The sequence below is a fragment of the Empidonax traillii genome, unplaced genomic scaffold (assembly GCF_003031625.1).
Source record: "Empidonax traillii isolate 1590-97213 ecotype Southwest subspecies unplaced genomic scaffold, ASM303162v1 scaffold646:size549819, whole genome shotgun sequence".
Taxonomy (NCBI): Eukaryota; Metazoa; Chordata; class Aves; order Passeriformes; family Tyrannidae; genus Empidonax; species Empidonax traillii.
This window is the reverse complement of record NW_020955839.1, coordinates 287,485-359,573: the sequence shown is the minus strand read 5'-3', so window position 1 is coordinate 359,573 and position 72,089 is coordinate 287,485. Positions and strand designations below refer to the sequence as shown.

At 38.7% G+C, this 72,089-nt stretch overlaps 2 protein-coding genes across 6 annotated transcripts in view; one reads left to right on the top strand and one right to left on the bottom strand.

Annotated features, from left to right (window-relative positions):
• EML5 (EMAP like 5) overlaps window positions 1-1,962 on the bottom strand; it is a 116,853-nt gene extending 114,891 nt beyond the window's left edge. For all 4 annotated transcript variants that reach the window (XM_027899137.1, XM_027899138.1, XM_027899139.1 and 1 more), the window contains exon 1: window positions 1,642-1,962. In XM_027899137.1, the coding sequence (XP_027754938.1) occupies window positions 1,642-1,838 (197 nt within the window). In that variant the 5' untranslated portion in view covers window positions 1,839-1,962. The remainder of the gene's footprint in view (window positions 1-1,641) is intronic.
• A 14,303-nt stretch (window positions 1,963-16,265) lies between these two features.
• TTC8 (tetratricopeptide repeat domain 8) lies at window positions 16,266-56,450 on the top strand. 2 transcript variants are annotated; one of them, XM_027899141.1, is made up of 15 exons: window positions 16,266-16,425; window positions 22,666-22,695; window positions 25,620-25,740; window positions 29,979-30,042; window positions 30,199-30,358; window positions 31,153-31,242; window positions 34,794-34,838; window positions 41,390-41,475; window positions 43,332-43,419; window positions 46,930-47,040; window positions 50,159-50,298; window positions 51,565-51,739; window positions 52,904-53,026; window positions 54,190-54,273; window positions 55,920-56,450. In XM_027899141.1, exons 1-15 carry the CDS (start codon window positions 16,318-16,320, stop codon window positions 56,034-56,036), a joined length of 1,542 nt encoding a protein of 513 aa, XP_027754942.1. In that variant the 5' UTR covers window positions 16,266-16,317; the 3' UTR covers window positions 56,037-56,450. The 2 variants fall into 2 exon arrangements, with proteins under 2 accessions (XP_027754942.1, XP_027754943.1); XM_027899142.1 differs by lacking the exons at window positions 16,266-16,425; window positions 25,620-25,740 and having other exon boundaries at window positions 22,677-22,695.
• The last annotated feature ends 15,639 nt before the right edge of the window (window positions 56,451-72,089 follow it).

Genomic DNA, 72,089 nt, shown 5'->3' with positions numbered 1-72,089 from the left:
AAAACTGAGAGACGCTGAGCAAGAAACTGTTACCACAGTTGCAGCTCAAACCATGTAATTCTTACGCTATAAGAAGTGCTACTGAAACAAACAGTGTCATTCAGAAGCATTCATGAATACTAAGTATTAAATGTGTAACATTACACTACCGGGACCTTAGAACAAGTAGTAAGGTACCGCTTCCTTAGCACAGTAGGAAGTTGCAGATCTGGATTTCCCGCAGCACCTGACATCATAGATGGCTAGCAGTTCCTAAGAAAACAGTTTTTCCTGGACTAAAGTGCGAATGTTAAAGCATTAAATGATGTAAACAACAGTGATTCAAAATCCTGATTAAACAGCCCTAGTATACGGGTCTATAATGGTACATTGTCTGATTACTTTTTTCTTTACATATTTAGCACCAAGGAGAAATATACTACACAAGTTACACCATTTACAGCCATACTTCAAAACTACTTAAATTTCTTCAAGAAGAAAATTTAAACAAATGAAAAAAGTGGCCATTATGACCAAGTTTTCTAGTTTGTCTAAAAGCTTAAATAAAACACATAACATCTATTATGCTCTCTGGAGGCAATACCTGTTACTCACATGAGTAACACATACAGAAAGTATGCCTTGGAGCACTGAGCATCATAAAAACAAATTTTGTGCTGTAAAACCTCCAAAAGACCTACAAAACTACGTGCTGCTAGCTCTTACCCCAACAGGAAGAGCAAAGGAAATCAAAATCCATCTGCAATGACACCTACTGGAAGGGAAAAGATTGATGACTCAGGCTCACATCTGCCCTTCATACTCCTCAAATTCTCTCATTGATCTCACAGCACCACTAGGCTTATGAAAGCATCCTTGGAGTGGAAATACATTTAAGAAATTACACCAGCACATTTCTTCAGCAACATCAGTTTTTAATTTTTTTTTTTTTTTTTATGAACTCAGAACATGATAACATTCCCTGCCTAGTGAACTACTGAGCTGCAGAAGAAGCCTCAACTTCGCAAGAAAGGTTGTTCTTTCAAAATTACCCTGAAAGTTGCGTGAGTTACAGGCAGGCCACTAATTCCCCATGTAATCGTCGCCTTTTTAACACCAGCCAAAGGTCTACCTTGCTGCAGATTAACCTCCTCCGCATCCCGAGTGCCCCGGGGCACACACGCGATTACCGCCTCTCCTCCCGCCGGCCCTTTGACATTCAGGGGCGGCCGGGACCGAGCCGCGACCCTCGGGCTGCCGCGCCGGGCACGGGCGCCCGCGCAAGTTTCGGCACCGCACACCGGTGGCGGTGGGGGGAACACGACCTGGCCCGTGAAATCCGACTGCCAAAAGCCATTCCCAGGCTGCTTTTACCCACGGCGATGCCCGGGCGGAGGGTGGCGGTGAGGGAGCGCTGACTGTCCTTGATGTATCCCGGTCCGCTCCCCGGGTCCCCGGGGCGCTGGCGGGACGCGGGATCGCCGGCGCTGCCCGGGACGGCACCGGGGGCAGGCGGCGGCGGGGGGACACCCGCACCCGCTCCGGGGCAACGGGAGGATTGGGCAGGGAATGAGCCGGGTTGTGGGGTCGGGACAGACGGGCTGTGGGGTCGGGACAGCCGGAGGGGGTCGGGGCCCGCGGCGGGAGGCAGCCCGGTGGTACCTGATGATGTCGTCCTGGTGCCCCAGGTAGAATTTCTGCCGGTGCTCCCGGGGGCTATAGACCACGCCGACCCCCGCCACGAAGTAGACGATCTCCTTGGCCGCCGTGTAATAGAGGTTGTTGCGGCACTGGTGACCCCGGTAGCCGTAGACCCACTCCAGCCGCAGGTGGCAGCTCGGCGCGCTCCGGTCAGCCATGTCCACCCGCCCCCGCCGGCCGGGTACGGCTCTCCCCCGCCGGAGACCCCGCGGGAAGGGGGCGACGGGCCGGCCGCCCCCTCCGCTCGGCTCTGTGTCCGCCGCGCTAATCCCTGCCCGCCGACATGGATGCCCGCCGCCGCCGCGCGTCCGCCGCCGCCTCACAGAGGGCGCCGCCGCCCGAGCGCGCCTCGCCGCCCCGCGCCGCCAGACATGGCTGCGCCGAGACACCGCCCGGGACGCGGAGCGAGGGTGCGGCGCCGCTCCGGCCCCCCCGCGCCCCGGCTGCGCCTGCGCCGAGGGCGGCGCCGTCAGCGGCCGGGCGGGCCCGCGGGGCTGAGAGGGCGCGGCGGGGACCGGCCGTCGGTGGCGGCGGGCACCGGGCGGGAGGTAACGCGCTTCACCTTCACCTGCCGCGACGAGAGGCTTTCTCTTATTTACCTTTTACTTCATTTTATTTTATTTTATTTTCCCTTTAAGCGCGCCTGTGTCTTCTCCCCCTCACCCAAGTTTAGGTTTTTTTTTGTTTTCGTTACCCCTCTGGGGAAAATCCCCGTTCCTCGCCTTTCCGCCGCCGGCCGACTCCAGATGAGCCCCAGCCTCTCGTCAGCCGCGAGTGAAAATCACCCCCCGCTCTCGCTGGGCCCAGCGGCAGCTCCGCTTCAACCGAGAAGAAAATGTCAACTGTAATTTTTAATGACGAATATTTAACCCTTTCAGCCCACTGCTGACTCGTTCGCCACACAAAAGTTACTTCCCTGTCTTAATTTCCCCATACGCAACTTTTCACCCTTAGCGTTTTACACGTCGAAGTCGCCACTCTCCCACCTCACAGGTGTGGGACCGACTACTCTGTGCTGCGTGAGGCAGCAGTGCCGGGGAAAGCCCCCCGCCACGTCCAGAATTTTAGCCAGAAAAACGTGCTTCTTCCCAGCTTTGTCACTCTATAGACTATCTCGCCAGCTAAATAAAGCCCCAGTATATGATTATACAAACAGATTTGTGCTATAAAGTCGAATATCTCTTCTAAAAACCCCTGCTTAACTAGTCTGGTCTGACAGTTGAAAATAAACCCAGTCCTTTTCCTATCACTTTCACCACAAATTTGGTTTTCAAAGTTGTATGTATTTTGTCAGGATTTATTTTTGAATCTCCATTTCTTTTACTTCTTTTTCTCTTTCACTGTTTCATTAGCTAGATTGACTTTTCTTCCATAGAACTTTTACTTTTAACTTGTAAGTTCACGTTGGTGACATTTTTCCATGCTACTTTATTTTCATTTTAATTTGTGGTAGTTTTTTCTCTTAAACCTTTTTGAATAAACTTAATACCATATTAGTCATATAATTTTTTAATAAATATTTTTTTAAAAAACCATGCATTTAAGCATTTAATCAATTAACTTTGTATTAACATATTTTCACAGTGCAGAACACCGAGAGATATTATTTTTTCTCAAGCTCTTACAATAAGGATGTTCATGACACCAGCCTCAGATGCAGCTTTCAGTCCCACACATTTATTGAAAACAACACAGCACGGAGCAGAAATTTGCAGACAGATTCACGCAGCCTGAAACTTACGGCCAAGGAAACTTATCCTTTGTTGAAAAAAAAATTTTTTTTTGAATGAAAGACTAAAGAGATAAATGACTTTTATCTCTTATCAGGCCAAAATTTCATATATATTAACCAACAGATAAAGCAAATGTTACTTCCCCAAAAATCATAAGCAGTTTTCCAAGCAGTTTTCTGCTTCCTAAACACCCAGAGCATCTCTGAACTTGGGTAGCTACGGTTTCTTAGGAATTCCCAAGATGGGAGAGTAGGCACAGAAACAGACTGGAAAATTCCCAACTAGCTTCTGTTAGAAGTGCAAAAGGTATTATTCTTTCTAATTGGATGTTAACTTCGCATGGCTATTCTGTGTTGCTGTCCCACGGGAAAGGTAGTTACAGAAAAAGTCTATAATGATGCTTAATCTCATTCTGGAAATTGGATTGATTATCAGCAGAATTAGGCATCTGATATATTTGACTTCTGCTGCTGTAAAAGCTCATTTGAAAGTGGAAGTATTTTTGTGGTACGAATTGAGAATTTATTAATTTTCTCCTTACTGCATATATAATGTATATTTAAGTATGAATATGCAAAAACATAATCATGGTCTTTACTTTCCTCTACTCTCCATAAATACATAATTTTCTTAGGTTATTACTTAAAGTGAAATTCTGGATCTCCTGAGATCGATACTTATGTGTGGTATTAACTTCAATGAAGCTAAAATGTTAGTGTTGTCATCTTTCTTACAACTCAGGAATTAGAACAATAGAGTATTTGATCAGTGAAAGTGAATATGCCAATGTACGAGGGGTGCGCGTTAAAGGTTACACACTTGGCATCTATTTTGGACAGGAGTAGGAAGCAATGTAGTATCCCAGCTTCTTCCTCTGCCTAGCGTTCCCACTCGGCTCTGACACACAGCATTCCTTTGGCCTCTAGCAGCCTGGATGTCTCCACCCAGCATCACTCACGTCGGGCAGCCATCGCCTCGGGAGCCACTGGTCCTCCACGATATCCCTTCCGTAATGTGGCACTCGTTATACGCTGCGGATGTACACCGGAACTCAGACATCAGTCCCCCTCCATTCTTTTTGTCGGCAGAGGCACAAACTAATGACAGTGACTATCCTCTGGAGCCTCTCGGTCTTCCCGCAGCTCAGGACGGCCGGGAAAGACACAGCGCTGTCCAAGGTGCTGATCCCGGCAGGCAGGACACACGTGGCCACGCTGTGTTCGCAGGGAAAGGAAATTCCACGGATTTTGGAGAATATTCTCAGTCGTAAGGGGCTGACAAAGATCATCGAGTCCAACTCTTACACGAATGGCCCATACAGGGATCGAACTCAGGACCCTGGTGTTATTAACACCATGCTCCAACCAACTGAGCAAATCTGAGGGTCAGGAATGCTTCTCTGATTATTCAGTTATTGTGGGGGGAAATGACCTTTTGCACAAATAAGACAGTTTATGTTTTTCCAGGGAGGTATTTTACAAGTGAAAGATGGTGTTTGGCTGTTTTGCCTCAGCTGTCTATGGTGGGGTTTGTATCTTTCCTATTAAGTCAGATACATCCCTGCCAATTATGCTTCATTAGTATACAGTGACACAGGTACATCACCTCTCTAAATAAAATCAGATAAGTGGCATTTTAATGTTTCACAACACATATAAGAATATGAACTTACAAGAAGATGTACTTCTTAGCATATTGCAAATATATTTACAATGTATCTCATGTTCTGCTAAATGGAACAAGGCTTAGAGAAGTGATTTCTTAAACAAATGCTCTTGAACAGCTAATTCCAGAGTACACAAGATGAGGGATTATTCTCTGTTAAGTCCTAAGTAATACAGAGTAGCTGGTTCAAGCAGTAATTATATAATATGAAAGAGATGAACAACAATGACAACATTAATTTCAACATCCATGGGGATTAAAAGGTCTCAATCTATTATGGGAATGCAATGTCTGAAAATAATACTTTGCAAAACTAAGAAACTTACTTCAGAGGGAAAGTAATAATAATTGCCTGCTATCCTTTAACAGCACTGAGTCAAACTCTTAGGATCACAAAGGCCTGTTTACTATTGGATAAAAACAAAAAATCAAGAAAAAAAGATAGCATCACAAACTGAAACACTGGTTGGGTTAATTCTCCTTCAGAAAATGGAAAGTTTAATGAGGCACTTTATACCATATCAGCAACACATAAGATGTAAATTATAAAAAAAAAAACTAAAGGACTAAGATGTTTTATTGAATTAACAATAGAGATTTATTTTTTTAAAGTGACATTAGAAATAAGAAGCCTTGACATAATCAGTAAGTCTGCTGCATCATCAAGAAGCAAAGGAATGAATTAAGGTTGAGAAAATGGTGCAGAAAAAGTTGGGGTTTCTTCACATCTCAACACAGAGGAGTCTGGGAAATACAAGATGGGAGCATGTGCAGGGTGTTGTCACAGAAGAAGATATCTTTATCTGCTGGAAAATGATAAGCAAAGAGCAATATGCCATGAGTACATTATACTGTAGTTCCAAAAATACAGTTTCAAAATGTTGTAGCTGACATGCTCTGAAGAGAAAAACGTAGTTTTAAACTCATGTCCTATGTCAAAGCATAATCCAATTCTGTAAGCTTTTTAAATGCAAATTCTATTATAAACTTGCAACTTCATATGTTTTGGTACCAGTTGATAAACTACATATAATATACATTAAAATAAAACAATGTGTATAAAATTAAAAATTACATGTTATTTTTTCCTGTTTGTGCAAGTTTAATTGCACCTTGTTAATTGTAGAAATTGTATTAATTTGGTAAACATTCATGCGGGACACTAGAAAAGCAGGCACCCTATTGAAAAGACAATGACCAGACACAATACAGACAGCAACTAAGGCTGTAATACATTCATTCACAGAAATTTAGAAATGTCCTCAGACAATGGTTTCCTAACTTAGATCTGGTAAAGGGATGGATAAGATATAAACATTATTGAAATTAAATTCATTCATCATTAGTATAGAAAGCAACAACTTCTGGATGTTTAGAAGTGATGAAAGTCCATCAGGAAATAGTGTCAGCTGAAACTTTACAGGGAACACAAATACTGAAAACTGTATACTGCCCTCTTAGCTGTAAGTTTTTACCGTAAGATCTTGTTTTAGGGTCTTTTCTGTAACCCAGAGTTCATATTCCCTCTTTTGATAGTGAAAGAAGGGTTTATACAATCATTTCAATAGCAAAATTCTCAGCCTAAGAATTTTCATCACAGTACATACTTTTTCCAAAATAAATGCAAAAGAACTACATTTAGTTCCATTTGAAGTTGCTGCAGTAAAATAATGTTTAATTTTAGTCTCAGAAGTTAGTCAATAACAATTGTATTCTTTCTTAAAATGTCTGTCACAAGCTTTGGCCCTAAAATCTATGATAGCACATGGGAACAGTCCACTAAAGAAAAATTCTTTTTAGTCTATAAACAATGAAAAAACTACAGTGTTTCAGACTGCCAGCAAGCTGACACCAGAATGTATTCTGATGCATTTCAGTTTCTTTCATCAATGACACTGTCTTTACACAACATGACTCTAATCAACACACACATACCTGGACCTAAACAGCTTTTTTCAGTGTGCATTTTAGGTACAATTATATGTTACTGAGGTTATTCATCAGGTGATTTGATGAACTTGTATCAAGTACCAGCATTTGATATAACATGTGACAACCTAAACAGGCCTAAATGAAGGACATAAAGGGAGGGTGATTAAATCCCAAGGCATTTTCTATCAATAGACTTACAATAAAAATCTGATTCTGAATTCTCAAAATCAGTTGATTTAAACTGTTGACTCATGACTAAATATAGAATGCTGCTTATTTTAAATTCTACATATGTGACAGTTATCTCAGGCTCCATCTTATGATTAAAACCAGTGTGAGGCAATACCTTGTTTGCACTCAGTGGCAACTTCTCTACCTGTTTTCAACTCCTTCTTTACAACTAGGATAGTGTAGGATGATCAACCCCAAAGCATGTTGTTAAAATTTTTTGGGGAATGTCAAAATTTCAGCTGACTGATGCTAATTATTAAATTAAAAATTGTCAGGTCAAGATGACATTTTTTTACACAGTAGTTGACAAGGTTTTTGAAATACAGTGCACAATACTGACTTTGCAAAAGCTCTCAAAAAGCTTAGCTGTCAAAAGGAATCATGAAACAACTTAGCATAAGTCACTACTTAGAATCCACATACAATAATGCAGGCTTCCCAAATATGACATAGTTTACCAGTGACAACATAAATTTTCAGAAGAACTGAAGGAAATAAAACATTTAAACATTAAAAAAGTAACACTATCAACTCTCTTAATGCCAAGAAACTTAAAAATAGCATAATATTATTAATGCAGCAGTGGAATGCAAACCTCTAATTAATTAATTAATTTCATTATATGACTCCATAATACCAGATTTGTCTAAACACTGGAACAGATCGGTTAAAGGCTAGAATAGAGTCATACTGCACTTCAGTCTGTCAGCTGAAGTGAAGTAAGCCTACTTTAAGTACAGTAAATAGTTCTTTTTAAGTACTTCCAATTGTAAAAGAAAATATGGGCCAGAGACTGCTACATGATATAACTTTCTAGTGTAACCCACTGTGCACAAACCTTTATAAAACAGCCACTCCTCATAGCAGGAAAATAGATCTCCACATTTTTGCTCTAAAAATTATAAACTTATAATAAAAACAACTACAACTCCTAAAAGAAAGAAAGTAGATTTGTAGGGCACTTACATAAATTTTTTTTGTGGAAACTAGCAGGTATATAAAAATTGATGATGCTGGAATGGCTTTGTAATTAATACAAAGATACAATTAATATGTAGACTGAGTACTGGGAGATCTGTATTCTCTCTCCACTGCATCCATATATATATATATATGGATATGCATATCCATATATATATATATATATATATATGGATATGCATGTATATATATGAGCAAACCCATTTACATCAAGCTCTTCAGATATGACTGCTAACTTGGTATTATTACCAGGACTCCTATCTTGATATTTAGGATCCACTGTAAATAAGTGTGCTCTAAACTTGAAAAGAAAGACAAATAATTAAGCACAAGTTTTTTAAGCTCAACATCCAGTCATCAGTGGATCCTTTGCAATTTTTTGCAACCTATCTTTATATGCAAATAACACACCAGCCTTTTTCATAGGCCACTGTTTGTCTTTTTTATAGCTGCATTGATTTCTTCTAGTGTTATGAACACCAATCTATATTCAGCACAGCACACAGAGCACCTGCATCAAACAAGAAATAGTGCCTCATATGAAAAACTAAAGATAAAAAGAAAGGTAACAATCTCACTTGAAAAACATCCCATTCAACCTGTACACTGAAGGAGGTGAGGGTCTGATTACAAAGGTTGTGTTCAGTTCATGAGTAAATAACACAGGACAGGCATAAATTCACATGAAGAAAGGTTGATGTCGAGACCTGAGCAATACTGCCACCTAATTTCTGTTATCGACTGCTGGATGATCCCTTTTTAGCTAGACCATGGTAACCATTATTAGGATATCATGTATGTCAGAAAGTATTCTTATTTATGATAGCAATAGTTGCTATTGATGCTTATCATTGTCTTGGCTGGTCACAGAATGAAACCTGAAGCTGTTATTATGAATTACTTTCCAGATGCTGAATCTAAGCCTCAGCACAAAACTCTACTCTTAATGCAATTTCATTTGCATGACCTCTCTTAATTTTCTACAGTCAGTAAGAAAGGGTTCTACAAGCAAATATGTGAAGTCAGCTTCAGATGTCAAGGTCCTTGCGAAAATAGCAAGTAAAAAGGGATATTCTTCTCCATGCTCTTCTGCCACAGCTATGTGCCCTTTCTTGGCATGGCGTGATTTGTAGTCCTGTTTGGGTTCATTCAAAGCACACAAAACAAAACTCGCTCCATACTCTGTTGCTCTTAATTCTCCTGACATCAAAGGCACCTGAATCATTAAAATGAACCCTTTTTCCATGTCAACTTTCATGATGCCATGTTCAAAGTTGAGTCAGACTTCTCCAGCTGAGACAATCTGCAAGTAGATGTGTGATACCATCAGTATTCATATTCAAGTCCTTGTCAATTGTATTGAGCTGCAAATTACATCTTTTTTCTGTAATCTTACATCTTGGGAGAGATGAGTGACAGATGCAGTAACCTGCATTTGAGTGGCTTAGCTACTAAGGGATATGTTTATCCACACAGCTGTCTAAGGAATTTTAAGATACTAATAGAATTTTGGGAACTACTTTTAGGTTCTATTTCTGGTTTTGTTGTAGGAATGCGAGTTCATGATGACAGATAAAGCCTGAGAATTAGCCTAGAATTTCTGGTTCAAGAAACAAGTATAATTTCTTGGTGCATAGAAGATTCCCATGGGAGACTTACAGAGAAAGGCAAAGTCAACATATAGCATCTATATTTTTAAAATGAAAAGGTGTCAGTGGGTTCTGTCCTACTCTCCTCTTCTGTACATACTTTTTAAGAAACTAATTCATGTATCTCATACTCAGAGTTTAAATATTAAGCGACTGAAACATAAGATTCATAAGAACATTTGGAAAACACAAAGCATTTTAGGCATATCAATAGTTTATCCTGCAGGATGGTAAAAATGTGAAAAACATTAAATACATCTATCCATTCAGAGCCAGTATTCAGTATCAGCTTTAAAGCACCCTTGTCAGTAGGAAAAAAACCCCTGTTTTAAAATAAAAGGTGAAAATCAGAAACAGGCTTAAATCTCTAAGCAACAAGAAATTGAACAATTAATTGAAACATGACTAAAATCCAGTACACAGTTATAGTTGTCACAAAACCTATTTTTTTTAAAAAGCAATTATGCAAACCCATGTGTTTTGAAAAAAAACAATAAATAATAATGGATTCATTCTATTCAGAGTGCCCTGATATTTTCTTTTAGAAATAATTATGATAAGAGTTCTTATTGTTGCCTGTCTCAGAGACACCTAATTTTCAAATTAAGAATAAACCATAGACAGAAGAGGAACTGACCCTTACTTCTGATTTCTGGCTTTTCTGTTTTTGGTTCAAATAAATAAAGGCAAGGTTCAAATTACCAATGAGACAGTGATATCATCACAATACTCCAGCTATAAATACAGCAGCACCACTGAATCTCCTGTCTTTTCACAATAAATGAGAATAGTCTCTCAAAACATACTAGCTAAGGTCAGGAAATACAAGGATAATACCTCTAATAAAATGAATGTGAATAGCTATACAAGACAAGCAGATGACTTTTCTTTAATAAACCCTGGTGATTTCCATATTTATATCACATACCTACCATTGTCCCAATGTAGCATTGACACAATAAACATAGAGGCATTCATTATAGTTGGAGAATATTTGAGTACATTTGAGACCATTGAGGCTCGTGAAGGGACTGGAGCACAAGCCCTTTGAGGAGCAACTGAGGGAGCTGGGGTTGTTTTGCTTGGAGAAAAGGAGACTTAGAGGAGATCTCATCACTCTCTACAACTACCTGAAAGGAGGCTGTAGCCAGCTGGAGGTTGGTCTCTTCTCCCAGGTAACCAGCAGTAGGACAAGAGGGCACGGGCTTAAGCTGTGCCAGGGGAGGTTTAGGTCAGACATTAGGAAGAAATTCTTTACAGAGGGGGTTATCATACATTGGAACGGCTTGCCCAGGGAGGTGGTGGATTAACCATCCCTGAAGGTATTTAAGAAGAGGTTGGATATGGCACTTAGTTCCATGGTCTAGTTGACAAGCTGGTCTAGTTGACAGGCTGGTCATAGGTTGGACTCGATGATCTCAGAGGTCTTTTCCAACCTAGTCAATTTTGTGATTCTATGACTATGATCAAATTAAAGGTTTTTACCTAAAGTAATGAAAAAGCCTAACCACTAGATTACAAAACTTCTGGGAAAAAAAAACCACAGCAGACAAGTCAGACTCATTAGCATCCAGGAAAGCCACATCACCAGAGTAAACCCAGCAGCTCTGAACCAGACATACATGTGTAAAAGGAACACTGCTCACGTGACTCCAAGGAAACTAAAAAGAGCAGGGGTCTTTAAAGACCAGAGGGTTAGCAGCAGACCCTCAAAGAAACAGAGCAACGAATAACCCAGTGTGTTGCATTTGCATGGCAAGCAGGGGCCTCCAGGCGTGGTTTCTGTGAAAAGCTGCTAGAAGCTTCCTCCATGTCTGACAGCACCAATGTCAGCTGGCTCCAGGATAGACTCACTACTGGCCAAGGCTAGGCTAAACAGAGATGGTAGTAACACCATGGTAGTAACACCTCTGTGATAATATATTTAAGAAGAGAAAAAACCCCAAAACTCCCAAGGTATTGTGGAGAAGTAAATGTATCCTGAGTCAGGAGTGAGAATATGTGAGAGAAACAACTCTGCAGGCATCAAGGTCAGTGCAGAAGAAGCAGGAGGAAGTGCTCCAGGTCCAGAGCAGAGACCCCCCTGCAGCGTGGGGTGCAGACCATGGTGAGGCAGCTGTTCCACTGCAGCCCATGTTGGTCCAGGGGGGAGCAGAGATCCACCTGCAGCCATTGGAGGACTCCACGCCAGAGAAAGTGGTTGTGCTCAAAAGACGCTGTGACCCCATGGGAAGCCCGTGCTGGAGCAGGCTCCTGGCAGGACCTGTGGCCCCATGGAGAGAGGAGCCCACACTGGAGCAGGTTTGCTGGTGGGACTTGAGACCCTGTAGGAGACACACACTAGAGCAGCCTATTCCTGACGGACTGCATCCCATGGAAGGCCCTGTGTGTATAATTCCTGTTTGTTTGGCTTTCATACTGGAGGGAAACTGCCATAAAGGCGTCTACAAAGCACACAAAGAAAGACACAGGGACTTTGTGTGTCATATTCCAGGGTTTTAGTAAGTTAGAGAAGTGGAATGTGGCCACGCAGAGAGATTACTACTTAAAAGAAGTACTAGACTGGTTAAAACTGGTTCAAATTTGTAGATTTTAATAAAGAATATAAATGTGAGTCTCATATTAGAAATCTCAGAACTTTCCCCTACATAGGAATTTAAAGGCAGCATTATCAATGGAAGAGACTTCAAAGATGATATGCATGTGATGATCTCTGTGCCAAAACCAGAGACAATTCTTTCTGGCGTCATACATCATGCAGAAACTAAAAAACCTCCTTCTCCTATCTGCAACCAAACAGAGAGCAAAAACCCCTTGCATGTTACAGCTTGGAAAGAAGGAAAATTGATTTTCCTGTCATTTGCAACACGGCAAAATCTCCTCATTGTAAAAAAGCTGAAGACGCACCTTGAACTAAATGCTACCATAGGACAATATTTCTTCAGCTTGATCATGAAGTGCAATGAATACTTCTTCCAACGGCATAACAAATAAAAATTGCTGCAGGACCACCTTCCTCTTTCTTTTGCTGATAAGCTCATGGCAGTATCTACCCATCTAACTTTGGAAGACTGTGACCTTTCCTGTTGTAGATAGAATATTGGTGCTATAAAAGTGTGGCTGAAGTCCAGTAATACGTGCATTATTGATTAAATATACAATAATTCTCTAATTTGACAAGCATTCATTTTAGACCTCTCCTCTCAAAAGAGCTATTTGAAATGCTTACTGTTTTTCTTGCTTTTGGAGGAATCCTCCCATGACCAGTGACCAAATACTGGCAGCTCACGACTCACAATTTATTCTCATTGGTTTCCAGCCACAGAGCCTCATCTCAATTTTTTTTTTTTCTTCTGAAAAGTCAACAGAGGAACATCAAGTTTATCCCCTATAAAAAGCATATAGCTTTATACCCCTTACTGGGTCTCCACTGCTTTGTGATAGAAAGCCAAGCTACCTTGAAGATTCATTCCTTTGTCTAGGAAGCATAAAATTCTTTGTCAAGCCAAACACCGTCAGGTGAACCAGAGCATGGAGTAGTCAACCATATCTATGACTAATTCACTACTTGCTCACCTGAAGGCTCCCAGGTTGATGGAGTACTTAGGAACCTTCATGCACAACCATTGTATTTCATTTTGATTCATTACCTCAACATGGAAATCATTAAAAACACTGTTATAATCAAATATTCTCAGCATCCTTAGACACTTAATTTACTTTGTAGTCTGCAGGTAGTCATTAAGATATCAAAGCTTAAAACAGGTGTTTACAAAGAAAAAAATACAAATGCAGCAGATGAGGTTTTTAAGATGGCAGTGTTGGAATCAATAAAATTTAGGGCCTATTGGTCTCCTCTGTTTTCCTGTGCATATAAATGGTGTGTTTAACTGACGGGGTGACTTGCTCACAAAAGAAAACTGCCTTTTAAAAACAGCAAATATAAAACATTCTGGTGTTATTTGTCTCCAGTAAACCAACTAACAGCATTTTGGCATTTTAATCTAACATCTTTGGAAGTAATGCACTGACCTCAAAATGTGTCCCTATAAACTTAAAGTGCCATTCACATTATGTTCCATAAAAAAGTAGCAGCCCAGACATGCTAGATAGTTACCTAACATGGTAACAGCAAGCATCAGATCATCTCGTAAACATACACAACTGTGGAGGAACTTCAAGGTAATACTTTTAATAAATCTGGGAGTTTAAAACAATGTTCACAATTTCTCTGATGAGTACATTCTGCTTATCGTGCTAAGTCTGACCATAAAACATATAAAGCAGAGAAGGGACAGAAACTATTGTACTATTTCCTTTCCATCCTTCTAAAGTGGAGATGGCATGGGTCTCAAAAAAAACTTCATTCAGACCACTGTTTCCCTGTTGTGGTGGGATGACAGGTGCCCAAAGCTACACTGCCACTCCCATCTCAGCTGGGCAGGGGAGAGAAAATATAACAAAAGGCTCATGGCTTGGCATAAGGACAGGGAGAGGTCACTCACTGACTACTGTCACAGGCAAAATGGACTTAACTTGGGGAAGTTCCTTTATTTTACTAACAATCAAATCAGAGTAAGGGTGATGAGACATAAAAACCAAATCTTCAAACACCTTCCTCCCACCCCTCCCTTCCTCTGGGCTCAATTTCACTCTAAATTTTCTCTACCTCCTCCTCTCCAGCAATGCAAGGGAACAGGGAAAGGGGTTTGTTGTCAGTTCATCACACATTGTCACTACTTCTCCTTCCTCGTCACGGAGATAAGTCCTTACCCTGCTCCAACGTGGAGTCCCTCCCACAGGAGACTGTCCTCCATGAACGACTCCCACGTGAGTCCTTCCCAAGGGCTACCATTCTTCACAAACTATCCCAGCATGGGTCCCTTTCCATGGGATGCAGTCCTTCAGGAATAGGCTGCTCCAGCATGTGTTCCCCACGGAGTCACAGGTCCTACCAGCAAACCTGCTCCAGGGAGGGCTTCTCTCAGTATGGGTTGCAGGTCCTGCCAGAAGCCAGCTCCAGCATGGGCTTCCCATGGGGTCACAGCTTCCTTCAAGCATCAGCCTATTCCAGCATGGGGTCCTCCAGTGGCTGCGAGTGGCTCTCTGCTCCCCCATGGACCTCCATGCACTGCAGTGGCACAGCTGCCTCACCATGGTCTGCACCCCAGGCTGCAGGGGAATCTCTGCTCTGGACTGGAGCACTTCCTCCTGCTTCTTCTGCACTGACATTGATGCCTGCAGAGTTGTTTCATATATTTTCACTCCTGATTCTCACTGCAGTTGCACGGGTTTTTCTCTCTTCTTAAATGTTATCGCAGATGTGCTACCACCATCAGCCTTGGCCAGTGGTTCTGTTGACAAAGGGGAAGCTTCTAGCAGTTTCTCACAGAAGCCAGCTCTATGGGCTCTCACATAAAACCTTGCCATGCAAACCCAATACCCCTCTGTACTGTTCATGGGACGACCAAAACCCAGTTGTTTATAACTACTACTTCAGTTCAAGCCACTTATTCCCATATTTGAACAAGCTATAGTCCTGGGATTAGCACCTCTGTTTCTCCACTTTCCACCTGACATTGATCTTGCAAGCCTGGGTATCCACTGCATGCATCTTGGACAAAATGATAGTTTAAGTGAGACAAATGTAATAAAACCAGAGCGATCTCTTAAAATGCCAACAATGTGATTTTAGCAATCTTGTTAGTGTTCATCCGTCAAAGATTTTCATAAATGTAGTTATTTTTCCAAGGATCCCTAGGGAGTTTTACTTCCTTTTACTTTGTTTGATGATTGCAACCAACATCTTACAATATGCACAAACTATGAGTAATTGTATTCCAACTTTTTAAATCTCTAAATAATCTCAGTTTTATAATTTCTCTACAAAAACTAATCAACTAAAGGAACTAACAGAGTCTAGAAAACTGAAAACAGTATTGCTCGTTTGCCACAGTTCACAGCAATCTGTACTTTTCTCAGCTAGGGTTCCATGGCTCTAAAGGACATTTCACCCAAATAAGGATTAATGGACTGTATTATTCTTGTTTAGGCATCTATTTCAACTCGGAATGACTCTTGATATTAGGACAGCAAACAATAGGACACAGTTCAAAACAGTGGGGTTATCTGAAGTCTACTGATCCCAGTGTTACAGATCAAACTCTGCTTTCAGTCATCAGTACGCGAGTCCACGAGAGGCGCTGGCAGGGAAGGGCTCGGCCAAGACCGGGGCAGCAGCTCCGTGCCCAGAGGCTCAGGGCCGGTCACTGGGACGGGCCGCGGAGGCCGCCCAGAGCCGCCCCACCCCGGGCCGCTCCGCCCCGGGGGCCGAGGCGGGGCCCGGCGGCTCCGCGGCAACAGCAGCGCGGCCGGCCCGCTCTGCTGAGCCCGGCGGCAGCGGCCCGGGAGGCACCCGGGACACTGCCGGAGCTCCCGCCGGCGGGATGGGGCTGGAGCCGCTCTTCCAGGCCTGGAGCTACTTCAGGCGCAGGAAGTTCCGGGAGTGTGCGGATCTCTGCTCGCAGCTGCTGGAGAGGCCGCCCGGCGAGCAGGTAGCGGGGGCCGGGCCGGGCCGGGGCGGGGGGCGGTGGTCAGGGGCGGCAGCGGCCGCGTCCCCGCCGCCCCAGCACGGCGGGACCCTCCGTACCTGCTGCAGCCGCCGGAAGGGCTGGCGTGACCCACGCCAGCGGGGCGGGAGGGCTGGGCCGCGCCGAGCTCCCCGGAGAGGAGGAGTAGAAGAGGCCGGGCTCACCGAGCTCCCCCCCCGGGCCCGGGGGCGGTGAGCCTGCCCTGCCGGCTCCTCCTCAGACACGCGCCGGTGGAGTGCTCCCGCCCCAGCCCCGAAGCCGGGAGAGGTGAGCGATGCCGGGCGTGTGCGGCGCTGCTGGAGCTCTGCCGTCAGGGCCAGGGCTACCCACAGCGAGAACTTCACCTCACTCAAGAGTTTGCGGAGTTAAAGGAGGAAAAGCCAATACTTAAAATTGAGTTCTGCGTAGTTATGTTCCTGTTGAATTTATACTGATGTTCAGATATCATAGCTGTTGCATGGACTAAATCGCATAAGGTTAAGAGACAGGCATTTTAGCTCAGCTTACGTAGGAACCTTACCTTAGGGCAGAAGGCGTTTGCATTCCTCTCTCTTTGCTCTTTCTCCAGCTGCAAAGTCTCTGGAAAAGTTCGACATACGTTGTTCAATACCTACATATTTTCTCATCCTTCTGTAAGAAGGAATAATTTGAGAAAGTTGTTTCTGGATTAATGTTTATGTGCATGTAAACATTTTTAATGCCATATTTTAAAAACAGTAATTAAATAAACTTTTATCTTCATTATAAATACATAAATTTGTAAGTCTCTCAAAGCATTCTATAGACCTATTTTAAAAATCCTAAATCCTAAAATCCTATTTTAAGATTCTTGAAGGCAGTTCTTTTCCTCACAAAGGACAAATCTTTAAAGAAAGCTGCATGGTCACATAGATGTGTAAATATAAAGCACAGTAACTATTTGAATTGGCATAGGATGGATATTTTAAAAATTCTTTTTTATGTTTTATACTGTAAGGCACGAACAAGGACCCACCAGCATAAAAAGTTTTAGCGGAGAAGGTATTTGAAGAACATTGTTCCTCAATGCTAAATGGGATTGAATACTAGTTCTGTGCAAGTGCTGTATTATTTATGTATATGTACATTATTGCGTCTTTATATATGTAATCTTTGCATACAGGAGCACAGCACTTGATTTGTGATAGTAACTCTTGAAGTAACACAGACAACAGTAAATAAAAGTTGTAAAGATCATAGTGCTTCTGTTGCTCTTAATTTATAATTTTTTAATTAGTAAATTTTCAGTCTGTGATCTCAACATGAACATATAAGGACAGCTGCATTTCTGCTATGTGCTAGAGCTCAAGTATAAAATTCTATTGTTACACCTGGCAACTCCAAACTTTTGCTGGGCTGTTTCCAGTAGCACTGGTAAGAAACAGAAGATGTACAAGGCTGGGAAAAGAGTTTAGGAGGAAATTAACAAAACAGCAATGAGAGGATGTAGTTGGGTAAGGCCTTGAGCAACCTGGTCTAGTGGAAGGTGTCCCTGCCCATGGCAGAAGGGGCTGGAACTATATGATCCTTAGGCTCCATTCCAACCCCTTAACATTCTATCATTCCATGAGATTTGCTGTAGTTGTAAATATTAGAAAAGTGATTTATCACTTTTTTCCACATTAATAAGAATCTTGGACCATTCTCAGGCAGATTAACTTTGATTTCCTGATGTCTGTGTTACTTTTGGAAGTGGCATGTTAATGAAATCAGTAGTTCTTAAATATTTTGATTGAACTTCCTTTCCGCCATCTTCAGCCACCTACTAGAAAATGGTGCTGTCTCCCATCTGTGTGAATTATATTATTGGTTTTAGTATAACCTGGCGATATATCTGAAGTGAAATATGGTCCATTTTTGGTGCCTAACCCAACATGTGTTATGCTTAAAGAAAACATAGCAATTCTGACAAATTTAATGGTCAAACTCTTAATAGTAGTACTTCTGCAAATCGAACTGTCATGTTGGGCACCAGGAAAGCAGACAGACAAATGACAGCCCTTACAGAAAGTTTGGATTAAATGAGCTGCTGTGCAGCACAAGGGAATACTCAGTGGCTGTAATCACCATGCCATCTGTTCTTATCCTCTTGTCCCATATTCTGCTAAGCATGCGCCTCCCAATCTTGGCAGTCAGGGAAAGAAGGATCTTACAAGAACTGTAGCTTCAGTCACTATTCAGGAATTCACTTCTTCGACCAGCAAGCATTAGGACATGACATAAACCAAGCCACGGGAGATCGGGTCCTTTAAATACATGCCTAGGAATGGTTGAATTAAACTGTGACTGTTAAGGGTCAGAACTTTTTCGTGCTTAGGAACCAGCCTTCTCCCTTCTGAGAAATGTAATCTAACAATAGAAAAGTAAAGGAAGAGACTAACACTTCATAACTGGGAAACGTTTTCATGCCTGAAAGAGATGACCTTTCTTGTCTTAGTATGAACATTTTTCCCAGCTGTTAGCTAGTCTGCTAAATAATAGCACCCCTCCTATTCCATTGTATCCACAATGATGTCTCAGAGCTATGGGCTGGTGAAAACCAGGAGGTTTTTAAGGTATTGTGTTGACCTTGTAGCTAACTGGGCATGAATCAAAAATTTTCTTACATAGCAGTATCAAATGCTATGCCATTATAAACTTCAATTCTTAAAGAACACAGCAACAAAATCAAAACATTTTAAAATCATTCATGTTTTTCTGAAGAGTTCTTAATGAATAACATTTTGATGGAAGAAATATTAGCTGCTACTGAGTTACATTTTGTGGAAGATTTAAATTTTTTTTCTATAAAATATCCTGTGCATTTCTTAATTTAAGAGTTAGGGGTATAAATGTTATTGATGGAATTTACTTCTATGCTGACAATCTTAGCTCAGGGTCAATAAATACTGTATTTTCTATGACTAGCATTTGGGCATACAAACACATGCAGTCCTGATGTTCAGTTTAATTATTTCCTATTGTAAGCAAACAGTCATTGTCTTTTGTGTTTATAGTAATAGCATGACCTAGAGAAAATACAATCCAGGACTGTCTCTGTTGATCATCCTGATTAGTCACCTAATCTGATTATTCTTTGGGTTCCATATGTCAGATTCAAGGCAATAACCAGAACCCATGTATGAGGCCTGCTCTAGTTTCACAGTAGGAAAATAAAATTGCCTAATGTAATTAATAGGCATGCAGTGGGTGTTCTTATTGATTAATGGTCTACTATGAGGATTTGATTTTGTTCATTTGTCCTTTCTTCTCCCATGGTGAACTTTCAGCTACTATTATTTGCATACTGGTTTTTATAAGGTCATTATAGAGTTATCACAGTTATGTTTGTAGGCATTGACTTTGGTTTGAAAATCTTCAACTGAAATCAGTTATTGGTTCAAGAGACTGCAGTTAAGTTTATGCATGAAAATTAATGATAGTCATCATTCCTGGGTAAAGATTTTTTTTTTCTGTGCTTCTGCTCTTAATCATTTGAAGAACATCTTCAGAATATACTAATTGTAATATTCTGCATGTATTAAATCTTACCTGAAATTAATTGTAGAATGAAGCCTTATTATAATATAAGGTATGTAATCTTTTCATTCTCTCTTCTAGGCTGTAGGTGTCAGAAAACATAATTATTAAAAATATTTTTGGTCTTCAAATAAACTGACTTTATACATTAACATGAATTTTAAAGTGCCCTCAGTTGATTTAGGGATCTGAATTAAGCCCTTCCTTCATTGCTTTTACAACCTTTTTAATTTCAAAGGAGCTTTATTGTGTAAATGAAGAGTGAATTTGAGCTTTTGTTTTGAGATACAAGCTTACAGGGCAACGCTATTTGTTAATCCTCTCAAGAACTCTTTATTTGAAATCTAGTTCCACTGGATTACTTGCATGAGTAACAACTACTGGATCCACCCATGTTAAAATACATTATATTTTAATGTAATTTTTGTCGTTCCATACTTTTGTTTAATGCGAGGGCCCTGTTACCTGCTTGAGGGTTATTAAAAATCTGAAGTTGCTTCTTGTCAAAAACAGAAACAATGTATTAGGGTGGATGAACAGTGCATATTCATCTATTATGAGAGAGCAATGTTTTTAATTAATATTATTGGTCAACTCTACTTTTTTTTCCAGAATGATGAGGGACGTAATTTCTGAATTTTTTAGTAATATGAATGCTCCTACAAGCAAATTAATCTTGTTTTAAAATTACTTTTTAAACTAATGAACAGTGCCTAAAGTAAGATACACATCTGTAACATCAAGGCATTTTTGAGTTAGTGTTGACGTAATATTCCTAACTTTGTCCTCATTAGTTACTGTAGCACATATGGTATGGAAGAGCACCTACTGCTCTTGAATCATTTTCATAAGTGCTGTAACACTCAGACACAATGGGGTGAATAAAATGCAAGCTGAATATCTCAAGGATCCTTAGGAAGCTGAATAGTTTATTTTTTAGAAGATGAGTGCTATAAATAAAAGAACTTGGGGTTCATAAAATCATACATCTGAAATGCTAAGGCAGTTTCAGTGCCCTGTGTACCGCCAGGTACATCACAGTCAACTAACATTAATTCCTCAATTAACATTTAGTTCCATAGTATAGTGGATGTGTAAGCTGTGTTATACATTTTAACACCACTGAACGAGTTGTGATTCGAAATATGATCCTTAAGAGGCCACAGAAATTCCAGTGCACTACAGAAAGAAGATAGTAGTCTTTCAGTAGTCTTCCAGGTCTCTGTTGTCATCGAATTTACTGAGTAAAAATGCTCAAATTGAGAGAAGTAGGCTATGTCTCATACTGCAGAGGAAAAGAGTGAGCTTGACCTTGCCATTCTCCTGGTGAAACAGGAGCCAGCAATGTATCCTGGTTGCAAAGGAAACCAGCGGCATGTGGGGCAGTGCTTGTGTTTGGAGAAGAAATTGGGGTGATCTAATAGCAACCTTCTAATACATACAAGGAGGTTATCAAGAAAATGGAGCCAGGGACCCCTTGCAGTGCTGCATGGAAGTGAAGGAGGCTTTGGCTTGATACAACGAAAAACATTTCCTGATAAGGACAGTCTGCACTGGAGCATTGTACAGCCTCCATCCTTGGAAGTTTTCAAGACCTAACTGGACAAGGCTGTGAGCAACCTCAACTGACCTCATAGTCAACCTTTCTTCGAGCAGGGCTTTGGACTAGAGACCCCTACAAGTCCCTTCATAATCTGAATTACTCTAAGATTGTGTATCCAATCTAATAAAACTAGTTTAACAGTGATAGATTTACACAACTGCAGACGTGCAAGAAATTTTTCACTGCCTCTTAGAGCAGAAAAAATCTGACACTCTAAAAGACTAATAGTGATTTGGAGAAAGTAACATCTATCTCCCACCTTTCTTGTCTAAAACTAAGTAATACATTAGGAGAAACTCCTTTCCAGTCCCTGGAAGTAAGCAGCAGAAGCCCTGAACATGATAATTATACAATTATTGGTAATAAACCTACATTTCTTTCTGCTAGTATTTACTCAATTTTACCACAAGTTTTCAAGCAGATGCAAGCTCCTGCCTTTTCATTGGTAATAAACTGAATCTGATAGCTTTCCTTTTGTTTATTGGGTAATGCAATAGGCCAATAATTTGATGTTTATTCCACTTGCAGTCTTACTGTCCAGAATAAAATGAATGCATAATTTTCATTATAAAAGTACAATAAAAAGTACTGACATTTTCTACTGTGTGCTTGAATGATATCAGCGTGATCACCAGCAGACGCTAACAAAAATGCACAAAGATAGATTTTAATAAGTAGGTATCCTAAAGCCCATGGCATAATAATCTGCTTAATTTTTAAGTGGTTTGCATATATGTTCCAAGTTAATTTTCTTTTAATCTACATTTTTTCAGTTTAATAATGCTGTAACGTTAATCTTAGATTTGGCCAGCATGATCCAGAAGAAGCAAGAAAGCAAAGGTATCAGAGAGATGAACTTACTGCAAATCTGCTTTCACTGTGTAAAATATTGATTAGCTCCATAATGCGTGTAAGTTACTGTAATAAAATGGAAATTCAGATATATATGTCAGAAAGAAAATGTTTGTCCAAAATGAGATGGCCATAGGGTATAGGTCCATTTTTGTTGTTGTTTTTATTGTTTGGCATTTCCATTCCTCAGTTTCCATTTCCTCTCTTTTCAGGAGCTTGATTCTGAATACAGCGTGTTTCAGGTAACATTCTTTCCATAAATACGATTATTAAATACATTCATTGGGAAGAATTTCTGATACACTGAGTAATATTTATTTTCTTGTTAAGTCTTCAATGGCATAATTTTGTTTTTCATCATTGGTAAGGCATTAGATTTGATAAGGGGAAGATTTTTGATATTTTGAATAGGCAACTTTTATATTTGATGAAAGTTTATTTATCATATATTTCCTATAGCTTTATTCAGCAGTTCAGGGCCTTCTAAAAGCTAAATTGAATCTACCTTGAACTGAATGACCTTCATCTGCTGATGAGATTAGGAAAAAGCTAATGTGTAGTTCACAGACAGAACAATGTTATGCTCTTAGGGCTCACTTTCATGTTTCATTTAATGCATGTAATAGTGGGCTGTTACCTGTGCCCTTCCTGCTCCTACAGCTCATTCTCACTGCCTACCCTGTGTGGAGTCCGGTAGCCTTGTAGCTGCATGATGATGATTTGCTTAAGTGATGGAAGACTGAGAGTGATTAGTTTTCACTCTGTCCACATTAGCACTACATTACTGCAATGACAAGAATAGTATTGTGCAGGTGGTGGCACCTTTTGGCTCCAGCCCACAGTCAGAAGAGATTAAATGCGATGTGCAATGGCATCTTTAAGTACAGCTCCATAACATCTTTTACGAGTCTCCAGTTACATTCCAGTGAAGTCATGCAAGTTGTTTACATATAGAATGGTTTCCGTGAAATGCTGCCAGATGTCTTTAATGATTACCCTTCACAATGTAGTTATTGTGTTTTGGGGGTTTTCATGGTGTATGGAATAAAATTGATTATAATGGAAAGAATTACTAGAGAATAAAAGCTCTTAGAAAAGTGTGTTACCATATTCTGAAAAAAAAACCATTTAAATGCAGATTTTTAAGTTTATATTTTTAACTGGGTTTTTAGACTCTTCAGGAACTAGAGGAAGATACTCTATTCAGTGACAAACTTCTCAGGAACTGAGTGAAAAACACTGTCACTTTTCTGGAGTTTAGACTTCTTAAATACTGTATCACATTTTTGTACTTATGGTAGTTAAAATAATGCTTCCCTCTTTATTTACTAGTAGTTATTGTAAAGTTCTGTCTAATTTGGAGTTAAACAAGGTAAATCTGTTGTTATGTTGTGAATATGTGGGTTGTCTGAAATGATCTTTCCCTTACTTTTTCCTACCGTTTAAGTGCCTGTTTCATAAAAATGCAGCTTTTCTTCATAAGTGCCAGGCATGTTGCTTATCACAAAACATTATCAGTCCCACAAGGAAAGAGCAAATACTCTAACCTAGAGACTGCTGTTTAATTAAGGAATAATATGTAATATTTGAAATTTTTGTTGGCTGTGAAACCTTGGACTAGGAGCTTAAAACCGGAATCTAATTTCTAGTCTAAGGAATCTAATTGTGCCCAGTAATGACAAAGAGACACGTTACTTTTAAAAACACATTATCACATTTTAATTAGTGGAAAAATCACTATAATACACTTATACCTATGTAAAGAATTGGCTCCAATTTTAGTATAGAGAAGTTGCTATTTTCAGTTCTCAGGAAAAAATCATTACTATGGACAGCTTTTTTTACCTATCTAAGCTCTAATTTGAGCCTAATTAATAGAGACATGGTTATGTTGACTACAGACATACATGTCTTTGAAAAGAGCAGATTGCCATCAAAGTGATAAAAATTTAGCAAACTAAATAATTCTACAACATAATGAAAAGCAGTTAAATGTGTTGAACATCTAACTGCAAACTGCAATGCAAATTAAAGGCTACTTTAATTTACCCTACTACATAAGAAGAAACCAAAATATAATAAAGCAGATCTGGATTATGTCTGTCTGGCCTAGATTCAGATCATCCTGCTGAGTTCCTTTCTCTTCGTACTTGAACAAAGGTTTATAATTGTGTTTGAACTGGCTGCCTAAAGCTCTCCTTTACTTCTACTTGGAAGAAAGTACCTTTTAAAAGAATATTTAAGTATTTCAATATTTTTAGAGATACTTTCTTTTTTATTGACACAAAGCTGCATAGCAGTATGAGGGGAATGTAAAGAAAGGGATGGTCTGAGACATGGTGAATGAGAAGTGTCTCATAAAATGACTACTTAAATAATTAAATAAGCTTGAAGTTCAGATCTTCTCATAGCTCTTAATTAAAGAGCAAATGTTTCCATGTGTTTGACCTTTATTTCTACTAAGGTAGCATCAGTGTGTTTCTATTTTGAAATGTCTCCTTAGCCAATATTAAATATGCTTTTACACCAGACTGCTATAGTCTGTCAGAAAGGAAATAAATCTAATTGTTTTGGCAGTGATTTTTACTCTGGAAAATTTATGATGATCTGTTCAATATTGATGGGAAATAAAGACTTGGTCTTGTGACTCCCTTTATCATGCCAGCTCTATGAGTACCTTAGAAGCATATCAAGTTATCAAAGTAGTTGGATCTGCACTTATTTTGTTTGTACTTCTGTATGGCTGCCCCCAGTTTTTCTTCAGTTTTTTTCTTCCCATCAATTTGCTGTCTTTACAGTCTACACAAAGCTTGTCACAAAGCCTAGTGTTACGCTTGCCTTTCCACACTGGTCAGATTATCCTCCAAGACATTTAATGTAGTAATTTGTCAGTTCAGGTCACTAAAAAGTGTTCGGATAATCTCATAATCTGAAATGCTCAAGATATACATCTACACATTTTTACAGCTGATGCTTTGAACAAAGGACTTGGTCCCCTTTCCACTGCCATCAGACAGATGGATATACTCAGCTGGTTAAGTCAATACTTTATTCAGACCTATTAAAACCGTGAATCAAATATTAATTAAAAAATGGTAAAATTTCTTATTAGATTATTTACTTGGTATTTTGAAGATATTCTACTTTTTACTTTATCTTTATTCAGGCTGCCTGGAGCCTGAAAACACGAGCTTTGACAGAAATGGTGTACGTGGATGAAATTGATATGGATCAAGAAGGAATCGCAGAGATAATCCTAGATGAAAATGCCATTGCTCAAGTTGCACGTAAGAATGACTTTCAATTAAATACATTGAATAAACAAGAGCTTTTTTGGCCAGGATCATCATCTAGCATAAAATAGTACATACTGAGGTAACCTGATACAGCTTTTAGCACTTGGTGCAAAAAGAGCTTCAGACTGTTTTATGTTTGCTTGGCAATGTTGAGATCCACCACATGTTCTTGATGTGGTGCTTAGACCCATCAGGTGGGGGTTTGGACAAATAGTGTTTCGTCAACTTTTCCTCTACCTCTCTGTACTCGCTCATTTTTTTCCATAAGTATATTGATTTCTTTTACTCCCTTCTGGCTTCTTTAGGCACTATGGGAAACTAGAGAGAAAAATACATCCTCAGTGTACTGTGAATCTTATCCATATGTCCATACTGTAGGCAACAGTCAGACATCACCTTTTGGTATCGTGTCCTGCACTCATTATCTGAACTGATTTTCTTTCTTTCTTAGCTTTTCTCTACGTCTTTTCTCTCTTCCTTCACACACCAGTTCTTCAGCTCTGTCATTGTTTCTTCTATGCAACTCTTTTTCAGCTTCATTAGTTCTCTTTTAAGTGAGTAATAATTAGTAGTACTCCACTACTTTTTTGGTATTATTTATATTTTTCTCTGTTTCTTAAGTACAGTCCACACAGAAATTTTGATGCAATTTATTACTCAATCACCGACCACATCAAGGAATTCAAGGGAAGAGTTGGATATAGGCCAGAACTAATATTTGAAGTATAAGAAGCTTTTCTTGTCTGTATAGACATAGGCAATTTCATATCTACCTGATTACATTTTTAAAAATTTTCTTTACATGATTGGTCACATATAAACTGTCAAGCAGTACTGAAGTTTTGTTTATACGTTATAAGCTAATTACATGTGTCTGTCTTAAAACAGCATAGTAATATAGTTTAGAATTTTATTTAATTTTTTTTAGTAAAGATCATCTGCTAAGAAAAATCATTTGATGAATATTATTTAGAAGTAAGATACTCTGGAAAAATACATTCATGCTATATTTAAACTGAATAAAGATGGTGTTCTGGATAGTGTGTACAGATTTCAAAACCAAAGAAAATCATTATGGTAGGGTACCATGCACTCCTGAATTATTGAGATAAGACTGCTCTTTGTGTTTCAAATCCACTAGATTGCCTGAGCTAGTATATAATTTTTCAGAAAGTATAAGAACTTCCCAAAGATAGAGAAACCCCTGCAGTCTTTTCTAAGTTATTAAACTTGCTAGCTTTTATCAGTGTGTGCCATATCTGTAGTGGGAATTATCAACTATAACTTCACTTGTTGCTTCTTTGTGAGTATTTTATACCTGATATGAAGTTTTTATTTTCAAAGGTTTAATTCCAAAGTAAATAACTAAATCTGTCATTAAGCCATCCAGTGATCTTTTATCTGATAAGCTTAATGGTCTTCTCATTCTGAGCTATATCTTATAATTTTTGAATTGAATTTTGAAACTCTTTTCATAACCATTTGTAGTTACTCAGTTGTCTTTTGTAGTCACCAAACCAGACAACAGTCCACTGACACAGAGAAAATACATTTTTCTTCTATAGCTTGATTTTCCTTTATACGTCTGTGGTGTTCTAATTTTACATTAGAATTATATTATTGTTATATTTTTATATAAAAGGTAAGCACAGATATCACTGAACAGAGTGCAAGGAGGATGGAGCCAGTGATACCTAGTGACAGGATTAGAGGCAGTGAGTGCAAGCTGAAACACAGGAGGTGTTTGCTTCTGAACACCAGGAAACAGTCTTTTTTACTGTGAGGGACTGACCCCTGGCACAGGCTGCCCAGGGAGGTTGTGGAGTCTCCCTCCTCAGAGCTATTCAGTAACCATCTAAAGAGAGTCCTGGGTAACTGGCCATGGGTGTTCCTGCTTGAGCATGGTTGGACCAGATGATCTTCAGAGGTCCCTTCCAGCCTCCAGGATTCTGTCGTTCTGGGATCACTCCACTTGTACACATGATTTAATAAAAATAGGTGTTTGCTGTCTGTGGGCTTTTTCTTTGGCTGTTAAAGTGTGTTAGCCATAGTTGGTCTTGGCTCACGGTCTTTCACTGTGGCAGATCTCCTAGGATATCCTCCCCCCACTAAAATCATAGCTTACCAACTTGAAAATGTGTTCAAGTCCTTCTTCATCCTTTACATATCCATTTCAATTTTACATCTTAGTTTCCAGGTTAAAGTAGCTTAATAATGATTTTGCTCTCAATCTTGCATTATTAATTAATTGCTAAATTTTATAGGGTCCATTGGAAACAACTACTGTTCTGTAATTACTCTTTACATATATGTAATGAAATTCATCTTACACCAGTTTTTATTTTTTTATAATTTTACTGTGTTAATTTTCCATCGGTCTTGTTTATTAAGAAAAATGTCGTAGAGCACATTATTACATAAAAATTCCATTCTGTTACCTTTAGAACCTTAACACCATTAATTTTATCAGCTAATACTGTAATCTTGTTTAAAAGTGTTACCTTGGCAACAAACTGGGGAGTTAAAGAAGTCTTCTGCAGTCATCACTAACTACTGAAAGTGCACTCCTAAATTCTGACACTGTTAGTGGCCACATACATTGCTATGGCTTCTGGGTGCCTATTCATAGCTAGTTGAGTTGGGATTCTCAAAATAAGGACTCAGTTGCCTGGGGTGAGATCAAGGATATTCCCATAAGCATTGTCCCAGTACATCAAAAACTCAAAACCAATTATAGTTATTAAAAAAATGTCTGAAAATGGGATTTTGATGTCCACCTCTTTTATATTACTGTAATAGTTTAAAAAAGAGTTCGGAAAGTGGAAGACTAGTACATTTTTGCCTGTTAATCTAAAAAGCTAAAACCCACTTTGTCTATTTCTCAGAAGAGTGCCCTAGTTACCATGTTAGAAATTCTGCTGGGTGGACTGTCCACCCTCTCTGTTGTGGAGTAAAAACTTCAAGATTGATAGGACTATAAAAGGCAAGTAAACAACAGAGATCCTATGTGTGGCCAACCAGAAGAGACAGAATCCCGAGTTTTTTTCTTTATTTTAACTTTAGTTACTAAAAATTTGTTTTACCAAGGAGTTCATGGTTAATACCTTTCTTGTATTATGAACTTTAAATACAGCTGTAGTCAGGTGGCTGCTATAATACTGTAGTCAGAGGTGCTTAGTATCATCATGGATTAAAAAAAGCTAGAAAGTATTTAGATTGTTGATCTGGACAAGTCTACTAAACTTACTTGTATCTCAGAGGTAATTACAGCTTGAAGGTGGGAGATGGAGGACTGAAAAAAGGCAGACTTGAGGTTTATCTTGAAGGAAAAAAGAAGGAAGGAAAATGTCTATCTATCAGTTTAACTTAAGTTCTTGGAAACATTTTCAGTAAAACCAATTCAAAAGTATATAGGAAATAAGTAGACAAGTAATAGTGATTTGTCAAGAAGTGTCAACTTAAATCTCATTTCTTTCTGTACATGGTAAAAAGCAGTGAACAGACTGGAAGGTATAGATGTCACATGTTGGTTTTAACCAAGTGTTTAAAACCATCTCAGTAGACATTCACTTGGCAGGTTAGAAAACCCAACTAATCAAATGTCAGTGAAAGTGATGGCAAATCTACATGCAGGAACTAGTAATTCTTAATTATCTGCTGTCAAAACAGAAATATTTGGAAAGGGGGACCCTTCATCAGTTCACCTGCGCTCAAACCGGTTCAGTATTTTCACTGATGACCTTTGAACATGGATGAGTTTGAACTGTACTGTGCCCTAAATTGTGGGTGGAGATACTACATGGCTTTAATGACACGAGATACCATTCTCCATCTGCTCCGTAGGTGATAGTTTTGGTTTACTTACTAAAGTCTGGGTATTATTTTAGTCCCGAATAGAAAATATACCATTTCAAATTAGCATGATCTCATTGTTCCAATAACCTTTCTTACTTCAGGGTTATCTGTTGTTCCTGAGATGTTCTTGAGAATTGGTGTGGGTTAATCCCGGTAGGCAGCTAACCTCCACACAGCCACTTGTTCACTCCCTCTAGGTGGGATGGAGAAGAGAATGGGGAGGGTAAAAGAGAAAAAACGATGTTCATTGTAGCAGTAGTTTGAACAAAGACATTTCCAGCTTATAGTTTATTGTAAAATACAATAGTTTTTTAAGTCCTCTGGACAAGGGAGTAGTATCTTAATGTGAGGTAAGAAATGCTCTTGTCTTACAGGACCAGGAACATCTCTGAAACTCCCTGGAACTAGCCAAGGTGGAGGCCCCAGCCCAGCTGTTAGGTATGTGATAGTTTATTTTTTTTTAAATGTGACTAGTTAGAAATGCGGAAATCTTATATTTAACTTGTGAAAAATGAAGTGCTTCAGGTACAACTGTTTAAATTCTCTATCAATAAATACCACTTAACACAAGGATAATGTACTTAACATCTTCAGGCCAGTAACTCAATCAGGAAGACCTATTACAGGATTTGTGAGACCCAGCACGCAAAGTGGACGGCCCAGTACTATGGAACAGGCGATAAGAACACCTCGCACAGCCCTCACAGCCCGTCCCCTTACTAGTGCCTCGGGGGGATATGTCAGGCTGGGAACGGTGAGTTGCTTGACTCTCTTCTCAGAATGATGCGTTTCTTGGTCACAGTATCTGGCACGGTGATGTTATAGTTTACTTCAAAGCTGCATCTGAACTCCAGTTTGAAGGAGGAGAGCATTTTTAGTTTTTTATTTAGATTATTTTTTAAGTAGAGTTTGAAAATGTTACTTCTTGTTAGATTACTGGTCTGTTCATATAAAAATTGTACATGAATGTATAAGTTCACTGAAATTCACATAAATTCCCAATTCACAGGCTCTTTGAGACACATTTTTATTCACTGAAGGCCATGAAGACACTATGACATGATTTCATTATGAGTATCTTGAAACTCTCTCCAAGTTTTTCAGTTTACTACAAAACAGTTATTAGGTGTTCAGTGTCTGTCACTTCAAAAGATAAGGAAAATAAACTAGACTAGTTTTATCTCGTTCTTTTGGCAAAATTAATAAACTGCAAGCAGCAAGAATATGTAGTACAGATAAGCATCACATTAATGGCAAAACATGGTATCTTCTCACTATTGAAGGTAGGAACTGATCTTCCTAAATCTTTTGTGAAAGTTTTTTTTTTTTGTTGTGTATCCCAACTACCAAGGTCCACGCTTAGGCGCTGTATGGAAATAGTGGAGAGAGGGAAGAAAAAGGAGAGTCTGTACTGCACAGTAGAGCAGTGCATCTACAGATTTTTTATTTGGGGTTTGGGAGTTTTGTTGTATACTACTAGTATTTTGAAAATTTCCAGGAAAAGTGTTGGGGATCTTCCCGCTTAAAAGACTTCTTTTCCCCCTTCAGGCTTCAATGCTAACAAATCCAGATGGCCCTTTCATAAATCTGTCTCGACTGAATTTTGCAAAATATGCTCAGAAACCCAAACTGGCAAAGGTACGTAACTATTTTTGGTTAACGTGATAGCTTCTTCTTGTTTTCTGGTGTCATTCTAATGTAACTGTACATGGGATTTGGAATAAAAACAATGATGAAATGTGTTGTAGAGGTGAAGTTCAGGAAATAGTTTTACTTACCTTTTGACAGCTTTTATCAGATTTGAAATTGAAAGAATGTCTAAAGAAGTTAAGTAGAAAGTATAATCTAGGAAAAACATTTGTACAGAATAAAATATTCCGCTGGTAAATAACTTTGAACTGCACATGTGTGAGTGATGAAAGGCAACTGAAAAAAGAAAAAAAAAAAAAAAAGCCAGGTGCAAAAAAACCTGCAGAACCCTCCTAATGTCTGGAAATGGCAATCCTGGCCTAAAAGTGTTCAAAAGGTTTGGAGTTTTTTGCTTTGATTTTATGGCATGAGGTAACTCTTTTTATATAAAAAGATTTCATTGTTTTGTTCAAAATACTTCTTCATTTTCGATTAAGAACATCTGGCTGATGATCATTGAAACTGAGACTATCTGACAATAGAACAGGTTTATTCATGCTATCTTATGCATGCCCAACTTATTTCAGCTCTGAGTGGCAGGGAGCTGAAAGTTGTGTGATGATTTATGATTCTGTGGCCTTTCAGTTGAATCTTTCCCCAACATAATCAGTTAGCTGTATGGATGAACATGTTTCAGAAAACAACTGTTGGACTGAGGCCAACAACTCATTTTGCACAGGGTATCAGACAACTATCAGACACCCTCTAGGGAGCTATATTTGGCTTTCAACCTAAAGTTGAAAGAGCCAGTATGTATTCAGTCTATTTTTAGAAACGTAGGGGTGAACACTGTTAGAAGACTAGCAGTGCCTAATAATCTGCCAGTGGAAATTAGCTCTTCCAGTCTAAAACTGTGGTTAACAGCTTTTCATAAATGACTAGCAAATTTCTTTTCTTTTTAAAGCCTGATCTAGACTGATGGCATTGCATTTCAGTGTGGTTTTTAAAGTAAATAAATTTTGTGTGATTATATTCTTCACCCACACCTCCTAACCAAACTAGGCAGAAGAGTAGGTATCAAATATAGTAATCAAAGGTATATCCCTGGCCAGGTATGTCCCTGGGGAGGTAATCAAAGAATTCCAGGCTATCATCTGAGGGCAGTTACAAGTTAGTTCTTTATCAGTACTGAAAAAACTTGCGTGGCTTTTATACAATTATGTCCTTGCCAGCAATCAACCAGCAGACAAATTATTATAAATCCATTTCAGTCTGCAAAATAGGGGGAATATAGGAAATCTGGGAAGGATTAAGAAACGCAAGACATATCCATAAGAAACAAGGCTTAGTTCTTCTGCCCAAAGACAGCTAGCTTTTAATTATGTTTGGTAACTACATGCTATTTAAGTAGGTAGGTTAGCTTTCAGAGGACGTATTTTCAGCAGTGGCTCTCAGGAATGAGAAACATACATATTTTTAACTATTTTCGGTTTTAATTAGCATTTTCTGGGGCAGCTCTGTCTTCCTTCAGTTTTGTATGAAAAGAGGCTTAAGCCAAAAAATGTAAAACAACAGTCATAGAAACATCCATAAAGCCAAAGTACAAGGTGAGACTTCAGACTGCAGTGTATATTAAGAATAATTGATTAAAGTTTTAAAACTTTCTGAGCTGTCACCTCTCCCACATGCAAAAAAGATCATAAATCTTACAGCTATTAAATTCACATAATTAGCCTGTGTATTCATGTTTGTATATGAATACCTCCTACGTACTTCTTCCATATGTATTTGCAAAGTATCCTCACCATGTTTTTTTCACGTTAGATTTTTTATCTTTTTATTGCACGATGAGGTTTTCCAGTGTTTTGAAGAATACTGGAATGTGGCTTCTCTCTGACCAGCATTAACCATGTTAAAGACTATCACAGGAAACACCATAGCAGACATAAAGGGGATCACCTGTCACCAGAGAGAGCCTCTGGTACATCTCAGTTAGCAACTGGTTTATGGTATGAAATAGAAAGTTTTATCTTTTTTAGCTTATGGATTTTTAATAGAGTTATTAAGATAACTGTAGATATTTTTATCCAAGTGAATGCTCAGTCACTTAAATCCTTTTGAAGGTCAGGCTTTATACATAACAGCAATAAATTCCTTGTGCCAGCTATGCAAGAAAACATCTTTTTTTGTCACTTTAGATTTAGACACTTTTACTGAATGCTTCCGTTACTGAACTAGAGGAGAAAATGTTCCACTACTACTTTATTGACTATTCTATTCTTATCCTCCAATTCTAATCTCCCTATAAATGTGTTTCTATTTATAATTCTTTAATGTCTTTTAATCATCTGTTCAGAGTTTTTTCTGACCAAAACTAGAAGAAAAGTAGGTCATGGTTTACTTTCCTCACCAGACATGACAATTCATTAGTAATTCTCTAGTTTCCTTAAGTTAATTATTTTAAGAATTTTGTCTAAGAAAAGCTGGCAGAAGGGTCATGGAAGCCCTTGGGAGACTGAGGTCTCGATCTTTCTTTCTTTCCTCACAGGGCAATATTTTTTTCTAGTTTTTTAGAATGAATTAGACAAATTTAGAAAAACATTCTGTTCCTTTGAAGCAATTAAGACCTGCGATTTGCATGCAGAAAAAGTTCAAGGTTCAACTCAATTAAACCTTGTGTCACTAGCACCCATAATACATTTCTGGGAATAGAGGCTTCCAGCGTCCATTTAGTTATCCAGCATCTTTCAGTGTCATGTTATTGACTGAAAATGCCACCTTTATTACCTGTTATATACTCATCTGTGTTCTAGTGCAGAACAGCTACAACGCAGTATGACTTGACAAGCTTTATACACGAGTAAACAAAAATGCAGTCGTTGCTGTGCAGTTGTGGGCTTATAAGCAGTTAACCACAGCACAGCTGATGCAGGTAACTTCTTTTAGCTTTGGTATTATGATGGTGTATTTGAGTTCCAGCAGCAGCACAGTATTGTTAGCATTTATCATTTACAAATAATTAAAAAAAGGAATTTTCTCCTTTACAGATCCCAAAATTTTGTAGGGCTTAGGATTTCTTTCCCCTAAGGCAAAGTTTGCTCAGCTTACATTCTTAATAAACATGTTTATTTAAGTAGGTTTAGCACTACCTAAGCACCTGACTGTCCGTTGCAAAAAGCTTTTTTTAGGTCACTTGTTAATTTTACAGTTAAATAGTCATGAAAGTTGTACCAGATTCTCAAACCTATATTTACTTTCAAATTATAGCTGCCTTTTTTGTTTTAAGGTGATGTTAAGGACCAGAGATAAGAGGGAATTTCAGTAATCTCTTGCAACAAATTAAGAATTAAGATGCTTTCCTGTGATGACAATGTAGCACATCTATAGTTTTTATCTATTCAAGTCCTAAATAAATGTAATTGTCAGCAATTGTGACGTCTGAATGTGATTCACAAAGAATGAATTTCTGCCTAACATAATCAAGATTCCGTATTCCTCTAAAATAATATTATCAATTTTTGTCTTCAAATATGACAATATTTTAAATATTCTTCTAACAGGCATTGTTTGAATATATTTTTCACCATGAAAATGACATAAAAAATGTGAGTATTTCGTATGTTCCATTTTCAGTTTTTATTATGTATGATTCAGGTATTTCTGTCAGTGTTCTGCTTAACTAAGGATCAAGGTAGTACGTCACACATGTCCAGGTAGTAAGTACAGAAGTGAAACATTAAAAGTTGCTTAAGAGAGAGATATCCTTTCTTACAGGGGTGATAATCAGGGATGATAATTTGCAAATACCAAGCTATGAATTGCTCTCCTTTTTGAGAAGCAAAACATTCTAATGCTTAAAACTGGGTCCATCATCTATCAATATAGTAAGGTCTCTGCATTTAATTATTTCATGTAACAGAATTTCCTGGAGCCTGAGCAGTAGCTGAAACTACATGTCAGGTAGCTGAACTGCCTAGAAAGTTCAGAGTCCTGTGGCTTGAGAGTAATCAGTAAGTTATGAAAGACTGTCCATTAACAGAAGAAATTGAAAATACCTGACAAAACAGTGATTGAAATGAACATTATTTGACATTTTAAACTCCTGAGATGATTGCTTATGCTTTTGGATGTATAGAAAGGAAATGTGTTTGGTGAAACTTTGGTGAAATATTAAAAATAAAATATCAATGGGGCTTTGGATACTTTTTCTAGAAACGTAATTCAATAGTGCTGCGGTGTTTTGTGGCCTCAAGAGAAAAACTATATTGTCTATAATATTTATTGTTCAGAAGTTTTCCTAATTATAATTTCCCTCTTACCCTATCCAAAATTTTTCTTCTGTGGTTCTTACATTACTACACTGAATAGGTAAGATCAAGTTTGGGTACATATTGTTTAAACTTTCAGAAAGAGATAAAGGTAGCAGAAGTTTTTTGGCAGTTCACCTAATAATTAATTTATTCAATTAATAAAGTGTCAAAATATTTCATTGCTATATTAGAGATATCCACCCAGTTGAAATGGAATCAAAATTTCTGCTTGAGGTTTGTTTGAAAGAAGTTTGTGTCAATAATGCATAGTTGACTAGTTGCTGAGTTTTCTGCAATACTACCAGCTGGTATGTGATTAGACCTGGAGTTAAACTCTCCAGTTAATCAATAATACACACCAAAAATATTTTACTGTTGTTGATATTGATGATAATTACTTCCAAATGTGCTGCTCTTTGAAGTTTTTTAATCTAGTATCGAATGATTTTGTTGTACGCAGTCAACTTACTGTGTAGCATTCTTTAAGAGGATTGAATTGTAATGCACTCTTAATCCAAAATACCATTGAAATGGTAAGTAGAAGCATCAGAAATGTCAGAAAGAAATAGATATTAACATTTACATATTCTGATACTGAATATGAAGAAAGTGCCTGGGTTTTAGGCCACTGGTAATTAAAAAATTATGTTGTTTGTTACTGAAAGCTCAGTTCACTAAGAATAAATCTTCACTAAGATGCCACATGTGTCTGTGACCTACACTTTAAGGACATGCATGATCTCTAGGCTAGATAGATAGTTTTATATAATGCAGATAATTTTCCAAGCACTCCAGAAAAAAACTGTAAACAGTTTTCTGCTGTATACTGCATGTATTTTGAAATCCTTGCTGAGAGTCCCAAATGAATGACTTGCAGGAAAAGTTTTGCCTATGTTTTTTTTTCACACACCTGAGCCATTTGAATTAATATCTGTAAGCAAGGAAGCGCCAGCTTAGTCACCACCATTTATTGTGTAATGAGAGGGAGATCAACATGTTTGATTAATGATATCATCTTGTAGGAAAAAAAATTGTGTCATGCTTCACAAAATGAGGTACCTTTGTAATGTAATGCGTACCTCTGAAGAGAATTTTTTTTTAACTGTTCAGTTTGCTTTCTGTCATTTGCTTTCATTGACTCTTTTCTTATGTGCTTTCTACACCATTTTCAATGTAATTCTATTCTCCAAACTGTCCCCCCTTCCTTTTGAACTTCATCTGCATTAATTTTTCTTAAACAAAAAAGAAACACTTTAACTTCTGCTTTAATGTGGCTGATTAGTGTTTATTCATTTCTTCTGTCAATGGCATTTCAGAAATTCAATTTCTTATCTCCCTAAAAAGATTTTGATCGCTTAGGATTCAGCAGGGAAACAGCACGTATGTTAACTTTTTAAAAGTTGATCTGGCTTTTGCTTGATCACCCATTAGAACAGTCACTGACATCTCTCACATCTTTGTATTTTCTGCTACTGTGTGAGGCTGCACATTCTTAAAAAAGAACCAAAATCCAACTCTTTTCTACATGAGGTGAGATGAAAGAACTTGAAATGCTTGGAAGCCTGAGAACTTTACTTAAGTTTGAAAAGTCTTTTTTGGGACTTTCTGCGTGAAGAGCATACCAGTTCCTGCAGTTTTGCAAATAAAACACAAAGTAGAAGTGACAATATCCTTGCTTTGTCACTGTTGGTTTGGAACAGTCTGTATTGTTCTCATTTATTATTATCACATTATTATTTAAGAAACAAAGACACTTTTATTATTTGTCTTCTGTTTCATATTCCGCCAGTATATAGAAAGGAAAAAAAAAGACTCAGCAATTTCAGTTTAGAAATGCTATTAATCAGTGTGCATTCAGCTGAATAAATAGTGCTAGGAAATCGGTTTTAATTAAAAGTAAATACATCTGTAATCTATCAATTATCAGAAACGTGGGTCTGCAAAAAGAGAGAAGCACTGAGCTTGTTCGGCACTTGAAAATGTATTCAAAAGTCTTTCATCTTATTTAATGAAAAATTAAACACTTCTCTGCAGAAAATACTATTCTCCTATCCATGATTGTTCTTGACTTGTTTCCTTTTGAACACATACATTTAATAACTGACTTTGAGCTACTCCTTGAGCAATTTCTAAAAGCCATTTTATAGGCTAAATGCTCTAAGAGCAGGACAGTTTGAAAGACTTGTCCAGAAATAGTTCAGCTGCTACTTTTTTCGGTAGACTGTGACATCATATCTTGCCATTATTCACAGGTGGGTAATGATGACAAGGCACTTTGTCCTGAGGAAGAATAGTGATTGTACAATGCGTAGTTGTGCCCAGAAGTCATGACCTCTCGTATTTCCTTAATTCTTCTTAATACTTTGTAGTTTATACTCTCTGATAGGACAAGAGAGCACAGGCTTAAGCTCTGCCAGGGGAGGTTTAGGTTGGATATTAGAAAGAAGTTTTTTACAGAGAGAGTGATCAGGCATTGGGATGGCCTGCCCAGACAGGTGGTGGATTCACCATCCCTGGAGGTATTTAAGATGAGACTGGATGTGGCACTGAGTGCCATGGTCTAGTAATCACAGTGGGGTTGGATCAAGGGTTGGGCTTGATGATCTCGGAGGTCTCTTCCAACCCAGTTAATTCTATGATTCTATGATAGGAATCTGTTTAAAATGGAATTATGTTAGATTTACAAAATATAGGAATCCAGAAGACACTTGCCAAAATAGACTGTGTTAAATTGACTTTTGTAATGTCATTTGCTCAGCTATTTTATAGATGATTTGGGCTGATTTGCCTACAAATAAGACTTCAGTCAGTAATTGTTGCTGACAAAATTACTGCCATTCAACAGCACATGAAAGAAGAAGCAGATACTATTGTTTCCATCTATTTAATTTCTTGATGCATACAATAGTCTGTATGAAATTACTGTTTCAAACAACTTTACCAGTTTCATTTTGCAATACAGTAGTGAAGTTTGGAAGTCTTAGTTATAGTACATTTTATTTAAGGAAGGTAATGGTAAAAAAATGAAACTCAGAATCATACTAAATCCAGTTAAAGAATCTACATTATTTTTCATTCTTTAATAATAACTTTTTTAGAAAACAGAAACCCCACCTAGTATCAGGGGGTTTAACATTTTTATTTGGACAAAGATAAGAACTGAGAGTAAAATAAATTTGTTCTGAAAGGCTTCTTGGAGTTAAGACTGTTACTGAAATGGACTCTGGCATATGTGAGTATGCTAAGTGCTCTAGACAGTAACAGCTTCAGCTCATCAGTATGTCCAGATGATGAGTTATATCCTAAAGTTTTTTAAGGTTTTAGGACATCAATTTTGGTTTTGAACTGATATATATATTAGAATCAAAAGTATCTGCTAATCCCAAATCCTACCTTTTTATTAATATGACCGCACCAACATTCATCAATACACAGGAATGCAGGATGGGCGTATCAGTACTGCTGTTATAAATTGGTTTTAAATTAAAATGCCATGCAGATTGAATATTGATTTGTACCCAAACTGTTCAATTAAAAAATGAAGTTTGCACCAAACTGAAATTTAAATTTGCTAGCGATTGGTACTGACAAGGTGAAGGCTTTTAAAAGACTATGAATCAATTTACTAACATTTCAGAGGCCACATCATCAAAAGATTTTGTGGTAATAATAGCAGAAATTCTTAACTATTAGCATCCACAAAGCCTTCTCAGACAAACACTTTTTAGAAATATTTGTAACATTGATAGTATTTTTTGATTAAAGTTTTTGTGATCACTTATAGAGTATCAGAAACAAGATTTTCCTATTCCTTTCCTATTTCATTAATTGGAAAGTATAAAACCAAAATTTATTTTCATAAACTGACTTCAAAGTGAAGTCATGCTGTGTTTCTTGATGTTAGTATAAGATCTCAGTAAGAATCCAGGATCTTCACTGACAGATGAACAGCTGATGTTAGTGTCTAGTAAACCTGAAGCAATCTTAGTTTTCACTTTCCAATCACAGCCAGAAGTGGTAGCCTTGCATAAAATAGTTATTGGACATAATTAGGGTAGCAGAAAGAAACCTGAATGTGAAGTCACAGAAGGGATTGTTTTCTAAAACTCCGTCCTTCTTGAGCCCTTGCCATGAGAGCACTCTGAGGAAAGTTCTCTGAAGCATGCTATTTGCAGAATGATCCTTACTTGTCTGAAGTGGCTGCTCATGCCGCATTAGAAGCAGGTGTGGCATTTGACAGACACACACGTTGTTTATACATTTGTGAATGCATCAAAAGTAACCAATGTTTTAACATCAACTGCTCTCCCAGATTTTCCCAGTACTGGGACAAAATTGCTTATGTACCTTCAGAGGAAAGAAAGGATCTGTCTAGAAGGGAATCCAACAATTTCTGTCTTGTAGTAAGTTTATTCTCCATAACAGTTGTAGCATCCAAAGGCCCTGTTGTACAATTTGCAAAGCCATTAAGAAACAGAGGGCAATCAAGATAAGAGCTGCCATCTAAGGTCTTCAAGGATTCCACCTAACTGGAAGAAACAGTGAATTCAGTGTTGGAAGTTTCCCTGAACTTTCTCTTTCCCACCTCAGAGGCAGGGAATGACAGCTGTCTCCTTCTCTTTGGGACAGCATCGGGGCAACTCCTTATCCTGAATTGCTACAGAAAACAAATTACTCCTTCTCACAGAGCCAAAAGATAGCAATTTGCCTAAGTTGTCATAGCTCCAGTGACTTTCCTGCACTATGTCAGATCTAAACCCATTGATTACTTGCAGCCTCATTTTGCTAGCAGAAAGAACAGGAATCAAACCTAAGGGTAGATGTGACCAAGTTGGGCTCTTACAGCATTTCTAGTATTCAGATTAATTTTTCCTGGGAGTTATTTGTTCCTCTGCTACTGAGTGACCAGTACACAGAACTTTTACTCATTGTTCCTGATAGATAGCAAGGTTCTGATTTCTGTGGTCTGCAAAATGTTTACGAAAACAAACAAACAGAAAGGTGAGCTCTTTGTTATACAAACACGGCAGTAGGTCTTTTTAGACTATTTCTGATGGTATCCCTAAAGTATAACAAATATAGCTTTGATACGTTCTGAGAAAAAATGGAATTAATAAAAAAGAAACACTAACAAGTGTATCTGTGGTAGACTGCGGTACAAAACACGCATCAATTTGTTTTAACACAAATTTTGAAATTATAGCTTAAATATGAAAAGCCATAGATTCTGGCTGTGGTTGCTGATCAGAGCATACCTGCTTTTCCGGTATACCAGACAAAAGAGATTTTAGAGCTCCACCGTCTTCAATTTCTTCTGTAAAATAATTCTTTACATCATAGTCTTTGTAAAGGAAGAAATGTGTTTTACTCTGCATATCTGAGAATTTCTTCCCAGAAGTGGAGGCAATATGATATTAGCAATGAGATGACAATTTCTACAGTATTTCAAACTCATTGAACTTATTTATTTTAGTTTATTTTTACTTGGTTTTAACACCTTTTAGTGAACAATGCTGGGAAGCTTGGAAAAGTGTGTTGGCTTAAACAAATAATCTATTCTGAAGCAGCACTGCAGGAGCCTGATCAAACTGATTGTCTATTTTCTCTTTGAATTAGAAGCTGTTTGGATTGCATATTTTTAGAGGGACAAATAATCCTTTCAGCTGTTTTATGGACTAAACTATAAAAGTAATAAATGTAAAGCAGTGCTTCCACCTAAAGTTTACCCAGAGTTTTTGTTCAAAATTTTCTCTTAACAAAAATCTTTACACTGTTCACTTTGTGCTCTTTTTCTTTGTTTAAACACTGATGGTATTAATTATAAGATGATGGGTTTGTTTTGGAAGGCTCTAGATTTGGCAGCCCTTGCCACTGAGCACGCACAATTCAAGGACTGGTGGTGGAAAGTGCAAATTGGGAAGTGCTACTATAGGTAAGCCATTGTTCATTTCTTCTGTGATGAGTGAATATGAGTTCAGGACTTGTACTGCTGGATATGTTGCACAATGCCGAGCACTGAGAAATAGTTCTTGTTTTGTTGGAGAGCTCTGTGCTTACAGTTAAATCTCCTTTAATATGCAAGGAGACCACTGCTGAGATAAAGGTATCAACACTGCATACCTTTAAGTAACTAATTAGTTGCAACTTTGCCTTTTTTAATGTATTTTAAAATCATTATTTGAAAAGTCAGTCAATAAATGCAAAGAACTATTGTTAAAACAGACTACACAAAATAAATATTCTGATATTACTTTGAGAAATTAACTTTCAATGAGGGTTTCAGATTGACAAAATAATACATAATAAAATATTCATGTTGGACAGTTTCTACCAGAAGTGCATTGCCCAGGAAGTATCAGTTCCAAAGATACCAAGGCTTCAGGGCTGGCACCCCATACCCCAGCATCTGGTAAAAATGACTTATGAGTACCCTGACACTGTGCAGCCATGCATCTCTTAGAGGAAAGAATGGAAACAGCAGGGAGGAACAAACTTGTGGTGAGCAGTTTGGAGTGATTGCTGAAGATAGAGCTATGATAGTAACAGTTCTACCAAACCAGGAGAATCTCCTTCTGATACAGCCCTGCTCTGCATAATTCAAACAAGTACTGAGGCAGTTTCCCCTTTCATTCTTTACAATGAATTAGTATGAACACTATTTTGGGTGTTAAAAAACTGAAACAGCATCTACAATCTTTTCAATTCTGTAAACAATTCTTGTATTGATAATACAAAGCAGTTAGCCCTTTACAATTCCATATTGTATCTTAGCTTGAAACTATTGCTTCTTTTTAGATGGCCAAACTAATAAAATTTATCACTATCCTAAACCTTTATTTGACATTCTTTAGAAGATGAGACTGAATTTTTTTTTTTAACTGTGGTAGATGCCAGGTATCCACTAAAGCTGCTCTATCACATCCCTCTTCAGCTGGGCAGGGGAGAGAAAATAGGGACATAGGGGAAGCTTCAGCTTCTCACAGAAGCCACCCCTGTAGCCCCCCAGATACCAAAACCTCGCCATACAGACACAATACATGAGCTTAGAGGTCATTCGTTACTTTCAGGATTTTTTTGAATAGTGTTACAGAGACTAAAGCATCCAAATAGGTACATGTACTTCCAGGATCCCAAAATACCGTATATTCCCACTATGTTTCTTTGCTTTAGCTGGCTTGTTCTGTTTCTGTTTGGTGTTTCTTTAGCAAGTATACGTGCCCTTTGGCTGAAGGAAACAAAAGGCAATTTGCGTATGAGAAAGTGTACCTTTTTGCTGTTGTTGAAATGGCACACTCCTCTTAATTTTTTAGTTAAAGTAGCACTTACAGATTACTGCAAAATATTTGACTCTGCAAAAGAAATGCCTTTGAGATGAAACAGACTTCTGTGAGGTGCATGCGTAGTGGAGAGTACCTGTGTGATCTCTGCCATACTCTAAAACAGTATGGGTAGAGGTTGAGACATGAATTTGATTGCTGATTTTCTACTGTCCCTTCTAAGACCAGGAGGGAGTCCTGTGAATACAAGTACATCATTATTCACTTGTCACCAGATGGCTGCATGTACAAGAAGGGGCCAAATTTCATGGGTTTCTCTTTTTCATAGTTTTGTTTTCTTAATGTATACAACATGTTTTTTGTAATGTGCACACAAATATGTGGTCTTAAAGTGTGCTTTTGGGCAGTTAATATTTGGTTTAGGGTGCACTGCCTCATTATTTAATAAGCTTTTTTTAAAAAGAGCAAATAACAAACAAGTACCTTTTCTATGTATCTGTTGTCTCTTTAGGTTGGGATTATATCGTGAAGCCGAAAAACAATTTAAGTCAGCTCTCAAGCAGCAGGACATGGTTGATACAATCTTGTATTTGGCAAAAGTAAGTTACAGATTTTCTTGTTTAAGAATGAAGTGAAATTCCAGGCTATGCCTTAGAGTCCATACAGCACAAGAGCCCAGTATTGATACACCATTGTGTTTAAAAGTGTATGATCTCCATATAGACCTGAGGCATAGCATGCTAACAATTGCAATGAAAGTCTATAGTTTACAAAATTATTTTGGAGTTTCCTGATTTCAGAAATAAGATTTAAAAAAAAAAAAAAATCTCCTATGTTACTGGATTCTTTCTTCTGAACTCCAAGGAGAATTACATAGTTAAAATATTACTGGAGTTCCGGTATGAAGAACAACATGGCTATATATGGTCTCTTAGGAGACTAATGAAATAAATCTGTAAATAGAGTGAAGCTCAAAATACTAGTTTCACAAGCAAAATCAAAACAAAGTAAGCTTAAAGGAAGAAGAGAGACCTTGAAACAGGGAATATTCTGTCAAAATAAAGGCATTAAAAGCTTTAAAAGGCCAAGTGCGTAGCTGAGTCTCAGAACTACTTGTTTACCAAGAGACACAGTAGATTCTAAACATTTTCCAAGACATTTAAGAAAAGGTGGCCTGTGAAAAATTAAAACTGCATTTTTCTTTGTCTTGTCCAAGAAAAAGATGAAATCAGTTGCTCTTTATCAGCTCCCTGTTTTAAGCCATCTGTCAGAGGCCTGTCCAAAAGTCGTCACTACTCATGGATAATTCAGATATTCATATTGTGACTAGTAATTTATATTTCTTGAGCAATTTACATTTTGTATTGAAATGATCATCATTGCTATCTGGAGACTGCATTTGGCATTTATTTACTCAATTAAACTTAGTAATTTTAGATATATATCACTACCAGGAGTCATTCTGCAAACACATAGAATCATAGAATCAGAATGGCTTGGGTTGGAAGGGACGCCAAAGATCATCTAGTTCCAACCCCTCTGCCATGGGCAGAGATACCTTCCACTAGACCAGGTTGCTCAGAGCTCCATCCAATCTGGCCTTGAACACTTCAGGGATGGGGCACCCACAACATCTCTGGGTGCTCCCCATCCTCAGAGTAAAGAATTTCCTCCTCCTATCTGATCTAAACTTACCCCCTTTCAGTTTGAAGCCATTCCTCCTTGTCCTGTCACTCCAGGCCCTTGGAAGAAGTCTCTCTCCACCTTTCTTGTAGGCTCCCATCACGTACGGGAGGGCTGCAATTAGGTGACCCTGAAGCCTTCTCTTTTCCAGGCTGAACAGTTCCAACTCTCCTAGCCTTTCCTGTAGGAGAGGTGCTCCATTCCTCTAATCATCTTGGTGGCCTGCCTCTGGGCTCGCTTCATGAGCTACACAGAATGATTAAATTGGCAGAGTAACTGGATTAACAAACCAATTTGTTATGGGAGATGTGCATCCCCCTGCCTCATTACTAGCTCAGACAGGAGTTGTATTTGAACCTTCGCCTCCCACTCCACAGACCAGCTCACTCAAGTATAAAACATTGCACAACATGATTTAATGACTTTCAGTGGACAGGCAATAGAGTAAGGCACTGAGATATGGTTCAGTCTGACAGAACTGGAAAGATTAGACTTGAGTTAAACAACCACTAAAAAATGATAGAATTGCATCAAGTTCTGTTGTGAACAGACTGATAGTACTGTACTAGTTAGTTTTGTTTATATTCATTATTGCAGCAGGGGTTTTAAAAAATATTTTTTTGAAAGCTGTCTCTCCTTTGAAATGTAATTTATTAAAAGATAAAACAGCAAAAGAAAAAAAAATTGGAGCATTTAAAGAAGTCAGGACTGCTGAGAAGTTAAAAAGTATTTCATGACCTAGCAGGGTTAGAAATGAGATATTTTTACAAGAAATAAGAGAGATACCAAAAAGAAAATGGAGCCATTCTGCTTATCCATCTGTTTAACACCTAAACCTTAATAACTATAGCTGTAGTACTCTTAGAAAGCAGATCTCCCCAAAGCAGCTGTGCGTAGGTAGAAATTATCCCTCCATTTTTTTCATTTCTTTTGTCACTTATCTAGATAGCAGCTCTGTAGCCTTCAGAGATGTTGGACAGTGTGATAAGACACTGGATATGGGAATTACACAGTAGTACGTACTGTGGCTGTGTGGTTTTAGCATCTGTAGTTAGTGGTTCTTTGGGGTGAATCTCCAGATAAAGCAGTAGAACAGATTTGAGTCATTAATACTCGGAAACTTCATAAACAAAGATAAAAATATAAAACGGAGCAGATTTAGGGGAGTTTCCCCTTTCCTGATGTAATTATGCAGTTCTAGTCTACTAAGTACTCTGCTCTCCAAACCCCTCACTCTTTTATTGCTTTTCACAAGAAGGCATTAGTTTTCTAGCTTAATACAGGAAATGCAAGTGACATTAGCAGAATGAGTGTAAAAAATACTTGTATTTTTTTCCTTTTGCTAATGATCAACTTGAAATGGCAGTCCCTTTGCTTGGAAGGAGCTCACAGTCGGCAGCACTTTGACAATTAAGAATGTCAATGAGTTGTCATGGGAAAGAATTCTTTGCAAATGTCTGCAACTGTATATATCTATAGAGTTGCAAAAAAAAGGCAATTTTGGCTATTGGCAGTCAGAAGTCCATGAATTTCAATGGCAAAAGCAAAAATCATGTTTGGATGTTTCTCAAGTGTTCAGTTATCATTCAGTTAACATATTTTTCTTACATTTCATCACAAAATGTTTGTGTCAGGATACCAGTCACATATTCTTTCTCTTTTGTAGTAGTATCGACTCAGAACCCTTTTCCACTCAGTGGAAGACAAATTAATCATTCTAGCCATCTAGTTTCCCAAAGCATATGTGCAGGGTTTTTCCCTTTGCTGTAGCTGTGTTTACCATACCCCACAACAGGAGGCCTTTACACTGGTACTCTCAGATAGCTGCAGGGGTGGTCTCTATCAACATGTTGCAACACATTGGAGTCCAATTCTCACACAATTATTATCCACATTACACATTGTCATAATCAACACAGAAGCCAAAATCTTTCTGTAGGATTTTATTGTTTGTGATGAGAGGTTGGTAGAGCAGTAAGGAAACTTGAAAGTGTCAGTGCTCCGTGCAGTGCAATCTTATTTGACTAAGTAAAACATTTTGGTATTTCAGCACTACCAGCCTGAAGATCCAGTTCCTTCAAGCTAAACACAACTTTTTAAACATATAATAAACAGGGCAAAGGATATTGTTTTGGTATGATAACAGATAACCAGATTATTTTAGTAGTAATGTTCAAATTAATTAATAATGTATAGATGCTATGTATGTAAATTTAATTATTTTAAATAAAACTATTATATCTTCATTAGACGGATTTATTCAGTATTCACTCCATTATTTTCTCAGTATTATTCATCATCTCAGCTAATGGTTTATTGCATGAATAATGGAGGTGTCATCCCTTTTATTTCACTCCCATGTTAAACAGCAGTATAGGTGTAAAAATCAGACATTTAACATGTGTATACGCTTTTTATTTGCTTAGGTGTATTTGCGCTTGGATCAGCCTGTAACAGCTTTGAACCTTTTCAAGCAAGGGTTAGATCGATTTCCTGGAGAAGTGACTCTTATTTGTGGAATTGCCAGAATCTACGAGGTATGAACCCACTACACAATCCTTATAGTGGCCAAATTTAGGTGCTTGAGCTAGAAAAAAGAGCCAATAGTTGAATATAACTGTAAGATCATCAAAAATTAACTATGCTGATTTTCAGTATCACTAATGCAAAGCAGGTAACTTTACACAAAGATACTGAAGTAACATCAGAGGAGCCTCGCAGGCTTATTGATTTCAACAGTTAATCACACTGGTGAGATCCTATTTACCCTTGGCATGCAGAAGCACACTGGGCCAAGTGGTCCAGATGTCGTCCATGTAGCTGAGGCTAGTTTATCTATGTTTCACTGTATACTGAAACTGCCCAAGTCACCAACAGCCTGCTAGCAGAATCAATCAGCAAAATAGTTTACTCATCAATGTTCTTTTTATTAGAACTATGAAACCATTGGTTTCTTAAGCCAGTGGGAACAGTTGAAATGTGAATGTTTTTTAGTTAGAAAGTAGATGTCATTTTAAGTAGGATTAGTTTTAAAGGAGTTTCATTTTAGCTTGGTAACGATGCATTTTGTATTTTAAAAGTGTGTATTTTTATGTCAAACAGTGGACTTATTATTGGTTTTCACTGAAAGTTGGTAATGATGCTGTTCTGGAACAAATGTTTTAAACAAGTCATGAATTTATGGTTTTTTTGGTCTACGTTCATACTTGGCATTCTATGCTGTTCTCATCATTCTCATCTAACCCCTAAGCTTTAATCCATTTTCATATTAAATCCTTTTTGTCCTTCAGCAAGGAAGCAAACAGCTGCATAATTTTTGGAGGCTTTTCTTTCTGAATTGTTAAACAGTTATTAATATGGATATTATTTTGCAGAACCATATATAACATTGCATAACCCTTTAAGGAATTATTAAAGAGCAGCATATAGTTGGTAGGATCTAGTTTTGCACTGACACCTGATTGCAGGATTATAGCCTCATTAGCAAAGATTTGTACTGCAACACAGGGCTGTTCTCATTACCTATACTCCCAAGTGGAATATGTGCATCAGCTGTCTTAATCAGAGCTTTTCTTCCCTATCACTAACTTTTTATAGTAGGAAGAGTTGTAGAGCTTTTTTGGTTTAAAAAACCCCATAAGTTTTAAAAAGACTGCTTTAGTACTATCACCAAAAATCCATTTTTTAATAGCTAAATACACTGCTGAGGTTAAACAAAAGCTTATTCTTTAGTTATGTTGAGAGCACAGTGTATCTGCAGCACACAGGTACAAGTTATTCCTTTCTAAACACAGACATGAGGTTGATCTTTTTTGCAGTTTGGGACAGGGTTCTCTGGGCCTTCCACTCATCAGAAACAGTGTGCCATCATTTACAGCAATGAGTTCACCCTAATTCATCTTCCAAGTAGCACACATCCAAGCATATATTTTTATACAATATAGTTGTCCTAATTGACATATCCTGAGTAGTACAAATTTTGGTAAATTCATGATTCCTGTTTACAAAGACACATAACAATTCTTCATATGCAATTATATTCTCATTTTTATACAGAGTAATTCATAAGTTGATTTACAAAGCATTGAAAATAATTGGGGCGTTGACTGGGGAAGTAAGTGTATTCTGTGTTACCATACTGGGAAACTGCACAGCTCTGTGTATCACAGACATTGTGCAAGAAGTGGCAAGTGCCTTTTGCATGTGTGTGGTGGGGTGACCCTGACTGGATGCCAGGTGCTCACCAAAGCAACTCTATCACTCCCCTCTACAAGTGGACAGAAGAGAGAAAATAAAATGAAAAGCTCATGAGTTAAGGACAGGGAGAGATCAAGCACCAATTACTGTCAAGGGGAAAAGAAACTTGACTTGGGGATATTACTTGAATTTATTACCAATCAAAATCAGAGCAGGATAATGACAAATAAACCAAATCTTAAAAACACCTTCCCCCCATCCCTCCCTCCTTCCTAGTCTCTCCCTCCTCCCTCCTCACTGGTGCAGGGAGATGGGGAATGGGGGTTACGGCTCACACATCAAGCACAGAAGGTAATAGTGAATGGGGGAACATCAGACTGATGACCTGTCACTAGTGGGGTTCCACAGCTCTCTATCTTAGGCCCTGTGCTCTTCAGCATCTTCAAAAATGGCTTGGACACAGAACTGGAAGGGAAATTAAGCAAGTTTGCAGATGACACAAAACTGGCAAGAGCTGTTGACTCCCTCAAAGGCAAGGAAGCCTTGCAGAGAGACCTCAAAAAATTAGAGGATGGGGCAATCACCAACCACGTGAAGTTCAGAAAGGGAAAGTGCTGGATTCTGCACCTGGGATGGGGCAATGCTGGATCTTTGTGGGGATGAGATGCTGGAAAGCAGTGCCACAGAAAGGGACCTGGGGGTCCTGGTCGATGGGTCAGCAGTGCCCTGGCAGCCTGGAGGACCAACCATGCCCTGGGGGGCATCAGGCAAAGCATCACCAGCCGGTCACAGGAGGAGATTGTCCCTCTCTGCTCTGCACTGGTGTGGCCTCACCTTGAATATTGTGTGCAGTTTTGGGTACCACAATATAAGAAAGATATTAAGCTATTAGAGGGTGTCCAAAGGAGGGCAATGGAGATGGTGAAGGGCCTTGAGGGGAAGCCATATGAGGAGTTGCTGAGGTCACTTGATATGTTCAGGCTGGAGAAGAGACTGAGGGGAGACCTCATTGCACTCTACAACTTCTTTGTGAGGGGAAGAGGAGGGGCAGGCACTGATCTCTCCCCTGTGATGACCAGTGACAGGACCCAAGGAAATGGTTGCATTTTTGTCAGGGTATGTTTAGGTTGGATATTAGAAAAAGATTCTTCACTCAGAGGGTGGTTGGGCGCTGGAACAGGCTCCGCAGGGAAGTGGTCACAGCAGCAAGCCTGACAGAGTTCAAGAAGTGTTTGGATGATACCCTCAGGTACATTACATGGGATGGTCCTGTGCAGGGCTCAGGGTTGGACTTGATGATCCTTGTGGGTCCCTTCTAACTCAGCATATTCTGTGATTCTGTGAAGTATTATACAGCACATAGGTAAAGCACTTGGTAGATTGACATTTTAGTAAGTTCTATGATAAATATAGATGATAAGCAATAGAAGTAATTGGAATTTTTGTCCAATTGTATAGGAAATGAACAATATCTCCTCAGCTGCAGAGTACTATAAAGATGTCCTTAAACAAGACAATACTCATGTGGAAGCCATTGCATGCATTGGCAGTAACCATTTTTATTCAGACCAGCCTGAAATAGCTCTGCGGTTTTACAGGTATCTACACTTGTGGAGAGGGAGGGAGGGAGGGAAAGTGGGAGGGAGGGGAACTAAATGTGTGGGAGGGTAATATAAGGGGTTGATTTTTGTACTGCTGGTAGGAAAAACAAATAAGGAGATTGGCATGGGAGGATGAATGAGCATTTGGACAAATATCACCATAAAATCACTTTATGTATCTTCTTATCTAGTGATAATTGCATCATTCTCTTAAAAATTTGTCATCATTACATGAGGAGTGTCAACAAAGATTATCAAAACGGTTATTCAGCTAATACACAAGTCAAGTTCCTTCACAGCATGAGGCAGTTTGAGAACAGTAGATCTTACTCTCAGCTTCAATTGCATCCGACAGGCACAAGGACTTCCTACTTAGCCCTTTGAAAAAGAGGAATCTTGAAAAACTTCACCTGAAGTGACCAGGAGTTGTGACCACAAAATCCCTGACCTGCATGTGGGCTGGGCTTCCCGTATGTTTTACGGAAAGCAATAAAAACAACATAGTGTTAAACAGTGCTGCTTGCTTTTTATTTCAGTACAGTCAAGAGGACAAAGGAGCGTGACTCAAGTTCTTATGTCTATGAGCAAATTAAGTCACTAAAAGCACTACCACCTCATTTCTGTTTTACCTGAGCTCTTATGCTTTAGGTTAAGGAACTCTCAGTTGTGCTGCACACAACAGCCCATTTTCCCTGGCCCTCAAAGCATTTTTGTTTTTCCTATAAGTATTAACAGAATTTTTATGATATAGCTCCATTCTAAAAGACACATTAAACAACATCAATTTGAATCAAAATCTGAGTTATTCTTCATATGTAAGATTAATGTAGATTCACATCAAGATGTACTATTACTAATTAAAGCAGCACTGAAGGATGCAAGGGTATCAAGCAAAAAATTGAAGTGTGAAGGGTTATAAAAAGTAACTGCAATGAATTACAGCTTGATTGAGGTCAAGGGATTGGAAAGAGGAAATGGAGAAAGTCTGTGTCCAGCTCTGTTGTACAGTAAAGTCAGATCATGTGACCCAGTCAAAAGACAGAAGCTACTAATTTACACAGACTGTTTTGCACAGCTTTGATTCTAATAAAAAATGCCCTGCATTGCCCTTCATGAAACTACCAAGTGTAAGAGTATAACACTTGTTTTTTATGCCTTCTCAGAATAGGGAGAAAGTAAGAGAGAACTTTGTCTTTTCGAGTAGAACTCTTATTTGAAATTAATCAAAAACATAAATGAAACAAATATTTTCTTTCAATCTAGACGGCTACTGCAGATGGGTGTTTATAACTGCCAGCTCTTTAACAATCTGGGCCTCTGTTGCTTCTATGCCCAGCAATATGATATGACACTATCTTCATTTGAACGGGCACTGTTTTTGGCTGAAAATGAGGAGGAAACAGCAGATGTGTGGTACAACTTGGGACACGTGGCTGTGGTATGAAAAATATTAGCAATCTTTCTGAATAAATACAATTGGAAAAAAAAAGTAAAAAAAAATAACTAGGAAGGAGTCATTTCCCTACTTGGAAATACAAAACCCAATAGTGTACAGAATGAAGTCCAGTACAGATGGAATTTTACTTGCACTTCAGCAGAGAAGAGGCAGCAAAAGAAAAAAACTTTACAGAATGTGGCTTTTGACTGCTAAAAGAGGCTCACTCCACACTGTCTTTAACCTTCCTATCTTTCTAAAAAATTGCAACATGTACCTGCCTTTGAAGGCCTTGACTAGAATACAAGATAATCTAAAAAAAAATAATTGAATTCCAGATATTTTTCTGGGAGCTGTTATTTGTGTTACATGGAGCATTAGACCAATTCTGTTGTTATAAAAATACACATTCAGCAGCAAGTGTGATAAACTGTGTTAAATTTCTACACAAATTTTCATTTTATGACCATTTTTGCAGGTGTTTTTCCAGAAGTTGTGTTAGATTTCTCTTTAGCTGCATGCCCAGTTTACTGAATAAATTTTTTGACAGCTTTCTAATATGAATTGTCTTCAAATGATTTCTGATAATGATTTAACTTGAGTCAGAGAGAAACCCAACTGTTCATCTTGCTTGTATTGCAACTGGAATAAACACAGTAATTTATACTGGTAAAACATTTAAATTTGAACTCTTGTACCTGTATCTTTTAGCATTTGTCACTTCTGGTTTTAACCTGATGCTATATCAGTGTCATTCATAATACTAAAGTACTGTTCAGCTGCTCCATCCAAGAAATGAATCTCCCTTAATTTTTATCTTCTTTTTTAAAATTTAAAAAAGAGGCAAGATGACTTCCTCTCTGGAGACATCTTACCCTGCTATAGACCGTAGCAGATAGCATAGTCTTTAGAGGACACTTTAGTAATCTAAAAGTTAAATTAGATGAAGCGAATATCCCTTGGGGCATGAAATGATTCCGTCTAGGGAAAGAATAAGAAAAAAATGAGAGGGTCTGGGAAGAAAGCACATATTCTTCTGATCAGTATGTTTTTATTGTAATTTGCATTCCATGTTAGTAAATATGGGTGAAAAGATACTTCAGACAACAAAACAGATGCATGGTGTTGCCAATCTTTTCGCACATTAAAACACAGTCTTACTTTTAGGGAATAGGAGACCTGAATCTGGCTTACCAGTGTTTCAAGCTAACGTTAGTCAACAACAACGACTATGCAGAAGCTTACAACAACTTGGCTGTGCTGGAAATGCGAAAAGGTCAGATTGAACAGGTCAGTGTTGAATCTCAGCCTAAGCGGAATGCTTCATTTGGCCCTCTGCTGTTCAACAAACGTGTAGTTTCTCTGAGGTTGAGGTATCATATGAACGTCTAACTTACTATTACAGGCAGAAAACAGGGATAACTGTTACGCATGTTTCACTGTAACCAGCATGTAGTCATGCCATCTCCCATTAAACTGCTCATTCTTAGACTTGTCCAGGTGGATCATCAAAGTCAAGCAAGCTTTACAGTTGTTTTGCAGATGTTGAGTTGTATTTTTTAAGTTGTGGAAGTTGTGATTGCTAATAACTAGCACTGCAGAACCTTTCCGTTAGAGTCGCTTCCTGTCTACCCTAGTTTTTGGCTTAAAATTTTCAATTTGCTTCTTGTATCACATCTATAATTACAAATCAGGATCATCATGGCGATAAATTGTGCCAAAAAGAATTTTAAAAAGTGAAGATGTTTTGCTTATCTTGGATTTTGTTTTACAATGTTCTTTCACAAGTACCATTACATGTACTCAGATTTTTCAGAGTTAGGCAGTTTTAATAGATTCTTAACTTTGCCTTCTCAAGCAGTTTACAGAGACTTTTGTTTTTAAAAGTTTTGGTTTCTTCCCTGCTAAATTCTCCATTTTCTAGTAGAAGCATTCACAAGTTGACCTTAATTTTATATTGGATTTACAGAATGAAAATATACACTCTGATACTTAATTTCTTTTACTTTTTTATGCCACTATTTTACTAGTCAGAAAAGAAAGGCTGATTTTATTGAAAGTTTTGAATGTGAAAGCTGTCTTTTTGATAAAAAAGCTGTCTTTTATGATTAAATTTATGTTTTCAGGGATGCTTAAGACAGTAGTGTCAGAGACAACAGATAAATACAGTGGCATGTTCTTTAAATACTTGCTTTTATTAATTATACCTAATATATTCTCTTCAGTGTTTAAAATTGAATTGCTTTAATGAGTATGTCCCAATATGTTTTTTTCTGACTCAACCAAGAGTCTTTATTGATTTCAATGCTATTCAACTGTATTATGCCGACACTATTGGTGTAACCATGTTGAAAATGGCTTTCTTAGTAAATGCCTACTAAAGAGAACATAGGGTGATTTCTTCTAAGAATTATTAATATTTCACTATATTATTTTTTTATTTTTCTGTATAGGCAAGAGCTTTGCTGCAGACTGCTTCATCTTTAGCACCTCATATGTATGAGCCTCATTACAATTTTGCCATACTCTCAGAGAAGGTAATGCACTGTCCTGTTCTTGTCATCTAAAAAATGAGTCTTGGTGAGGCGGGGGGGGGGTCTATTGTTAGTTCTGAGAATTCCAGATAGGAAAGATAAAAGAATGAAGACTGCACAAACTCAAGGAAAATGTAAGTTATGTTTTCATTTTAATACCCAGAAGTGTGTCAAAATAGTCATTCCAGTGTGCTTTTGAGAATAAATGAGGCAAATTAGCTATAAAGTAACTTTTTAATTGTCCAAATGCCTGGAAGATGAACAATTCATTAACAATTACATCTACATTCTTTATGGTCATTGGCTTTTTCAGAATGTGAAGTGAAATAGTATCATATGATTTATCAGTAATTATAGAAAAAATGTCCTTTATTTATGCCATGATTTTACTGATCTCAAAAGGAAAGTCAGTTCTTCAGCTTTACAACCTTTGAATTTTTTGTGTTAATAATTTATTCCATACAGAGTGTCTAAGACACTGTATTAACAGTGTACAACATTCCTGATAATAAGGAGAACTTGTATAAGTCCTTACATTTTTCACAAGAAAAAAATTGCTTCTTTGCTTGTGCCTACACCTTCAAGATTCTGTTATGATTCTGTGTTGTGTGGGCAGCTCAACTCCTACAGATACTAAAGTACACACGTCAAGAAAGAACAACCCATTAATTTGTAAGTGTATCCTCCCCATTGTGAAACATAAGAGGGTTTTGAATAATTGCATATTTTACCTACCAGTTAAGGAGTAAATCCTAGTCTGCAAATGTCTTGTTGCATAGCTTTTGCCCAAAGAACCCTCATGGGTTATGGGAGAAGACAGACAGCCTCATCATCCAGGTGTTGATACAGTGGGGTAATGCAATCCTTAGATTTGATGTTAGGCCATGGTTTACAAAGCATGACTTCACTGGCCAGGACCCTGATTTCTTCTCCTTCAGAGAACTGTTGCTGCACTGAAACTCTGCGTTGGCTGATACACAGGCAACAAAGGACTCCTGACTGTCCATATCTCCTTCCTTTCCATCCAAGAGTTATCACTTTTACTAGATGTATTCTCAAACATTTAGATTCTTTTCTGCTGAACCCACTTTCTGAGATGCTTTCTTTTTCATCCTTCCAAAAAATGATGGCTATTTAGGAAAAAAATTAAGTTCCCTAAGTAGGGAACAACTACTTATAAAAGCAGCAGAGGAGCAGTATCAGTTCTGTAACATTGTGATGAAGCAGGAAATCACATGCAGTTGCAGTTTTTACAGAGGCCTTATGGGTTGTGTTTTTCTCATATATATAACAGCACTTTGGTGAAGTTTAAAAGCAAAACTTCTATTTTTTATTCCTCCTTACTTCAAGCACTGGGCATGGTGTGTACCTTGTCCATTCTCCAAGAAGTCGGGTGAAATGGTATATGTAAAGTCGCTGTCTTGAAGCATCCCTCCCATTAAAATCATGTCTATCTTTTTCTTCTCATCCCTTGATAAGGGGAACATAACCCCGAATTCAAAAGTCTCTGTTCTGACTCCGTATGCTCTTAAGACCAGCTAGGTTTAAACATCCATGAGCATCATAAATGTACTGCACAGAATGCACAGAATACATGACATAAACACTGCAGTGCTTGGATTTTCAAGCGTTTTGTGTGTTTCTTATAGGTTGGAGATCTTCAGAGGAGTTACACAGCTGCTCAGAAGTCAGAAGAAGCATTTCCAGGCCATGTTGATACACAGCAGCTCATCAAACAGTTAAAAGAGCATTTTGCTATGCTCTGATGAGCATGTTTCTTATTATGTAAGAACAGTTAGCCAGAGCAACTGTCCCAGACAGCATTTTGAAAATATCAGCTCAAAGTAGATAAACTATACTTAATGCATTCCTGTGGCAAAGCCTGTGTTACTTTGAGTAGCAGGAAAGGTTTAGGTTTCAATTTCTTGTCATCTTAAAACATAACACTTATTAAAAGGCAGCTAGAACACATTGCAACTATATATACAAGAAATTACAGAGAAAGATTTTTTCCTGACTTTTATGCTGGACAAAAAGTGGGTTTAAACATTCCCACGTGACAGTCTGCCAAGTAGCAGAGTAAGAATACTTCCTACCTGGTCTTCAACCTGGCTTTTGATAGTATACTTTCTTACTGAATGTTAAGTTTTAAAATTAAAATACCTAAAAAGAATTTAAAATACATATGTAAAGCAGAAGTTCTTATATTCCTTGTTGTATTCCTTGTGTATGAATTAAATAAATACAGTTCACATGCTTTGTCTCATTTGTTTATGTAAGTTAAATTACATCCTTATTGCCATGAAAAGAGCAATAGTTTGTGTTCCTCCCTACCCAGGAGAGAGTTTATTCTAGATCTCAGTGAGGGAGAAGGGTATTTAGAAGCTTGTGGAGTTAAGAACTAATAGTTGAGAACAAGGCATTAGTGGGGTGATTACATGTGCTACCACATGAGCACTGTTGCTAAATAAATATTTGGATCATCAAGAATGCTACTAAAACCAGCAAATGAAGACTTACTGTCATGCTTTGTGTTTTAACTAAAAGGAATAAACTTGCATGAATTCCCAACTTGACCTTTTTAAAAGACCTTTAAGAAATGTGGGATGAAATGGCATATCCTTAAACAGACCTTAAAAATCTTTTAATGTTTCTCTGATATATTATGGGAGTCTCTTGGCTTAAGGAGCAACCCTAAACACACTTATTAATGTTACGTCTTTCTTTTTACTATTTGTTACTTCTCCACCCTTGTCTTTGTTTGTATGTTGTAGCTGGTGAAGCTGGATGCTGGAAGCTTAGAGAAGTGTGCCCACAGGTTCCCCCCCGAACATTCTGTAGGTGACAGCTAGAAACACTGTCATTAACTGCTGCCACGCAGCGTGAAGTGCAAAAGCACTATTGGCTGAATAGATGCAGCATCTTTAATGGAATTTTTTTTTGTCCACATTGATCTTTAAATTGTTGGAAATTCATCACAAACTAATAAAAAGAGAATCTTAGTCATCAGTAATTTTCATTACTTTAGTAAGACTTGACTTGCTGCTAAAAAGGATGAATTTATAGGGAAGTTCCATCCTTTGATCTACTGTATTTATGTCTTTCCAGCTGACATTGCTAAACTTAGGAAGCCACCAGAAAAGAAAACTTGTCTTAGCAGTTTAAACACAACTGTTGAAAATTTTTGAATGTCATATTATTAACTCAAACTAATTTTAAAATTGTATAGTAAATTATTTCTGTGTGAACAGGAATAGAAACAAGTAATATAACTTCAGTTTTTAATCTAGTGTGGCAGTACAATAGTTCCTCGTGTGCTTATAAGATGCCACTTACTGTGATCACTGCTCAGGTTAATGATCTAAATAACTTTTTTGGGGGGAAACAGTACTCCTTAGTACCTAGACTGGACATGATTATTCTTTTAATATTGAGGAATTTATGGAAATTAAAAGAGAAAAGGCTCCTGTATGGTAAGTAATCCTTTATATAATATGCTTGTGCAAATTAGAAATAAAACCCAAACCCCACACACAAACAAGTCCTAAACAAGGATTAAAATCTTTTTATCTCCCTACTGTGTAACATCTGCAAACCATTCCAAATTTATGTTACGTGGTATATTTTGATTGCCCCAGAAGGCAGCACCTATTTGCTTTGCTGACCTTTCGTGCCCCAAAGCAAGGGTCTGACAGTATATTTTTTATGATTAGCACATGTACAAATGAAATCAAATGTGGTAATGAGTAGAGCACCACAGTGAAACAACAGATGAATCAGCAGGCTGTTTGTTGAGGAAGGATCTTTCAATTTTATTGTATGTTAATTTGCTGCGAGCTGCAGCAGACAGCTGAATGAGCAGCCCCTGGGGCAAACCACCTTCGGTTCATTGAGGACGGCAGAGCACAACACGGCACCGGAATCCGTGTTCATCTCTGCAGCACGATCATGTTAGGATGACGTGACCTTAATGTTGCAAGCAGCGTTTCTGTAACACAGCAACCATTTTTCCCCGACCCTGTAGCACAGCGCCAGGTATGTCCAGTCAGTCTTTAATCTACAGGGTTGATTGTGTCCACAGCAAAGCTGCCTGGAAGGATGCTCAAAGCAGATGTCTGGGGGGTCTTGAAGTTTCTGTGTCCCTGCAGGAAAGGTCTGTACAGTTTATGGTTGTTGCCACTAGTTCCAGTCTTCTTTACCAACCTTCTTGTTGGGGTCTTTCTGATGGCTGAATCCAATTAAAAGTTGGTAATGTGGGGTTAGGATATTAAAGGAATTTGATTGTTCTACTAGATGTTATAGCCACAGCACCAGCAACAAAACTATTGCTGAAATTAATTAGAATTTGCAGTTAAGGATTGTGGATCATTTTGGCTGCAAAAAGCATCCTCAGAGGTCACTGGGGAGGACAGAGTCAGTTTTCCATTAGGTGCCAGTTCAGTCGCCTGAAGTGACTGAAAAGACTTTGGGTAATGATCCAATTTTGTTGCTGCTGCTGGTGAGCTTTTTCTTTCATTAGTTCCTGTCTTTGTAGTCTAGAGGGAGAGATTTTGGGGTCATTCAATCTGATCTCTGATATGACATAGGCCTAAACTTTGATATTCAAGGCATATACATTCTTGTATCTCCAGTCACTCTCCCGTAGCATTTGAACTCCTGTGCTGGTAAGGTGGTGGCATTACTAATTTTTCTGAATAGCAGAGTTTCAGAGTTAATGAGTGCTCAGGAGCTGCAAATGCTCAGAAGCATCTGTAAGGAGGTTAAATCTGGAAGATACGTCACCAGAGAAAGCAATTTTTGTTGAAAAACTATCAAGTAAACATACCCTGAATCATGCTGAGTAACTGAAGGATCTGTGCAAGTACTATATTTAGGTTCTTTCTGTTGATTAGTTACAGCAATTGCATAGTGCACAGCCTTCTCCTTTCTTATATTTTGTTCATTAAAAGGTCATAAAGATTTAGCTGAAAAAGATTTCCTAGTTAGAGACTAGATCTTTAAAGAATGTGTAAAAAATTAGCCAAGTCAATGAGTTCATAGTAAAAACCTCTCTTCCCAACGCATAGTGCATTGTGTTAATTGTGTATAGGAATATATTAGCACACACAAATGTGGGGCTTTTCCCCATTTCGTTTGCTTTTTGACAGGTATTTCCAGAGAAACAAATTACATTGCTTCAAAAATAAGTCTTGAAGCCAATTAGAATTGAGACACGAGAAGAAACAGCAGGATGCAAACCTTGCTCAGCATTATGGAAAGGGCAAAGTCATTAAGAGCCAGGAAGCTTGGTTCCAGCAAGTAGACCACCCCAACAGTTTCATCTCATTTTCAGCTTACTCAGTTTACATAACCATAAAGTAATTGCCAGGATTATACGTTTTAGCTTCCGTATCATTTTATACTGCTACCAGTTCCATATTTTTCCAAGTCTATAGACTATAATAATGCCAAGAACCTTTAAAGCTATTGCACATATTAACTAATTAATCCTTTCAAGCAATAAATTTATATCATGCTAACCAAGGGTCATAAAACCTTCCATCAAGAGCCCCTGGTCTAATTGTGTAGGAGATACCACACAAAAGCCAGTTTAGGAACATAACCCTAGAGACTATTTTTGTTCCTATGTATTTCCATAAGCTAACAGCTCAGGGTTCACATAAAAACATAGTCTTCTAAAATATATGGTCACTGACTCTTTTTTTTGATCAGTAGAACAAAACCAGATGCATGTATCTGTCCTAGCTTTCAAGGATGTAATTGTTAGTTCCTCAAGAGATATTGATGGGGGATATCAAGTACAAAAACTTTGAAAGCTTCTAACTTCTGCCTGCAATCCTGCAATGTCTAATGGCTTAAAATGCTATGTCATTGCCAAGCATTTATTTATTATAGTATGAAACGGTAGCATAAGATTTGAAATCAATGTAAGTCCTGGGAAGACAGGCTAATAAACAGAAGACCACATATACCATAAATCTCTGCAGTATAATACATGGATATCATTACTGCATATGTGCAAGACATCCACAAATATCTTCAGGTCAGGTTGTAGCAACAGACAGTGAAGGAAATAATTCTCCAAGAGTACCTTAGACCCCAGTCTAACTGAACACTGCGAAAAGTGGGTGAAATGGGAGATCCTATTTTGCAAGGTTATATGGATGTTAGCAAAAAATAATGAATATAATGGTAAATAAACATAATGTAGCTACTTATAAATGTCTGATGTAATTTACACTTCTCAGCCTCACCTTTTATAGTCTTTATTGTATATATTAGCAGATATGTATGTGTTTTTCAAGTATTAATTCTTAAGAAATTACAAGCAAAGTTCAAAAACTTTCAAACCACTGGCATTATGTGACAAGTATCATACAGTCTACCTGAATACAACATCATCTTTAAAGAAAAAGTTAGACGAACTCAGCAATCTCAGGAAGTGGCTCTGATTAAGCTGAAGCTTCAAGTGCTCCAATGCCTTTAAAATTAAAAAAAATACCACCACCAGAATATACACCTTTCTGCTTAGATCAAAACTTAAAATACTTTAAACTAAGCCTAAGTAATGACAGATATTTGATTTTGAAGGGAAGAGAGAGTTTTTTCTTGGGGTAGACCATAAGTCGTGTTACATCATCACCAGTCACTTCACACCGTGTTATCTTGGTGAACACTGTGCTGCAACATAAGCCAATAACATATTGTAAAGTAACATACATTGTTAGCAAATTCCCTTCAGGTTAAATATCTGTCATCTCTGGGAAAACAAGGTAATTCAGGCACAAATCTCTTGAATGAGGAAGAGTAAGAGAAAACCAGAAAAGTGTTGTTTGTATTGAAAACAATATTTTAGTGTTGTATGAAGAACCAGCTTTGGGTGTCTTGGCGTTTTTCCCATAGCAACATGGCCAACTTCACCAACATTAGGTTGCAGCTCAATATCATTTATAACAATAAGCAAACAAACAAACTTTACCCACACAAGTCTGTTCAAGCACCCTGAGGAAAAACAAATGTTCTTGTTACATGGGACTCAAAGATGTACATACTATAAATAAACTCTCCTTTCTCCTCTGGAAGTCCCACTTTAGCTCAGGTTTAAAACAGCACAGCAGGTATTTTGATGGGCTTCAAACCCAAAAGTTTGTAGTTTACTATAAATCTATTGGGTTTTAAGGGGTCCACAGAGTGCAAGGAAACATCCTGGTGCCATGCTCCTGGGAGCAGTGCCATCCTTGTCTTTGTGACCATGCATGTTTGAAAGTCAGCGCTAGACACGGTCATTACATTTTTCTGCCCCTTATGGAGGTCATAGCACCAGACATGCTGAGTATAACAAGTCTGTTTTTACAATATCAAAGGAACTAGATACAAGAAAGATGAGAGCTTCTTTCATGCTATTTTTTCCACTCATACCCATAGCAGGTAGTCAGTGGTGTGCTTCCCACCAGTTGATTAAAAATTTTTTTCTATCAATCCTGATTTCAGGGATTTGTACCAATGTTCTCATCTCTACTTAGATGGTGAAACTGCTTAAAGCAGAGAAACAGTTTAGGTTGGATATTAGAAAAAGGTTTTTCACCGAGAGGGTGATTGGGCACTGGAACAGGCTCCCCAGGGAAATGGTCACAGCACCAAGCCTGACGGAGTTCAAGAAGCATTTGGATTATACTCTCAAGCACTTAGTGTGACTCTTGGGTATGGTTCTATGCAGGGCCAGGAGTTGGACTTGATGATCCTTGTGGGTCCCTTTCAACTCAGCACATTCTGTGATTCTGTGATAATAGCTCCTCATAGCTGCTGAGAAATGAAAACACTTTCATGCTGAGTACACCTTACCAGGCAAGGAGAAGTCAACCATCCTGTGGTGCTCCTGGCTGCAGTCAAGAGCTGCTCTCTTACATGGATAGGCTTCAACATGAATATAGCATCTCCAGGCAGATTTTTATTAAGCTTTAAACAGCTAAAGATACACTTGCCAAAAACCTCAACAGACAGCCCAGGACCTTGTTTGAGTCTTGTCTTACCTTTGAAAGGAAGTTGTTTAGAAGATGTGGATGCCCCAGTGCCTTGCACAGATCCCAAAGGCTCAGAGACTGCTGCCACTTCCCATGACTGGTATACTGCTGGCACTGAGGGAAGGAAGGAGAGCTGTCCCCGCCTCCTGGAGTTACAGCCCAGCTGTGTGGCTGGAGCAGGGTGGCACATGACAGACAGCTGATGTAAGAAATTTTGTCAGTTTCTGAAATAAGACATACAAAATTTGAGTTTTTCCCTTAAATTGAGCTGAAGCGGGAATCATTTTTGTCCCTGTGAAATCCATCTCTGGATCAGACACTGAATCTGAGATGCCAAGCAACTTGGGAATCATTAATGAATGATGTGTGGTTTCTCCTCTTTTCTCAGATTTTATGATCTAGTTTTTTCTTTTCTCTCAGGATGTGTTCATCCTGCCTTGCTGCACTTGCACTCTCTGTGACTTCATGTTCTGTTTTCAGGCAGTTTGGTCTATATGACCCCAAAATTATTCCTTTCCTCCTCCAGCTGCTGACTGTGTGAGCCTGGCTTTTTCCAAAGAAATTCATTCCTCAGACAAGCATCATCTCCATCCACTCAAGCTGTCACTGTGCCAGGACCAGCTTTGCCACACAGCTACCAATAACTCTGGAAGTGGTTCAGATTTGCCATTTGCTTGAAGAGAAATGAGAACAGTCCATTTTGTCTGGGCTTTGGGTTTGTCCTGTGCATACATTTGGAAAGAAAATTAAATTTCATTTAATTGATCATGCTGACTAACAGGAATTTCATCCTTTTCCAGCCTGATAACCTGTATTTAATCTGATGTCCTTTTCCTGTGTTCTGGAGGTTGAGAAGGGCACAACAGTAGACATGAGTTAATTTTATCAGTCTCCACTGTCTCTTGCTGTAACACACTGGAAACTCCAGAACATCTAAAATTTCTAAAATGTCTATAATGTATGGTGATGATAGAGTTTGCCTAGAATAATTTTCCCTGACTTCACAGTAGCCCTGTCTAATCACCCCTGCTATGCACAAGACAAGCTATTTTGGCACCTTCCAGACCCATCTCCTCTGCAGTACATTTCACTGCAGCAGAGCAGCTGCCCAGCCATGGAGCCCCCACAACCCACATGAGACCTGGAGACTGGAACTTCAATGTATTGTTCATCTTTTACAGCCATGGAGTGCTGTTTTCCACAGAACTTACGTATGTACGATTTTCGTAGGGTTTCCCAGAATTATTCCTTGTCTGGTGAAGCTACAGCATCCATTAAACTTTCTGTTTGGCAGCTCTCTTTTCTCCTTACATTGTAACGTGTTGTCTCTGTGATTTTATCCTATTCGTCACCTTCCTCCCTTAGCGTTGGACTGTCCAAAAGGAACAGGAGCTAAAACATTGGTGCAGGATGCAGTTAAGTGCAGTAGCCTGCAAACATGATAATGGGGATGTAAAAAAGGGCTTGTATGAGCTAGGTCATGCAAACACTGAGCTGCCAGTGCAGTAATGTTCATTCAAACTGCCTGATGTCCCTTAAGAGACAGTACAGATATTTCTGAGGGTCAGTGAGAATACCTGAACCTCAAAAAGATCTATAAGGCTCTCCTGACAAATTTTAGTCGCATTTAATAAAGAATTTCAGGCAGCAATCACATGTTCAGATCATAAAATCTGATCTAGTCATTCGAAGAGAGGCCTAGAAAGGGAAGCACCTTCATCCCAGCCCCAGCTGTTGCTCCTAGCTTCAGCAAATTATGGTTTTCCACGTCTCCATTTCCAAACATGTAAAATAAGGCTACTGGAATTATTACTGCTATTATAATTATTAATTTTTGCATTTTTAGCATTTTCCTTCAGCTGACCCCATTTTTCAGTGCTTGCAAGGGGTGACCACTGAGGCTTTTGTATGAATACTCGTCCCTAAGCAATGGTGAGAGGCAGTGTGCAGAGGGGTGACAGGACTGAATTCTTAAAGGATTTTGTCTTTGATTTCCCTCAGTAACACTCACAAGCACTGGGATTATAAAAGCTGTGCAGGAAGCTGGAGCGCTGCAGGCATGCTGGGCTCACAGAGCCTCTCCTCCTCTTGGACAAAGGCAACATCTTCCCTCGCCTGCCGTCACCTCCCATTAATGTCAGGAAAGTTCACTTGCTGCAGCTTTTGCAAGCACAAAGCTAATATGCTTGTGAGGAGGGAGAAGAGGCCGTTTGTTTGTCTAATAAGATAATGCTAACACCACAAATGGCAAGTCAGGGTTCAGAAAATAGCATTTCATTTTGAATCATGCAGGAGGCCCTCTTCATTTTACTTATTCACAGGGTCTGAATCAACAGCTGTCCAGACAAAGATATTTAGAGAGAGCAAACAAAAAGGAGGTTGTTCACCCTGGGCTGCAGATACAAATAGAGAAGGAAGAAGAAAATGTCAAATCTGCATAAACCCTGTATGCCTCCCTAATGGGTATAAAAATACGTCTTTTGAATACCATCTTGTAACTCCAAAAAGTTGAAGTAACCTTTTCTTATTTTCAGCAAATATTTCCTGTCTAATCCTAATGTCATGTTTCACTTCCTAAAATTACAATCAAATCCCAAACCTGTACCTCATTCTGTTGTTCAGATGTTACAGCTGTTCTGTTTATTCACAAAAACATAAATGTTTTCTTGCCATATCTTTATTACAAAATACGGAATATACACTCTATTGTTCACTCTGGAAATGTGCAATGCAGAATGGCGAAATAATTGCTGTTAGTGTCATAAAACTTTTGACAAGGCATTATTAATGATGAATTCTGATAAAGTAAATAAGATTGTTTCTAGAAAATGAGAAACAAATGCAAGAAAAGAGCGTATTGCCCTAGAGGCAAAATGTGCTGCCTTGGTAACTTCTCCTTTCATAGAGATATATGTGTAAAGATACAAAACAGTTTTGTGTCAAAGAAATTATTTATATGGCCATTACTTGGCACAGATTTCCTCTCTTCATGATCTTCCACATACATACAGAGATAAGAGTCAGCTGTTCACCAGATTATCAAGAATATCATAGTATTCATTAAACCTTCAGAGAACTTAGGCTGGAACTCAGAGTTTCCTGCCTGACCAACCTTATCTCTATGACAAGGTGACCCCCTTAGTAGATGAGGGAAAGGTTGTACATGTTGTCTGCCTGGATTTCAGTAAAGCCTCTGACACCGTTTCCCACAGCATTTTCCTGGAGAAAATGGCAGCTCATGGCTTGGACAGGTGCACCCATCACTGGGTAGAAAACTGTCTGGATGCCCAAGCCCAAAATGTAGTGGTGAATGGAATTAAATCCGGTCTGTGCCAGGTCACAAATGCTGTTCACCAGGGCTCAGTATTTGGGCCAGCACTGTTTTCACACCTTTATTGATGATCTGGAAGAAGGGATGGAGTGCTCCCTCAATCAACTTGGAGATGAAACCAAGTTAGGTGGCAGTGTTGATCTTCTGGGAGGTAGGAAGGCTCTACAGAGAAATCTGGACAGGCTGGATTGATGAGCTGACAGCTAATGAGGTTCAATAAGGCCAAGTGCCAGGTCCTGCCCGTGGGTCATAACAATCCCATGCAGTGCTATGGTCTTGGGGCAGAGTGGCTTGAAAGAACTGCTCAGCAGAAAGGGACTTGGAGTTTCTGGTTGACAGACAGGTGGATATGAACCACAAGTGTGCCCAGGTAGCCAAGAAGACCAATGACATTTCAGCCTGTATCAGAAATAACATGGCCAGCAGGACCAGGGCAGTGATTGTCCCCGTGTACTCAGCACTGGCGAGGCTGCGCCTCAAATCCTGTGTTCAGTTTTCAGGCCCCTCGTTACAAGAAAGACGTTTAGGTGCTGGGTGATGAAGGGTCTAGAAAACATGTTTTATGAGCAGTGGCTCAGTTCCCTAAGAGAAACTGGGTCCATTAAGTCTAGAGAATGGGAGACCCAGGGAGGATGTCATCACTCTATAACTACCTGAAACGAAGTTGTGGTGAGATGGTCTAGTCTCATCTGCTGTGTTTCAAGTGAAAGGATGAGAGGAAATGGCCTTAAGTTGCATCAGGGGAGGTTTAGATTAGATATTTTTTTAAAAAATTGTCTCTGAAAGTGGTTAAGCATTGAAATAAGTTCCCCAGGAAGGTAGTGGGGTCACCATCTCTTGAAGAGTTCAAGATGCCTCTGGATGTGGCATCCAGGTATATGGTTTAGGAGGGATTATGGTTGTGCTGGGTTGACAGTTGGACTCAATGATCTTAAGTGTCTCTTCCAACCTTGAAGATTTTGTGATTCATAGAATCCATTTTATGGGCAGTTCTTGTAGTATATTTAACAACTAAGTCAGTAGAAGGCTGCAGGAAAAGAGCTAACAAAATATTTCCTGTGAAAAGGATGTTGTTTTGAGGAACTAATGTTGGAGACAACTTCTGTGCATCTCTTGCCCAGTATAGTCATAACAAGCCTCTGGCGCAGCTTAAATAGCAACAAAATGAGAAGGAAGCAACAAAATTTATCAGGATCTGTGTTTTCAGAGATTTAAAATGTAACAGGTTCTTCCTACCTGCTTATTTATCAAGAAAGCCTACCACTTTCTGGGGAGGTGTCTTAAATACAGAGATTCATTGCCTCTTTGAAACATAATCTGATAAAAACCACAATTTTAGGAGAAGAGAAAAATGTTCACATTTAAAGTACAGTACCAAAAATAGCATTTTCTGCCTTCAGGATCTCACTGCTGCTCCCTGTGTGACACAGAGAGCAGGTGCAGAAGACACCAACCACAGAATACCTTCATCTGTGCAAGGACAGTGATGTAAGGAAAGGTTTGGATGTGTTGTTTCACAGAAGGACTGCTATTGTCTGATAAGGAAGACAGTCATAGGATACCACAGGTACAGTGCAACTTGATTCAGTTGCCCATGAGAAGTAAAATAAAGCTGGGAAAAGAAAGTATCTGCCATTTGCAAACGCAAGCAGCACAGGGAAAAGGAGGGCAAGTCACATTCTCCTGCTTTCACGGGGCTCAGATTCTCTACCCATTACACTTCCCAAAATACTGCTTCCCACAACACTCTGCAATGCAGTCTACAAAAGTGGAAGTAATCTGGGCTGCACAGTTGACTTCAGCTCTGATAAGATACTCAGTTTTGTTATGTGTAACGTTCATGTTATTGTCAGTAAGCCAGTAAATGTCATTGCCTTTTCTGGGAATATACCATGTCAGAAAATCATTTGGGGTAGGATTTTAATTTTCCACTGGGTTCAGCAGCAGCTGAATTCTTTCTGTGCTGCATGTCAGCAGATGAGACAAGTGCAGCCCGTCTGCCTCCCGTCAGCACGCGGCACAACAGCTTCCAGTCTCGGCAGTTGCAGCTCCCCCATCCATGAGTTAAATTAGCATTTGTGTATTATGGCCTCTTTTTGCCTCTGCAGTGCAACATTATGATTTTTCAGGTTGCAACAACAGTGACAGGAGCCCTCAGCATCCTGTCACAGTGTTGCTCTGTGAGATGTCTTTTTGGTAACTCCAAGTGTCGGGATGATGAGTTGAACAACCTGATTCCCATGGAGTTAGGGGTGCTGGGACAGTATCTCAGTGAGCAAATCTGAAGAGCCCACTGGGCCAGACTCCAGCCTAATCCAGGACAGACAGAAGGTCCCAGGTCCAGGAGCTAAAAACTGGAAAAGCAGCCTGGATGCCTGCCCACCTCACTTACCTGGTGGAGTTCCTTCTGGGGAAAACTCCCTGGTGCTATTCAAGAGGGGTCTACCTCACTGTAAACACTTCACATATCAATGTCTCAGCTCTTTGCTCATAAAAACAACATGGCATTGTTCCTTCACTTATGTGGAGTTGTGAAATTAATTATAAATGGCTTTGAGTTCATTATCTGAGAGGAGCTATAGAAGTGTGACTTATTTTTAATAATGCATAAGTAATAATTTATTTAACATTTCTCTGTATTCCTAATCAGGTTCCTGATCCTGACTGCACTTTCCCACTCTGTCTGAAAGTTGTCTCGTGAAAGTTGACAACAGTCTTCAACCTTTTTGTTTATTTTTTTTTTAGGATAATGAGATACTGTGTCTCAGTCATTAAAGTTGTGGCACCTGCTCTGTTAAAAACTAGGATATCGAGTTTAAATGGAACAGGATATGACAAGAAATGAAAAGAATCAAACAACTACTTTGTAAACATAATCTATTAAATCCAGTAACTAGAATTAGTCTTATTTCTCCACTGTGAGTTTATGCTGTGATGTAGCACATTTGTTTCAAGGCCATGGAGTCTGGATGGAGCTAAACAGACAGTTCAAACACTGAATACTCTGTGCTGCACTTTCTGCAGAATCAAATTGTGTTTCAAGATGACACAAAAAGACAGTAAGTGTTTATTAGGTGCCACTGAACTATACAGAAGGAAAATATTTTTCCAGGTATAAAAGAAACAAATAACTTGTCCTCCCTATAATCTGCATTGCAGGGACACATGTGGAGTGAAACAGGCAAATACTCAGAGGCTGAGGCTGCTGAAAGCTGGTGGGCTTTGCCAAGTCAAGCACAGAAAGTCCTGAGTCAGCCTTGCCTCCAAAATCAAGCAATTGTAAACAGAAAGTTGTTTGGATCTTTGGTATTCTAGATATTCTGGAGCTTTCTGTCTTCTGTAACACCAAGAAACATCCTGAATATTTGGTTTCAAATGAAACGTGAGCTTGTTCTCTCATTGAGGGCAAATGGTAGCCCCTGGGGAACACCAAGGTACCACTGGGTTTGCCTGCCAGCATCTACAACAGCTAAGAAGAAACAGGTTTTGAAAGGAAGCAGTGCCAGAGTCCAATAAAGAAGCAATTAAAATACGTTTCTGTTACTGTAAGACAGGTATTCAAACTGTTGCTTGAAGGAAGGATATCCCACTATCAGTTCAGTTTGTGTCAAGAACATTGATGATGGGAGACACCTCATCTGGACTTCAGCCTCCCCATTAATGCACTGGTTAAACAGGGAAATGGAGCAAAGAGAGGAGGATATAGGAGCACAGCAAAACGTCAGGAGATTCATCCAGTTGGTATGAGGAGATGTTCAAACAAATCATTTATTGAGGCTATACAATAAGGTGACAAGAACTGTTAAGAAAACCATTGTATTGCAAATAAATTATGTGAAATGATAATGCTTTTGAAAATGTTTTCTAAGCAAGGCTTTGAAGCTTGTAAGTTGTTTAGAGCACAACTGCAGTGGGAGAATGATGTGCTGGAAATAAGAAAAAACAAACCAGTCACTAGAAAATTGAAGGTGGCTCTGAAACTTCTTGGAAAGCCACTTTTATTTATTTACTAATAGGATTAAAGCAGTGGACAATGCTCTGTGCAGCTTCTGACTGGGGAGGGATTTTTCTTCTGCTGGACTAAGGGAAGGCATTATTTCTGTCATTAAATCTCCAGTTTAGACATGTGGACTTGCTGCTTCTGCCTTCTCTCCACTCTTCCAAAAGGACTGCAACCACTTTTCTCTGTTTTTATGCTCTTTCTTGCCTTCACCCATAACAGAGACTTCTTACACAGCTCAGGGAGCATCACACTGTATTATTCAAGGGATGCAGCCTTTCACAGCTGGCTCCTGAGCAGCAGCCTAAAGACAAAATATAATAAAAATAATTTAAAAAAAAAATCAAAGAAGAGGAGAAACAGCCTAGAAAAAAAAAAGCAGAGAAGAAGAAAATGGCAGCTGTTGCCTTAAGAGTATTTTTCATGCAGTGTAAGTGTAATCAGAGCTGCAATGTTGTGTTCCCTGGCAGTCTCCAAATACTGGTAATGAAACCTGGGAATATAACCCTGCCATTGTTTCTGCCAGGGATGGCAGAGGACTAAGCAAGGGTCAAAAGTTTACGAGAGGCTGTGGCTGTGCTGACACGTGGAGAGGAGCATGTTTCCACAGCACACACGGCACTACATGCACTTGAAAGGTCACTGCAGCCATCAGGCTGAGTTCCAGCCTGGTGGAAAAGAGGCTGAGCAAGAGCTGCACCAGGAAGGAGAGAGTGGGAAAGTGGGGCTTCTGCGGGAAAGGAGCTGTTGGGAGAAGAGAAGACACAGAGGTGGGAAATGGAGAGAGAGAGAGAGATAAGAGTGGCAGAGGAGCATCATGAGCTGGTTTGACAACAGACTGGGTTTACACAGGCAGATGTTGCACTTGGCAGGGCTGAACAGGGGACTTGTTTGATCTCCTGGGACTGAGAAAAGGTCAGTAGCAGAGAGATCATCTTACTAACAATATTTAAGTAATAGCTTTCTGTCCACAATCATTTTGAAAAGGAAGGAGAATGTGATGCGGGAAAGCAAACTGCATGTAGCTGTTCTGTCACGAGGAAGGAAGCACTGCTCACTGCTGCTTTTGTGTCCAGAGAGAAACAGCCCACCCCAAACAGAGTATCTGTTTAAACAGTAAGACAAAACCCAGCAGCTGGGCTTTGGCTGTGTGCAGCAAACCACAGGCTGTGACCTCCAGGAGGCATCCCCAGCTGTGCTGCCCTTGACAGCAGCTGCCAGTGCCACCGCAGCAGCCAGAGAGTCTCTTCGCACATAAAAACCTTAGAATAAAAGGTTTTGACACCAATGACTGCAATGGTGAGATGAAGACAAGACGCACCTGGGAGTGCATCCCCCTCTCCTGCAAAGAGACAATACCGAAATGCCCAGTTTTCCTCCACCCTTGGTTGTTATACTCCCTTACCTCCATGCAAATGTAATGCAAGCTAGAGGTGCCAGCCCATTGCACTTACATCACCCTTTCTTTGTCTATTAAGTCTTAAGTATAAGAAACTTGAAGACGAGACTTAAAGAAGAATCAGTTTTCATTCTGTTTTAATGAGTTTCAGTCTCATCTTTGACTTTTTCATTTCCTATGCTAATAAATAATAATTCTTACTAATACCAGAGGAGTACTGGAAGGCAGAGTCTTCATTATCTGTATCTAATAGAAGAAAAGGAGGATTAGTGATCAACCTGATTGATCTGAGTACTATTGTTTCATAGCAAGAGGTTCCACCAGCACAAAATTGCCTTCACTGTGGAAGAGCCCTTGACTCAGCTGAGACTGGTACTCACTGTGCTAGGTACGGACTGTCTACAAGAAACAGTCCTTGTCCTCATGAGTCATCTAAGTGGATAAAACATTTCAGAAAGGCAGAGAACAAGCTGATCCCTGAGCATCAGGACTAGACAGACCTTATTTCCCAAGGATATTTTTTCCTAACATGATCAGGTTTTGTCACCTTCTACAAGGTGACCTTGTAGAAGTATAAATTCTTTAGTTTTAATCTTTGATTGGCATATATAAAAAGACTTTATCACTTGAATCCTCTGCTGTCTAATCACGCATGATATTCCCAGTCAATGCACTTAGATTTAGCCTCCTGCACAGAATTATCCATGTTTGAAAGAATTGTGAAACATCATCTCCTTCAGACCTTTACCTCTCTGCCAAATGTCACTGAAACTGGAAGACATACTGTGAGACATACAAACAGACAACACAATCATGCCAAACTTCGTTCCCACAGGGAAACAGCAACAAATTTCAGGTAGAACAGATACCAGGATGGCAGGAAATATCACAAGCTTTCCTTGACCTTTTTTTAAAGTCTTGTTTGCTTTCTTATTTACGTCCATCTGTGACTTCATGTTGCATCTCTTGTTTTCCTTTTAGTAGAAACCTTTAAAAAGGCTGGCATATTATTGCATAGACACCAAAGTAGTCTTCACAGAGTAGGGCTCCAGAAACAGAAGGCAGACT

Coding starts and splice junctions, on each gene's coding strand:
- TTC8 (XM_027899141.1), top strand. CDS start 16,318: ATGGGGCTGGAGCCGCTCTTCCAGGCCTGGAGCTACTTCAGGCGCAGG. Junction 30,043..30,198: donor GGCCCCAGCCCAGCTGTTAG/GTATGTGATAGT, acceptor TAACATCTTCAG/GCCAGTAACTCAATCAGGAA. Junction 50,299..51,564: donor ATAGCTCTGCGGTTTTACAG/GTATCTACACTT, acceptor CTTTCAATCTAG/ACGGCTACTGCAGATGGGTG.